The sequence below is a fragment of the Cryptomeria japonica genome, chromosome 11, assembly GCF_030272615.1.
Source record: "Cryptomeria japonica chromosome 11, Sugi_1.0, whole genome shotgun sequence".
Classification (NCBI taxonomy): Eukaryota; Viridiplantae; Streptophyta; class Pinopsida; order Cupressales; family Cupressaceae; genus Cryptomeria; species Cryptomeria japonica.
In genome coordinates, this window is record NC_081415.1 from 577,375,326 (window position 1) to 577,447,414 (window position 72,089).

The 72,089-nt window shown below is 35.7% G+C and overlaps 1 protein-coding gene across 1 annotated transcript; it reads left to right on the plus strand.

The window, feature by feature from the left end:
* The first annotated feature begins 3,336 nt into the window (after positions 1-3,336).
* LOC131029497 (wall-associated receptor kinase-like 14) lies at positions 3,337-10,899 on the plus strand. Its single transcript, XM_057960001.2, has 3 exons — positions 3,337-4,263; positions 9,299-9,385; positions 9,627-10,899. Exons 1-3 carry the CDS (start codon positions 3,501-3,503, stop codon positions 10,814-10,816), a joined length of 2,040 nt encoding a protein of 679 aa, XP_057815984.2. The 5' UTR covers positions 3,337-3,500; the 3' UTR covers positions 10,817-10,899.
* Positions 10,900-72,089: the final 61,190 nt, after the last annotated feature.

Genomic DNA, 72,089 nt, shown 5'->3' on the forward strand with positions numbered 1-72,089 from the left:
GCATAGGGACTTGAAGCAAATGCACATAAATAGAAACTTGCAAAATAGAAACCCTAATTGAGACAAATGTGCAACAATAAATCAAAAGTGCAGGATTAACTAGCTATTGTGCAAAAATAAAGGTTAATTGTAGATCTATGCAACAAATGCATAGAAAAATAAAAACCCTAAATGCAAAAAACTAAAAAACAGAGACTAATGCAAAAATAAAATGTGCAAATATGTGTTGTAATTGTGTGGGTATTATGATTAATAGCACCAAAACATAGTGCAGATGTGTAGTAGAACCCGACAAAGTGTAGAATTGGAAATCAAAAGAACGGTTCCAACCTGTAACTCCTCAAAACACTCAAAAACATAAGAAAATCACTAGAAAAATTGGGACTAGGGTCACACCAAGCGTACCAAAATGTGTATGCTTAAATTTGAACCTATTGTAAACTCCTAATTAGCTCAACCACAAGTAGAATCTACAAAATCATTCAACAACACCAATGGAGCTCTAAATTAAATGCATGTAAACAAAATAAATCACATGATACCTCATACAATTGATAAGATTGATTGAACCTTTGTCCTCCTATTCTTCAAGATCTTGTGATATGATGTAATTTCTCTCACCATTATGCACTAACACAAGATGACATGTAAAAATATGGAGTGTGGTTGATTGAATGTAAGGGAGATGATGAAAGATCTAAAAAGAATCTGGCATAATAGATGTAGACTCGAATCATGGATGTAGAAATGAGAGAGAAAAGCCTCTTTTATAGAAGTCTCCAAGAGAATCAAGGGTTGAGATTAAGAGGTTAACAAATGAATAAAGGGTTGAGATTAAGAGGTGGGTGAAATTTTTGACATGAAGAAGAGATAAAGCAGGACACTTGTCACGTGACTATGCATTTAGATTTGGAAAGAAGATGATAATGAATTGATTAAATAAATAAAAATATTTATTTAATTAATAAAGGAAAAGGTTAGGGTTAGAAATAATAAAATGAATAATAAATATTTATGTAATTTTAAGAAAGAAAAGGTTAATGAATTGATTAAATAAATACAAATATTTATTTAATTAATGATGGAAAAGCTAATGAATGAATGAATTAAATAAATACGTTTATTTAATTAATAGAAGAAATAAGGATAAAATAATTAAATAAATAGTAAATATTTATTTAATTAAGTTAGGACAATTTTAGGTATCTATAGTGTCCTTTTAGCATTCTAATCAGCTTAAGAAATGAATTCAATAAGTTTGATTATTTACATAGGCTATGGTCTCACAAAGGGATTTCTAAAACTTTTTTTAGTGACAACAATTGAGTAAATTTAGGATTATTCCATAGTAAAATGATTGCTTGTGGAATGATATTTTCTACACGAGCTACATGTTTTAATATTCCTCTCCAAAATACCTAATGTGAGACAACTTTCTTAACGAAAGTTGTGATAGAACTTGCCTCTTTCTTGGTCACAAGTGCTAATGCTAGAGCTCGCTGCTTCACCTTTTCCTGATGTTCTAGACTCAATTTAGAAGGTGATGCCTACCACTTCTCCTCCAACTCGTGACCAATTAGCTAATGAAAAATAAAAGAATTTGCGTTCCCCCTCTGGCTCAAAATTCTTTTGGGGTTTAGTGCTTCATAGTTATCTAAAATGAAGTAATCAAAACCAAATCGCCCTAGAGTTGTTCCTTCAATCTATTCAAGATCTAAAAATATTAGGCTTTTAGTGCTAGTGAAATTTGATTTGATTTAGAGATCTACTCTTTTTTTTTTGCAAAATGCTATTCATAATTTATTAAATATGTTTTTGATGAAATAATTTATTAAATATGTTACAACATAATAAACTATAGAATTGTTGCTCAAATTTTAATTATGTGTGATGATTGATTGAAGTCATGAAAATAAAAAAGTAATAATAATTTGACTTTTTATAGTGACTATTAACAACATGAACTAATAGCTAAAAAAAAGGACAATGATATTTCTTGGAAATTATCAAATAAGAATACTAATTAAAAGCTATAGAACTTTTGCTCAAGTTTTTAATTTTGTGTGATTCTGAATGAAAATACATATTGCATTGGAAATTTGATAATAAAAATAATAAATTGTAAATTTTGATTAGTTGTATTTTATTATACAAATAAAAAAACATATTTTAAATAAATATAAGATATTTATACATGTTCTTAACATTTTAAAAATTAATATATAAATACATTTGAAATCTATACAATTAACAAATTACTATTAATTTTTAATAATAAACTATAAAATATTTCCTTAATCCAATTATAAACTTTTCTTTATCCATAATTTATTAAAAAAAATTATTCACTATTTTTTCTTTAGATATTCATAATTTTCATCTCATTCCACATTTGAATTATGTGCCCACTTTAAGACTTCGAGCACTCTTGCACATTTCACTATATTTTTTTTTGTATTGAACAAAGCAAATTTACAAAGAATATAAGCTACCAATAGATAGCCAAAGATGAAAAAATTTTCTAGTAAAATGTTTTCTTAGTACATTTCATATATTTATTAATGTTGAAATTTAGAAATATAATATGATTTTGAATTAAACTAATTAATAAAAAATATAGTCCGAACTAATGTAAAATGTTTTCTTAGTACATTTCATATATTTATTAATGTTGAAATTCAGAAATATAATATGATTTTGAATTAAATTAATTAATAAAAAATATGGTCCGAACTAATGTAAAATCTCCGTTTGACCGTTAACGGTGACCGTCAAATTCTAGAGTCTCCCATAACTTATTGACACGCCGGAAAAGGGATTCATCCCTTTCCCCATCGCTTTTCAAGTCTCGGGTGGGAACACAAATCCAAATGTGGATAATTGTGAGCATAAAATAGGTATGTCGTTGGACCAGCACAAAAGGAGTGGCACAGATATATTAGGACGGAGGCCTTTTATAATTCACTTTGCCTGCTCTGATATACCTTTTCTTCTTACACAAACTCTCTACTTGTTTGTCTGATATGCCTTTTGTTATTCTACAGGGACTCCATACATGTTACGTTACGTTGACGATGAAGTGATTGAGGAAAGGTATTGTCAAATCTCTGTGATATGGTTGGCATTGGTCTTGTCCAACAAGGGAAGTGGGGGCCATGTCAAGTTAAAGTCTTCTACCCTGCATGGTCCACAAGCTCACCATGCACACCGATCAACGCACACCCAATTCCCCAGTTTTTTAAAAACTACCCTGCACGTTTGCACATAAAGTTAGGTTTTGCCTCCTTTTATCCGAGTTATTCATTTAATGCAGTAAAACGGGGGTGTGACTTTTTTAAATAGAAGGTATTATCAAGAAATAAGCATTGTTTGCAGCAAACCCGATTTGGACTTTGCACTCATTTATCAAAGTACAGAGTAAAGTAAACCAAAAGGAAAATGTCTTTAATGTGTTCAATCACCATGGGTATGCATGTTTGTCTGATTCAGTGACAGTTTGAATGGCTTTCTCTGCTGCATGGCACCATCTGCTTCTTCTGTGGATTTATTCTGTCATCTGGGTTGTCTCAGATCTGCCTTGCTGCTCATCTAGCAGTGCCCATGATAAGAATAAATGCAGTGAGCAATGTGGGTCCCTTGCAATTCCTTACCCATTTCATCTCAGTAGGCAATGTGGACTCCCAGGCTTCAAGCTGGAATGCATGAACTCATCCACTCTTGTCGTAAGGCTAGACAATGTAAAATACACCATTCTTAGCTTCTCATCCGACAGCATAGTCATAGATCCTCTGGGATCAACTTGTGAGCTCAGTGTGAAATCTTTTCGTTTCAGGGGCAATAAATACTATGGAATCTCTCTTGAAAATTTTCTGCAACTGTCAGATTGCAGAAACTCCTCTGCCTGTCTGGTTAACTGCAATATCCCCATCAAAAGAAATAATGCAGAGTGTAAATACAATGCAACTTGCTGCTACCCTCTTGCGAATGCCACATTGTGGCAAGTCGGTGATAGTATTTCGAACTTTTCAAGGTTTCACTGCAATGCGTTTAGCAGTTGGGTTTTGTCCAGCCCTTCTGCTCACACTGTAAATGCAGAGTATGGGCTGAAAATGGAGTGGGCTGTGCCCGGTAGTTGCTCAAATGTTAGCTGCTCTCCTAATGCACAATGTGTTGAAGCAAACACCATCAAGGATGGTGTTCGATGCCAGTGTAAACATGGCTTTGAAGGGGATGGATTTGCCGATGGAGTTGGATGTTTGAAAGGTAAGCCTGGCTTAACTTCCATTATTTACTTCAAATATATCTGAAAATGTAGTTGAAAGGGCCTTTGTCACTAGATTTTAAATGAGTTTTGAATTTTTTTCCTTTTCTTACGGTATTGATGGGCGTTATAAAAGAAGACAAACATGGTGGCTTGATATATGGCATGCAAGTGTAAAAAGCCCAGTTTTCTGACTCTTATGTTACAGTGTATAATATGTATGTACTTTTAATTCCCATAGGGGTTTCCAAATGTCTGTTACAATGGCACTTCCTATCTTAGTCATGACCCAGCGATCAGTGCAACCTTGATGGTAACGTTTATGAAATTTCTCGATTCTTATCATTGCTTAAATCTAAGAAAGTTTATCGTCAGGTCAAGTTTTTATTCTTCAAGAATGGCAGAGCTTTATAAACATGGGCCATGCACGTTTAGTGGATAGGGTATTGCTTTTTTTCGTGCGTTGATTTGTGCTGAAAATCGGCCGCATTTAGCAGTTTGGGATGAGCGAGTTCACGCGGTGATCCTCGGAAGAGAGAGGCTGAAGAGCCAACAGCAGGAGGAAAAGGACTTGGTGGGCCTAACTATGCACATCACTGCGAAATCAAGATTATGGGGCGGGCTGAAGGGTTCTGGGTCCAAGGCCCCAAAGTCAATCACCATGGGATGACAAACATTTCAAATATCCCCGATTGGCCGAAGTACTGAAACCACGTTTATATGGATGTCTGATCTAAATTTCAATTCAACCAAAGTTATTTTCCAGGATACATTAACAAGACATACGGAGATGCTGGAAAAGGCAACTCCTAGTAGCTCAAGTCTTTTCAATGGTTAATATATCTGGATCTAGATTCTACACCCAAGTATGCAGCAAGAGCAACTTTCCTAAATGTTTGCATGTTTTGGCAATCCATATGTTTTTCATGCTTAATCTTTTGGATTAATTGATTTCTTTGTTAAGATTTTATGGTTACCTTTGATAGTCGGGTAACAGATTGTTAGCTCTCCAGTGATCGATTATGTCAAATAAGCAGCATTTGCTTCCCCCAAATATTACTAGCACTACACGTGGGCCTGGCTTTTGGGATACTGAAACCTGGTCTCTTTTGCCCTTAATATGCAAGATAGTTGAAGCTTACCTGTATCTTGTTATCCCGTTTAGTAAAAAGTTAATGTGATTGAGCATTATAAGTACAAGTTCTTCGAGATTCTAGGATATTGCGAAGTGCGATGAATGGTAGATTTATGCTTCAAAAAGGGTAGTGTTATTAATTTGTACAAATGCAGTGGACTGTGACTGCTCAAAGGTGAAGTTCTATTAGTAGTTAGTGTAGTGTCTATCTAGTTGGTTATTTTGTTCACTTTCATCTTTAGTGTTAGATATGATGTGGTGTATGAAGGATAAGCTTTTTGTTATTTACTACCCCTTCCTATCTAGGCAACATTGCTACCAGTCAATAAATTTAGTGGCAATTTTTTTAGCTTTTTCTCCACTTCTTAAGTACTTAGAGTCACTAAAAACCAGGTAAATTATAGAATAAAAAATAAGAAGTATTACTAATATTGATATTGCAGAGAGAAAAATGTTATATAGAAGCAAGAGATTGACATTCTTTCCAAGGCGTATCAATACTGTCATTAATAGACTGCTACTGAAAGAGAACATAGCTGTGTGGGATCAACAAACAGAGACAAATTTCCAAGAAAAAGAGTGCCAATTATAGTTTGATGTGATCTTCAACACTGGCTACCTAGCTGGAAGCTGCAAGCATCTGTTTTTCTTGTTCTGCAGAACCTGATAACTCCTTCCTCTTTTGACGACACTTTTCAAGCTCCATTTCAGTACTCAAGAGTAACACCAGACTTTGCCATTGTAAACTCCAGAAAGAGATGTGTATGTAATAGTTTCAATTGTTTAGTGCTGAAAAGTGAGTTCTTTGATTTACATTGGCAGCACGAGACTTAGTTGTGTAAGGAGATAATGGCAGGTAATGTGACTAGCCAGTCAGAGGAACATTTCTTTCCATCTTGTGACACGGACCTGATCAACTTCTGGAAAGATGTCCAAATTAGGAACAAAATTGACATGCTGTGGGTTTTATAGTCCAGTGTTTGTACTTAAGTTAAACTCATAAGTTTCTAAAGTTCAAACATATTGTTATCTGCAAGGGTTCTCAAATTCAATGCAAATGCAGATGCAAGAATATGTCACAATTGTCCTTTTACAGTAAGTCAATCAATGACATTTACAGTTTACTGATGGAATCATCAATACAGCGAACTTCTGAAGCATAGTGTCATTTTAGAATTATAAGGTAATAACCAATAGCCTAATCGAGTTGGAACCCTGTCGAGATTATCTTCTAAAGGGGCTTTATCACAGGCATTATAGGATGCATATGAACTGATTATAAGTACCCTTCTCCCTGAAGAGATGGATGGGAATCTGGTAGCAAGGGATCTGATAAGGGAGGGCTGGAAAACATTTCCACTGTATCCCACAAGCTCTAATCTTCCCCTCGCTTCTCCCCCATCAGCTTTGAAATTGTGTACTGTCTTAAATAAGAAAGTGTGCTAAAAATCCAGTGTTTAATTTAAGTCTCAGAATACGATGTACATTGTAAACTCATATGATGGTAGAATGCATTTTGCATGATTGCAAGCTGTTCAAAGATTTGCACAGATCATATTCTTAATTCCTTGTCTACAAGTAACGAATACATGGATAATTTTTGTGCGAATTTCACATTGATACCCAAGTCACAGGATACAGCGATTTTCATGGATGAGGTTCGAATTTAATCGAATTTCAAACTTCTATAAAAAAAATCGAATTTAATCGAATTTCCTCTATAAAGCACTGCTATCCGCCTCTAAACACAACTCAGCTGGTCGTGGGTATTCTTTGTATATGCTTTGTATCTACTGGGTCATGGGTGTCTGCAACTGCTGGGTCGCCCTCGGATTTTCTCCAACAAGGGTCGCTATTCTGATAATTTATTAGAAGTATACATATATTTAAAAATAAACAAAATTATAGAAGGCGCGAATTTTATCCGAATTTTTTTTCGAATTTTTCCCTTGTCGAATTTCATCCGAATTTCATGGCCATCGAATTCGAATTCGAATTCGAACCTTGTGACTTAGATTGATACTATAAGATCATTACTGCGTGTTTAATTGTGCTTTTAAATTGTGATGCCAATGACAAGTCTATCGGAATTCTTGTTCCCAATATCATATATTGGTGTCCTTTTTTTCATCACCAGCACCGTCTGAACTCGATCATGATTTTTAGCAAATGTTTGTGATACATTTTGTACTTACTGTTGTGGTAAAAACAACTTTTTTGATTGGGATCTGTTTTAGTAAAGCTGTAGAGATCATGTTCCAACCATGACTTAACCTCTTCCACAACTAATAATTATCAGTCTCTTTATTCTCTCATTTAATGCACTTCATGCTTGGGCAAGATTTAGAAAAAAAGAAATACAAGATAAACTTCTGTAACAACCTTCACATGGATTCCCACCTAAAGCTTTTACTAGTACCTTTTAGTCACAAAAAATTTCTTTGCACATGTTTGTTGCAAATTATCTGCCAAGACTTACAAATTATAATTCAATGTGGAAATCCAATAACTAAGTTATTCTTAAACGTGATTTATTTAGAATGAGCCATGTGCTAGCTTGATGGAGACATGGAGAATGGCCTTTCTGTTCGGTTTCAGTTTTCCTTGTTATTTGTCTCTGACACTCAGAAAAACTTATTAAGATCATCTCTAGAGAGGATGAAAAGCATGTCAAGATCCAACATCAATAATTTCTTCAGAGTTATGCCATCATTGGTCACTAGCTCATTGGTAAAGCAATGACCATGCCTATTAATTTTCCAACATTTGTTTTTATTTTCCCCTTTTGCCAATCTGTTTAATTAGCAACTCACATCTTAATTGTTTGAAGGGAATTCCAGGCTGCATGACGTTCAGTTGATACAGAATACATTAATGGATATCATCAGAGAGTCAAATGCAATGGCTGCTTGTTCAGTCACCTGCCAGGAGCATTACTTTTGCTTAAGTTATTCATTTCTAGAAATGGAAACTTTTCAAATTTAAATTATATTATTGTCATTATAGGCTCTAATTCAAATCATTTACGAAGGCAACTTTCCTGAGTTAAGATATTCTTTTGTTTTCACTGCCTCAAAATGCATTCCTGTCTATTCCAGTCTTTCTTGCATGCCTTACTTCTGCTGTGTCAACAAACAATAATTTTTTTTATATTTTATGAACTTCTAACATTGGAAAGACCATCTATGACTCATGAAATTTGTTGATTTTTTAGACTCCATATTTAGATATACCTTTTAGCATTTAGGCAATTTGATTATTGCGCCTGAATAATTGTCCCGGCAATCAAGCTTATAGTGATTCCCTTAATTTTTCTGTATGAGAAGACAATCTTATTACAGATTTAAAATTAGCACAACAGAGTACACTGTATCTGGATACAACTGTGTAAAGATTTTTTATTCATGTATGTAGTAGCATTTGAACTGATATGCCGGTAATCTTCTTCAAGCTAATAACATCTTCTGCAGTTGATCTCTTCCTCCATCATCTGTTCTTTGGATTTATAATCCTTTGCTATGAGTGTCTGGTGGCATACTGTGCTTGTGACAGATTCAAATTACAGCCAGTTTATGTTTTCTTTACTTCAAAGAAAAGAGCACCAAATACATGTCTTTAGTTCACATGTTTTGTTTGCATGCCTTGAGTACATCTACTTCTTTCTCGCTGCAAAGGGCAAGCTTCAATTGCATTCCTGTCCATTCAGAGAGAAAACATCTTATATTGCTGTGAAAGACAGAATGACAGTACTTTATTGCAAAGCACAATGGATGCATAAAAATAACTTATGCATGATAAGTATACATTCTTGTTTTAAATTTTCTGGTTGCAATTATAAATGTCAGGCTCAAGTACTGTGTTGCAAATGTATTTGAAACTTCGGATATTTCCCTGTTTTGCAGCTTGCCTTACAAAGGATGGTCGTACATCATATGAAAAGGACTGTAACAGTGCAAGATCTGTCATAAATGTTGCTGTGTTAGCAGCTGGTATGCCCTCTTAAATTCTAGGATTCAGCATTTCACTATTTCTGTCGCTTAATGATAGTTAGCTGAAGTTAATAAGCACCTTAAGCTCCTGTTTGGATGCTTCGTCTCTGGGTTTCAGACGGATCATTAACTAATTTGTAATTACTAAGTAGTCAAGAGTGTATGAGAATGAATGCTATGTTGTGTCACAGCAATTCCTGAGATTGATTTGGAAATAACTTTATCACGTTCTTGTTAACAGGAATAGTGGGAACGGCAACTATTCTGGCAGGATTTATTGTTTCCTTTGCCCTGTTAAGGCGTTACAAGTATTCATCCTTGGAGATAAAAAGACGTGGTGATCCTAGCCAACTTGCAAGCCTTCTTTCTATTCATGGTAAAGCATGCACCACAAAATTATTAACATATAAAGAGCTGGAGAAAGCTACAAAAGGATTTGCACCAAGTGAGAAACTTGGAAATGGTGCTTGTGGTACAGTTTATGCAGGAAAGCTCCCTAATGGATGTCTGGTTGCCGTAAAGAGAATACATTATGGAAGTACTCAGGGCACGCAACAACTTATCAATGAAGTTAATGTCCTCTCAACTGTTAGACATCGTAATTTAGTACGCCTTCTTGGTTGTTGCATTGAAATGGCTAGCCCACTCTTAGTGTATGAGTTTGTTCCTAATGGCACCTTGGCAGAGCATTTGCAGCATGAAAGAGGAGAAGGTCTAAATTGGCTGACACGGATTACTGTGGCAACTGAGACTGCCAAAGCTATTGCATACCTACATTCTACAGTGAATCCACCAATATACCATCGAGATGTGAAGTCAACTAATATTCTTCTAGATTATGATTACACTGCAAAGGTTGCAGACTTTGGACTTTCTAGGCTGGGACTTCCAGAGGGATCTCATATCTCCACTACTCCTCAAGGTACTCCCGGGTACCTTGACCCAGAATACCATCAAAACTTCCACCTCTCGGACAAGAGTGATGTGTATAGCTTTGGTGTGGTACTTATTGAATTAATTACAGCCATGAAACCAGTTGACTTTTCTCGTGACAAGAAAGAGGTTAATTTAGCTGCCCTTGCACTGGCAAAGATTGGGAACAATTGTCTTGATGACATTATTGATCCCTTCCTCCAGGTTCAGAAGCAACCATTGCTCCGAGCACTGGTGCAAAGAGTTGCTGAGGTTGCTTTTCGCTGTTTGTCGTATGACAAAGATGCTAGACCTACCATGCTAGAAGTTACAGAGGAGCTTTTACTAATAAAAAAAGATAGCATGAATATAAGGATCCCCTCGCCACAGGAAAACTGCGAAGTAAGCTTAGAAAACTTAATTTTGCAAAAGGCTAATATGTCTCCCAACTCTACGCATGCACCTTGGACAAGCAATGATAGCTCGATGACAGCCAGTACACCAAGTACAAGTGGCTAGCAGCAAATTTAATAGGCTCTTGTATTCATGGACATTCTGACTTTATTTGTATGTATAATTACTAAATTTTGTGCTCTTGTGAAGGAAGCATCAAGATTACTGAATTCCTTCTTTAAATTTATGAATACCCTGCTTCTTGCTGAGGGGAAATCTCAATTCCTGGTCACTGAATGGGAAGCAAACCAGGTTTCTTTGCTGAACCTTTTCAATTTTGAATTCATTGATGCAGCACCACCTTTTTATTCGAAAGGTGTTAAGGTGAATGTTCAATGGACAATTACACCAGGGTCAAGGTTTTAGTGCATGGACATATAGTTTATTTTAGAGTTTAGGCCATTATTTTTCTCAAGATAAAAGCCTTTACAGTTCCTATGGAATGCTGATGCTAGGTTGTAATTCTGTGGTTGTCTTTTTCTCTTTTGGCCCACAAGAATTTTACTGTTGTGCACTTTCTCATTTTGTTCAGTTCAGTAGAAGATAAATTTGACTAATTGTTCAAACAGAACAGCTCTACTATTATTTTACCCGTTGATAAATATTCTTCTTCAAGAACCGAGAATTGTTAGTTTGTCAACTTCGAACAAAATATCCATGGTAATAGATAAGTGATATTGGTTTTGTACTGTAACACAGTTTAAACTCTTCCTTTCTCAAGCCCAAAATTTTGTGAATTGGTGTTTGCTGAGTTTGAAAAGAGTTTTCTTACATGGGCATATCCAGAACAAATGTATCTAGCTCTGCTTGTTAATGTGGCACTAAAATGCAGTTTAGGTGTAATTTCGTTAGGTCATGTTAGATACTAATACCTAATCTCTTCGAAATTCTGTGTTAACGAACATCCTTCTGTCATTTTTCTATGCTGGAGAAATGGGTGGCTAGTACTTTGATCTTTTCTGAGATCTTAAGGTAGCACTTGGATACATGCCATTGTATGAATCGGATATCGTTTCCTTTTCTTTTGTCTACTCTTGCGGGGAGTTAATCAGTTAGAAATTGAGGTATTGTTGAGGGCCTTGACGGTGCTTAGATTCCAGAAATCAGCCAATCATTCTTCGATGCATGCTTTCGGGTCTCAAATGTGTATGTTGCCACAAATACGTTTGGAAGTATTTGAATATTAGCATAGTTTTTTTTAAGAACTTATGGGATATGATGGATTTTATCACATTATTTTTTATGAAGAAATGTTAAGGTTTATTGGAAAATGGAAGGGCGTCTATATTTGTACAATAATAAATACAAATAATAATGTTATCGAGTTTATAAAGTGTTTTATAATAAATTATGCATGTGTATAAAGTATTGTATTTGTGGAACTTTACTAAATTATTAATGGGAAATTAAATCCCAACTAAATAAATAAGGTGATTGTATTAAATCTATATCTTAACATCCCAACTCTTTTTGTTAAGGTTTACATTATATACAACAAAACATGATTGAAAAATACAAATATATATATTTTAGAAGATTTTATATGAAAAATCAATTCTTTGGTGAGGCATAATTTTATCATCTAAACTAAATTATCACAATTATCAAACTCTTCGATTACTACTTCAAATTTCTACGTCATAGTTTTTTCAAATTATTGGACAACAATACATGTTGAAGATGTCTGAAAGGTATGATTCCCAAGATTCATAGGCTTTTAAACCATATGGATAAAGATCCATATTGAGTTTACATCAAACCACGTATTTTTTTTAGAAAAACAAACTTCAAAATATATACATTTTTCACTAAAAGAAGTTTTTCCATATTATTGACATGAAAAAAGGGCATATTCTTCCTATACAAAGCATCACCTTTTAAGAAGTTGGCTTGATATATAACCCAATTATATTTTATCCATTTCATGTGAATCTTTGGAGGCCCACTTGAATGTAACAAAGATGCAAGTCCAAGGATAAGGTGACATGATAAATAAAAATTAAAAAAAATTGATCCATAAACTACAATTGAAGTTGTGAGGAGTTGAAGAACACGGTCGAAGCAAAAAACCACCCCACGAGTTGTAATCAAGAAGGGTCTCAAAGGCCAAGTTGAAGGCGATCAGAGACCAAGCCTCCCTTGGGAAAGATATGTTACAAAGTAGGAACTGAGGAGAACAACCAAAATTCACCAAAAATTCAGAGAGAAGCCCAAAAACGATTCAATCCACTTCCTAATGGAACTCATCAGAGGCCACAACTTGAGGAAACAACTCAAGCCACAAAAAATTGTCATCACTGTCTATACCCACCATTAGGCAGAAAAAGTCGGCAATGTCTATCCAGCCCCTACGATGCACCTATATGCAAGCATGCAGTTATATATATGTAACATGTATTATATGCATAGGGTGTGGTAGACGTTGCCATGCAATTATATGTATGTGTAACATGTAATGTATGTATAACATGTATTGTATGCATAAGAATATAAAATTATATTCCCTCAAGTAATTATGCATGAAATCTATCTTCACAACCATATGATCAATCTCAAGGTTAAATGTAGTAGCACAAGATAGTAATAATCTAGTGGGTATTAGATCAACAACATGAGAAAAGAAACATAACAATAACTAGAGTATATATCAATGGCCTTTTGTTCCTTTTGAATTCTTGTTTCTCACCTAGTAGGTTTCCACTACCTTGACTCTAGCAATGGTTTTGGGTTTGATGGGGAAGACTACTTTAACTCTAGCAACATCCTCAAGCCCTATTTTTGGCTGCAAGGTTTTTGGCTCTACTAGTGTGGTGGTTCCTCTACCTCCTAGCTCAATTGAGACTATTATTAGAGTGAAATTGGTGGATTTTGTTGGTTCCCTAGTTGGTGTTGCCCTACCAAAAACCTATTTTTCTCATGCCGTACATGCCTCTACTACTTTTGGTGCTTCTATGAAGGCGAAGGGCTATATCAAGAGGATCATTCCCTATGCTTCTACTACTCTTGTGATTCCTTTGGGAAGAGCAAAGATTGAATGCAAATGCTTTCTCACTACGAAGGGTTTAATCTATAGATCTTATCATTTTTGGCCTTCTATTCTTGATTTGCACTCTTGGATTTTAAAGTCATGGCCTCCTTTAGTTGAGGGAAAAATGGATATTGACCCTTCCACCAGAGGTTCTTTTGTGGTTTTCTTTAATTCTTAGCATACAAAACCACCCATTCTTGAATCTTCTCCTCCTAGCTCAGTTGATGTGTTTGTGGATTTAGAGTTGCTCACTTGTTTGCCAATTACTTCCTAGTCACTCTCAAGTAAGACTCCTAGTTTTCCTTTTTTTCTTATTATGTATGCTCCTCTAAGATGGGAAAAGGGTCCCACATGAAAAGTTAACATAACAAAATATAGATGTTCAAATACAAAACTAGGTGCTACACTAATGCAGCCCCGAAACTATTAATGAAAAATAGAATAGCTAGAGAAAAGGGAAAAAAAACACAACACACTAAATAGACTTCATATTTTGGAGACTCATTAGATCATTCAAATCATTCACAACCAAGTTCAATCATTGATTCCTTTTTGTTGTAAAACAAGGTGAAGGAAGTTGCAATATGAACTTAAACCAAATGTAAAGTTACAAATATAAAATCAAGATTAACCCTTAATGTATGTGATTACAAAATCAAGAATAGACAAAGAAAATCATAACACATATAATGGTAGATATACATGGAGTAACCTTTTCAAAAAAAAATCCACCACAAAAAGAGAGTCATGTGTATTACTAATCTAATGAAGATTACAACAACAATACACTTCTTTGTAGACCTCTATAAATTTGTCAGAACCCTATTACCTACATAGTTAAACCAAACTTGATGGAAAACACAAGCTTAAGGCCTCAATTTATAGCAGTTTTGGGGAGTGAAAACCAAAATGGTACCACCAAACAAAAGGTAGAAAAACCATGTAGAAAAATCATTCATGCATATTGACCCATAATATTTTTTTTTTGCAAATCACACTCGTGTATCATCTCACCAAAATCTTAATTTGTACTACAACCTCCCCTTGCATGCATATTAGAATGCTAATATGTTGCACACGTGGACAAGACACTCATATAATGGCATCACACACAACTACATAAGAAAAAAAAAAAAAAATCTACATAGCTCAATATAAGATAGCTATGCATACACACACACTTACAATTTATTCACGTCACATGACTTGAAGAGTATATTTCAACTTTAACAATAGTATTTATAACTTTTAAATCAACCTCTTGGAATTGTGCATGTCTTTCATTTGGGAAACACATGTACCTATAATAATATGATCGCTTTAACTCCAACATCGAAAAGATGACCATGTTTACTCCATAAGATCGTGATAGCTAATTGGCACCACATGGATTTGACACCTAGCATAACCTTGGCCACATGAGAAGCACACCATATACAAATGACATAGTAGATGGTGGAAATATTTTTTGGAAACATATCATATAACCATAATTTATTACACTTCTTTTGATTGGAAATTCATTCACATCCTTGAACCTAACTTGGTTGTACTCTAGGGTTTCTATAGAAAATTAGATAGAAAAGCTTTTTTTATTTGATCACATGAGCTTTATCTGCTACTAGATTCTTTATAATTATGTATCATGTACCTTTGATGAACATATGACTATAAAACTCACATAATTACTTGATGAGTGATTGTATGAAATCCTAACTAGTTATTATCTCTCAAATCTCGTACCTTTATATTGTTAGTTATTTATTTATTGCACACTAGAAATCATAGTATAGTAAGGAAAATTATATAAATAATTATAAGAATACATAATGTAAAGCGGAAAAATCGAACCCTAGTTGTTCCTCCCACTCCACTCCAAGGAGAGAGAAAGGAGGGTCACTAGGGTGACAGTTTTCACTTAGGAGAGACTTTACATTCAAAAGAGGGGTTGAAACCCACAAGATCCAATCCCACGCAATGCAAGACTGGATTTTAAATGAGTTCCAAGGGTTGTGATAGCAAGGATACCCTCTTTTGTAAAGAATGTAGATGGAATGATTGAACTAGGAATGTATGTAGAAGCAAGAAAGATTCGCTTGTAAACAGAGATAGGGATACAAGATGAAGCTAGGAACCTGGAATTAGCAGTAAAATGTCGAGACGATGTTGTTCTGCAAATTTGAGCGAAAGTTGACAGGACGATGGCGCCCGGAGTGCACATGGTCCTCCAAAAAATCCACGAAACGAAGGTGGATCTGTTCGTCTCTGCACAAGGATTCCAGATCTTCAATTATAGCCGCGTACTTGCAACCTACACACAGAAAAGAGAGGACGATTGGGGGGTTTGGGATTAGGGGTTTGCCTTTAGGTCAAACCCCGGTTTTGGAATTAACCAAGAAATGAGAATGTTGTAAATGTAAATGTTTGTAATGTAAACAAGTACTGATACCTTGTTGTAAGAATGTTTGTATTCTTACATGCGAAGGTGTAATGTATGTTGTATGTTGTATGTGATCTCCTCTTCAATGGTTGAATCCTTGTCTTGAATGCAACACTTAGCCTTGAATGGAGACTTAGAATGCTCAATTGCTTGAAGGAATGCTTGAATGCTTGAATGTTTGAATGTTTGAATATCGCTTCCGCCTTTTGCACACATATGTCTTCCTCCCTCTTTTTGGAAGAGGAAATGTAGTTTATATACTTGTCAATTAGGGTTGAGAGACTGATTTTCCCGACCTTAGGCCGACCTAGAAACAATATTTTCCAATTTGCAAACTTAAAGACCCGATGCCCAATAAGAGACCGGGCCCAAAATAGGGCCAGGGACCAGGGCGCTGGGCGCCATGGTCCTGGGGGACCAGGGTGCTGGGCGCCCTAGTCCTGAAGGACCAGGGCGCTGGGCGCCATGGTCCCACCTCTCGGGACAGCAGGGTGCAAGGAGGGATCAGGCCAAGGTGCAGAAAAATGCAGTTTTTGGTGTCACAAGCAGGTTTCAGGGTCTCCATTCAGGTTCAATGTTGCGTCGCCATCGTGAAGACCCAAATGCAGTCGAAATTGCAAGTGTCGCAATTTTAGGACGCTACACATAAATAGATGACATAATTTTTATCATGGGAAACCATTTTGACAAAAAAACCTAGCCTCAAAATCTTGAACTATTATGTTATTAGTAACTTAATTACAATATGATTAGGCTCAATATTTCATAAAGGTCGCACAATTATACAATTATAGAGATATTTCAATATGATAATTGTACCTACAATTATATATCATAATATTCACATCCTATCCTGTATATATAGCAAAGAACAACACCATAAAATATAAGTATTATTTAAATCCATCTATTGGAAACCATTGACTAAATAAGCCAACTAAATTGATGCATAAAATTTAATGCCCAATTTATGATAAGTTAATTGAAAATCAAATAAAAACTACCATTGCCAACTATTGTGCTCCACTTGTGCTTATCTTTATTTTTTAAAATATGCTTCTTGATTTTCTCCTTTTTCACACTTAACTCTTCTTATAATTTATTTTCTATAACAATTATTAAACACCTTGAAAATTTTCATAGTTTGATTTATCAACTTTCATGATACTAATAGAGACTTACAAATTACCATATTCAAATTACAAGTGACATAAAGTGTCACTCCAAGTAGGATGCCTCATCTATGTGCATATAATAAATAAATAATTGTTTAAATAACTTAAAACATTAAGATTGGAACCTGTTTAATACATTTGTCCCAACATTTACCCCCATTTTGACTTGCATATGAACTACTATGAAGATGCATGTCAAAGTATAACAAGTAGCCAACATGAAAAAATATTTTGACACCCACAAAGAGGATATGGATAATGATGTCAAATTTCATAATTTCCTTACAATGATTTCTCTATGTAAAGAACTACAAGCACAAAATAAAAAGTTCAAATAAATTACATTTGTCAACAATTAAAAAAAATACATTAACATACTTTCTAAATTGTTCTTGAACAAAAATAAATAAATATAAAGAGATCTTTTTTAGCACATAAATAATAGGACTCTAGGTGATGTAGAAATAAGATTTTATTTAAATACATAAATAAGACCATATCTAATACAAAACTATGACTCCTAAAAATGAAAAAAAAAGTAAGGATCTATTTGACAATTATTATAAGTGGGAGCTCACCATTAAAACCATAATTATGTCGAGTAATAATAATGATATGATCTCCTAAAATTATTTGCACACATAGGATATAAATAATTGGAGGAGAAAATAATGTGATCATGTAGAATATAATAATCATGTAATAATTTTTATCAATAACATCATGTGACAAGTAATCAATTTGTTAAAATGTAAGTATGTAAGCACATATGGAAAGGGATAATAAGTTGCACCCAATGTTTCCCCTAATATCACAAAAATAAAAGAAATAGGAATAAACATAAATAGATCCTATAAGCACAAGGAATGCCTACAATAGAAAATGTGAACATGTAAGCCTAAATATGAAAGTATATCCAATAATTTGTAAGCATGAAATAACACATGACAATTATAGTAATAACAACACCTAGAAATAAACATATGACAATGATGAAACATAAGTGAAAGGATAAAAATAAGAATAGTAAAAGAGCTTGGAAGATCTAATACCATCTACAATTGCTCTATGTATTTATAACATTGTAAAAGACTAAAACCTAAATATATTAAAAACTTAAAAATCATTGAATACCATGTGAATCTATTTGACGCAATAACCTTGAAATATATCATCTATAACATTATAACTATGAGAATATGATTTTTGAAGATTATCCCCTAGGTAACATATAAAGTAGAGCTTCTCAAAATTTGTAGCTTCGAACAATTGTAAAAACTAAAGATTAGATCTCCTCTATAATAGTAAAGTGTAAAAAATATAAATATAAGTATGTGAACCAATATCAAATATATGGAGGATATCCTCCTAAAAATGTATACAAGTGTAGCATGCTCCCTCAAATCTTATTTATAGATATAACATCCAAAAATAAGTCGATCATATCACTTTGACTTTAAAAAAAAAAAAAGAAGTGATCTTGTTGTATAAATGAAGACAAACAAAAATATCATTGAAAAAATCAATATCACATATCATGATCAATAAGATAAATTGTGATGAAAAGTAATATCCACACAATTAGTTAGACCAAAAAGTTATAAGGGATTTACTATATATTTAAGAAGAAATTAAATACAAATTATATAAAGTTTTTACCTTTTGTTCTAATTTTTAAATCTATTAATAAACATTAATTTGTTTAAATAAAACATTATAATTCATACAGTTAGATCTTATATTACCATAAATTCTACCACTAAAATTCCTATGATATTGCTCTCAGGGTTCAGCTAAAATTCCTTGCAACTTCAAATACAAATTTTTTAAAATATACTATAATATTAAATTTTATACAAATAATACTAATTTGTTAAAAAAATATAGGAAATGTAAAGAGAGAACAATGAATATAAATGGAGTAGAATCCCTAGTGCACTAAAAAACTTATCACACAGAGGCGAAGTGGGAGATTATCATTGACCATGAACAAAAATGAGAACTTGCGCACGAACATAATTTCTTCAGCGAACGAAACCACCAAAGCCCGCCAGAATAGCTCGCCATCCATCCTAATTTCTTCAGCGTTGCAGAGAAATCTTTGTATTTGGCTGCGAATCTATCCTTGAAATTGATTGACATAGACGCCCAACTCTCTTGTTTTGATTGCATAGAAGAATTATTTGTTAGAAGGCCCTAAGCATTCAGGCTCACTAAAAGTCCTACCAAAATATGCTAGAAACTTGGAAACAACTCTCATACTCGCCTGTGAATTGGAGATGAATTTCTGCACTCAAATGCCATCTTCAACAAATATAAAATCTTATGGACCATTGCTCCTTTGGCGTGCTCTAATCTCCCATCTAGCACATCCTTTACAAACACGTCATCCCCTCCATTACATCATCTCTTCACTGGACAAAACCCCAATCTGCCATGTTCGTCTCCATTATCCAACTCTATGAGCTTCTTGACAACCGGCGTCTGACTTGGTCGGTGAAGAACCATATCAATGCATGGCCATCTATTTCTTTTAATTCATTTAACTTCTGCAGCACAAAAACCGCAATTTGAATTTGGTTTGATTTGTCTTATGGGCGGGAATTTGAATTTGGTTTGATTCGTCTTATGGGTGGGAATTGGGTGGGTGACTGCTAACTGTTATAGTTTACAAGGCTGTTTGGGCGAAACGGAAACAACAGTCGGAAACGGAAATAGCAATCAATGAAGTAATGGATTCAATGAGCCCCATACCAACGATACTAAGCGATCAACGCTTAGTGTGTGATGTTTAAGCCATGCCTATTTGTCATGTATTCCTGGTTGGGCAAGGTTGTGGAAAGGGGCATCCGTCCTGCCCCTACCATTACTTGAAAGTATCCATGAGACCTACTTTGAGGCATCAGTCCTGCCACTACCATTGCTTGAAAGTCAGAAATTATATTCTCTAAAATCTGCCAGCATTGTGTTCCATGAGACCTACTTTGAGGCATCAATGAATAGTTTGCACCCTGTCTAGCGTTGCAACCACATGAGGCCATTCTGTGTGCCATTCTGCGGTTCCATCAAATCTAGCAAACCAGTTTCCCTCGTACAATGCGTGTTTTGCTTAGTATCCACACACTCCCATCCCTTGGGCAGCCCACGCATTGATTTGGAGCCCCTGCAATCATCGCTCCTACGGCATCACTTTTCCATGAGGCATTCTGCAAATTCATGTGCTCGGTGCCATACTTTTACGGAAAGTGAATGCCCTCTTTCAGAGTTTCTTTCAAGCATCATACACGTTCGAGCCGCCCTCATATTGTGGAAAATGCTTCAAAATACGGTCCAGAGTAATCTTCAGATCGCTGCCTTTTAGCTTACTGCGATCCAGATCGTTTTCCATCATCGAATGCCTTTTGGCAAATACGACCTTGACATTGTTGAATGGGCGAATTAGGGGCTTGCATCTCCGTTTTCCCTATTAATATCCCTTGCACCCTAACTTTTCTTATTTCTCGAGGCTCATTTTCTTATGGCATTGTTGTTGGAAGTGAAGTCCAATGGACTCCTTCCTTTTACCACCAAAACTCTTGGCTCTTCAACTTCTCTTTGTAAGCTCTTTAAGAGCTGATTGCATATCATTTGTAGAAAGGATTTCTGGAGCTGCTTGCAGTTGTGTGTTTACAAACCAGACTTGGTTACTAATATATTGATTCCCCTACCTTAAGTGTGGACGTAGGCAAATGTCGAACCACGATAAATCTGTGTGTCTCATTTGTTTGTGTTGTGTATTTATAATTTTGGTTTTCTCTGCTCTTTTAAATTCATTTCTTCATCCTAACAATTGGTATCAAAGCGAGGTTAGATCGTTGTTAAGATTTTGGTGGTTGAAATTCCAGAATCATGAAAGAAGCGAAGATAAAGAAGTTCTTGAAGAATGGGAAAAATTAGACAAGAAGACAAGAGCGACAATTTTTCTCTTGCTATCCAACAATGTTCTCTTCAATGTCACGAGTGATGCAACAACAAAAGATGTATGGGATAGACTTACAACCATGTATGAAATGGGATGGACTGCAAATAAAGTGTTTATCATGAAGCGCATGTACAAACTGAAAATGAAAGAAGGTTGTGCTATGACAAATCACATCAATGAATTTAATACATTGATTAGTCAAGCGACTTTAGTGGGGATGACACAAGATGATGAGAGCAAGGCTGTTCTTTTATTATGTTATTTGCCAAGCAGCTGGGATGGCATTGTAATAGCAGTTAACACATTTATATCCGGTAAAAATAAGTTGGTTTTTAATGATGTAGCAGCTACTCTTCTCAATGAGGATTTGAAAAGAAATAATGATGAACCTTCATTCGATGAAGCCTTAACGGTGGTCAACACCGAAAATAGACGTAGAAGTCATAATAGAGGCAGAAATGACTATCATAGACGTTCGAAATCAACAAGGAGATCGAAGTCTAGAAACAAAAATGGTGATTGTTGGTTTTGTGGCAAAGTTGGTCATGTAAAGAAGGATTGTAGAAACTTCAAAAGGGCACAAGAGAGGGTGTGGGACAACGAAGCAAATACAGTCTACGATAAAGATGATAGTGTTCTAATTTTTTCAACAGTCAACACTACTCTGGATTCATGGGTGCTTGATTCTGGTGCCTCCCATCATGCTACCTCATGTCTTGAAGCGTTCATTAACTACCATGAAGGTCATTTTGGAAATGTTTTCTTATGAGATAACAAAGCTTGTGAGATTACAGGCAAAGGTGACGTGTTGCTGCCATTAGGAGGTAAAACATGGCCGCTCAAAGATGTTCTCCATGTCCCAAAATTGAAGCGAAATTTGATATCCGTTGGACAACCCTTTGATCAAGGTCTTAATGTAAATTTTCTTTCGGATACATGGAAGGTGACTCATGGTACCATGTTGATTGCAAATGGTAATAAAGTGGGTAGTCTATACATATTTAAGACTCATGGTGAAGTGGGAGCTGCAATGGTGATTGAGGACAACAAAGCGGATCTTTGGCATCAAAGACTTGGGCATATTAGCAAGAAAGGACTCCATGTTATGCATACAAGAAATCAGCTTCTGGGCCTCAAACTTGTTGACTTAGCCTTTTGTGAACATTGCCTTTATGGCAAACAAAAGAGAGTCAGTTTTTTGAAAGGTGGGCGTGACACAAAGACAACACTGCTGGAGCTTTTATACTCGGATGTTTTTGGGCCTACCAAGGCAACCTCCATTGGAGGAGCTAACTATTTTGTCACCTTTCTTGAAGATTGTACAAGAAAATTATGGATTTATATGCTTTCTAAGAAATCCGAAGTCTTTTCAAAATTTAAAATTTTCAAAGCATTAGTTGAAAATCAGATTGGGCATAAGATTAAGTGTTTACAAACCAATAATGGTGGAGAATTTTGTTCACATGAATTTGATATTTTTTGTGCTGATAATGGGATTAGAAGAATTAAGGTTGTTCCTTTCACTCCTCAAGAAAACGGTGTAGCCGAGAGGATGAATTAGATAATTCTTGAAAAGGCACGATGTATGTTGTCAAATGCAGGTTTAGGCAAGGAATTTTGGGTAGAAGCGTGTAACATGGCAGTGTATTTAATCAACCGAAGTCCCTCATCTAAATTGGATTTTGGTATTCCGGAAGAGGAATGGCAAGGGAAGAGGATTTCATACTCACATCTTCATGTGTTTGGATGTGAAGCCTTCTCGCATATACCCAAGGAGAAGCAAACCAAATTGGATCCAAAGTTGCTGTAATGTATTTTTGTGGGGTATGGTGAAGAGAAATTTGGTTTCAAATTGTGGGATCATGTTCATAAAAGAATTGTTCGCAGCAGGGATGTCATGTTTCATGAGACTTCCTTTCCCGCGCTACAAGGTTCCAAAGAATCAGAAAAAGAGTATGTCCCTATGTCTCTGTTTCAAAATTCTGCTACCAGTGCTCTGCCTCCGGTCTCTCATCCAGTGGGAGCCCCTATATCGTCTACTTCGGTTGAATACAATTCTCAGACTGAGAATGATGAAGAAGAAAGTATCTTTTATGACAACCCACTGCCATTTGATGTAATGCCCGCCAAAATAACCTAAAGAAACTAAACAATAATATACAAATGGAGAAATTTTTTTTCTTAATTAACCATCTAATAACAACCAATGCAACATATAACATCTCCATCTATTTACATTCATTAACCAATTAACCAATATGAACATACATCATTGTTCATTTCATCAAATAATGCAAGCGGAAATAACACAACATCAATAATCTTTCTCTAGGGTACTTTAACATCATTACTTAATTCATTTCCACAATAACATACTACACACACGATAGGTATATTTCACCTTCATTAATGCATCATATTCTAATTATTTAACCATAAGATATGTAACCTACAACATTACTTATTCCTCATGATATGCATAATTTCCTTTCTACCAATGCATCTATGTGAATCATTCCTATTTACTAGATCCAAATAACATCTTCTAACATATTCACTTATTAATCTACCAATATTCCTCTTTCAAGATTATTTAACATTCTAACTAGCCTCTAAACATTCCATGAAATAATACAACTAATCCATAATGCAATTCCATTCTATTCCAACTATAATCCACTTTATTTTCATGATTCATAAAATCACATCTCTACAATAGTACAAATACAATATCCCTAAATTCCAATTTCCAACTACAATTCATCATACAAATACAAGTACATTAAATACATCATGAGCATAGCTCTTTTTACAACAAGATTCCATCTATGATATACAAAAACATTACATTACATACATTCCATCTTATCCATTACATAAATCTGCTACAAGGTACATCCATAGTACATCATGAAGAAGAATCTGCATCCACGCAAGAAGAATCCAAGAGAACATCCCAATGGCTAAAAAGCACCAACCTCCCAACCATGTCGAACCAAAGGAACCACACCCTATCCTAGGAGATGATACAAAGTCCCAACATATACTCTAAACCTAACCCGACACCTATAACCAAGGAGACTAACCACACAAGGACTCTCAAGCAAGAACTCGCACATATAACAAGAACGAACTCCCAGAGGCATAAAACTCATCAAGACATAAATGCATCCAATAAGCATAATCATAAATCATAAAGGGGAAACACATGTAGGAGTGGAGTGTCATCACATGCCATCCTCATAACATAATAACATAATAACACAAGGGACTAGCCTGACGGACATGTGGAGCCATCTCAACCTATGAGAGACTAAGAGAGATTAGCTTACCGTCTTCACAGCCTTCTCATGCTTATCCTAAAACATCATCTCTAGGACTAAGTCATGAGGCACAAATCAATTTATCATCTTATTAATTAATCTAACTACCCAACCTATCAATTATTAGGTTATCACTTATTTACAAGTCACGGAAAACTCTAATGTGCCCTGGTGGTCTAGACTTCATGCATCCTTACAAGGAACCTCATGCAAGCCTATCTCTCGTGACCCTGGTCATCACAAGGAAGCCCACTCCTCCTAACATGGCCCAACAATAAATCACAAGAGGCTCTACCACATAAATACATGAAAATAATACTTAAAGCAGCCAAAAGCTTCCACACATACTCTCACAACATATGCAAGGTTACAACAACATCCATATAGCAAAATGAGCCTCTTGGCTAGCAATAAACAAAGGCATAACAAGCCATCAAATGCTGTCATCAAATAAAGAATAACATCACAACAAGGGCTACTCACTTGTTGGTCCAAAACAACATAAAAATCATCTCAATCATCCATGGCCTATCCACATGGAAGAGAGTCTAAAATATCGACAATGGTATAGAGAAGTAAATATACATAAACCATCAAAATACATCAAGACTAATAAAAGCCAAATTTAGAAAATATTAACAGACCTCAAAAATAGCCTCTGGTACAAAATCCATTCAGGAAAATACCTCAGAAATGACCAAAAACTCACAAAATACAACACATAGGCATGTTAGCGCTTTTGCCCAATAGGACAGCGCTTCTACAGAAAAGGACAGCACTTCTACCGAAAAGGACAATGCTTCTACCAAAAGGACAACGCTTCTGTCAAAAGGACAACAGTTCTGCCGAAAAGGACAACGCTTAAGTTGCACAGAGCAGCGCAAATGCAATACAAGACATCGCTTTTGCACAATAAGACAACGCTTTTGCAGAAACAACGCTTTTGCACAATATTTATGGAAAACTCAAAAATTTCTCGGGTAAAATAATAAAATCTAGACTTTACAAAAAGGCTCGAAAAACATATGCAAAGAGACGCCCAGAAACAAGGATTACTTGGGTATAAACACAATAAAATATCTCCAACTATAAATCAAGATTAAATCAAATAACTTCACGACATAAAATGAACCGAACCACTACAAAACTCATAGAGCATCAAATGCAGACAGTCCCAAACAATCACAACTGAAGGACTCACAAAGGAAGACCAATCTCATCTCATACAGGAGAGGATTAATCAACCAAAGATTTCCACAGCAAATTCACAGAGCCGTGAAATGCCATACACAGGAAAAACCAATAAATCTCCCAGCAACTATATAAAACCCAAATAATATAAAGCTTTCCTTCCCAAATATAAAACCTTCAACAATAATAAAACTATAGAGTAAAATAACTTCTCATCCCGAACCCAAAACATTGCAGACACAAAGCATACATGGAGAAGCCATTAAAAGAAAATGCAAAGTAAAAGAACTCCAACTTGCAACCTGAAGTAATGGATTGAAGCTGAAGAAGAGCTCCCACAAGTCAAACCTAATCCAATCCAAGCTCTAGCCAAATCCAAAAGAGAAGAAAACTTGTTGGAGAAATTTCCAAAAAAGAGTCAATCAACCCGAAAAACCTTACGGGAATGAAAATAAAAAACAACAATAATCCAAAATCCTAGCCTCAATCTCGACCAATCAAAACATTTCATTTTGGAGTATATTTTACCAACCCACCATATAATATAATTTATTCACCCATTTTGAATTTAACCAATGAGAGTGAAGGGTAGGTAAAGTAAATAAAATATACTTATCCAGCTAAGTGGGATTGTTTTATTTCTTTATTTAATTTAATGTGTTCATACACTCCACTTAGGAATAAAAATCAAACTATTAAATAAACATAAGATGTAAATAAATAATCCAAAAGGGGATTAAAATCAAATAAACTAAAAGCTAATAAAATAAATTAAAGAACCAAATAAATGTAAGATATCAATTAAATATCAAACCATAGAAGGTCCAATAAATAAATAAATAATTAAATACCATTAAAGATTAAATCACAAATGTAAAATAAATATTAAACAACAATAAAGCTTATCAAATATTAAATAATCGTAAAATCAATAAACATTAATTATCAAATAAATGTAAATACCAAATTGTAGTCACATAAATCTGTCCACTTAATTAAATGAATATTTAGTATTTATTTGATTATTTAACCATCAATCAATAATTAATTAAATTAATATATTTAATTAATTCATCTTAACCCTTTTCTCCTATCAATTAAATAAATTATTCAATTTATTTGATTTAATTCACTTAACCAAATTCAGACCATTAATTAAATAAATAAATCATATTTATTTAATTAAATATTCTCTCACATTTAAATAAATTAATATTTATTTAAATCCCCCAAAATCCCACCTCTCACATTTAAATAAATTAACATTTATTTAAATCACCTTTATCCTCTACCCACTTGCATTTTCCTACAAATGCAAGTTGCACAATTATTTTAAATAAATAATTTATTTAAATCACCTTTATCCTCCACCCACTTGTATTTTCCTACAAAAGCAAGTTGCACAACTATTTTAAATAAATTATTTATTTAAAATCCTATTTATCCTCACCCACTTGAAACCTTTAATGGTTTCCCTTAAAGTATTCAAACTTGATGGCTTTAAAGTCTTCAAACTTGATGGCTTCCTTCTATAGTCTTCTTAAGCCTTTAATGGTTTCCCTTAAAGTCTTCAAACTTGATGGCTTTAAAGTCTTGGTTTTCCTTAAAGTCTTCAAGCCTTTAATGGTTTCCCTCAAAGTCTTCAAGCATTTTAATGCTTTATCTTCATTTTTCTCATTTAAATAAATTAATATTTATTTGAATATTTATCCAAATGCAAATTACACCATTTAATTGAAATAAATGATTTTATTTTAATTGAAAATACCAAAATTTCTCCCACTTGCATTTTCCTACAAAATCCACTTGCATGCCTAAACCCCTTCAAGAATTTTCTAATCACTTCTAAATAACCTAACCCCTTCTCTAAACTTTGTCACATTCCTAAGCAAAAGGGAAGTCACTTCTCAAACCCTCAAAGTCTTTGATAACCATTAAAGGCTTTCAACCTTCAACCACTAAATGGCTCAAAGTCTTTGATAACCATTGAAGGCTTTCAACCTTCAACCACTTAATCCCCAAAGTCTCCAATAACCATTAATGGTTACCTCAAACCCTCCCACATGGTTAAAACATTTGTTTTGACTCAACCTCTACCCAACCCAAAGGTCTCATCAAGCCATTAATGCTTTGACCATGATTATCTCTTAAACATTTGCACAAAGGTTTATCCTTGGATTAACTCTTAATCCAGTGGGTAATCTTAATTTGGACTTGACCCTTAGCCTCTAGATAACCATGAGGTCTTCTCAGGCCTTTAATGCCTCCAACCTCTTCTCTCAATCCAATCCTATGTTGACACTTGTCACCATTTTATTGGTGCCAATTGTGCACATGGATCCCCAACTTTCAAACTTGGCCCTTGATTGAACCATTCAATCTTAACCCTTCATTTCCCCATTTCTTCTATAAATAAAACCCTTCTCCTCAAGCAAAAAGAGAGAAGCATTAGAGTATTGTTGTTATATTGGCATTAGCATAGAGCTTTCTCATAGCATCACTATCTACACTTGCATAGCATTTGCTTATCATATTCAACCATCTTGAATCTCCATATGGCATCAATGGCTAGTGCTAAAAGCTGAGAGCTACACTCATTTGGGATTTGGAGAGGAGAGGAACAAAGGAGGAGCAACTATGAGCATCTTGATTAGCTATTTTATTCTATGTTTATATGCTTTCTATTTCATGCTTAATATCTCTCTTGATATGCCTGTTTAGGATAATCTTTTGTTGCTAACACTAACGTTTGTTTCTTGTGCTCTTGTGTGTGTTGCCATCAAACAAATTTTCTAATCCTTTTTGCAGAGCATCACAAATAATTAAATATTCAAACGTATAAATTAAATACATTAAAATAACCATTACCAAATATAAAACTACACATCAAGAGCCACATAATTACTCTAACATAATCAAGTAAATCAATCAACATAAACTGAACTCACAATCAAAAGACCAAGCTTACTAACTGACATGGTGAATTATTTCAAGAGGCTGCAAAATCCCGCAACCACAAAATAACAATACAACATATACATATACATATATAGAACCAGCAAGTGATAGAGAATCGCGACGACACATCCCGCTCGCAATGAGTGACGTGGAATCGTCTCTATCACGAAGACAGTCAAACAAGAGTCAAACACATCTCATAAACATCTTATCATATGTAATCATGAAGTAGGGTTAGAGTAATCGTAATCATCATCAAAACCATGATAAATCTAATCTAGCAATAATCCATCACATAGTGAGCATATAAAATCCATCGAGTACATATATCATCAAATAACACGATCAATCATGATAGTACCAACAACCATATAGATAATCAAAATAGCATATGTCCAATATTGTCTAACATCAATCATAACTCACTGAAGCACATGAGTAATCATCATCCAAATCATCAAAATATAGTCTAGATAAGTCTATCAAGCATAATATAAAAGTCAACTCCAATCAAAATAAGTCAAATCAAGGGTGGACACTACATTTGAAACAACACATCGAAAAGAATTGGAGACCATTTCAAAGTCTTCAAAGGCTTGTAGGGAAAACCATTTTGTACCACAATCTGCATCGCAGTCAAACTTGCTTGGACGACATAGTCCACACACCACACGGTGCCCTGCATCACCATCTCCACACCCCGCAACTTACTCACCTCCCCCACGGGCTGCCTGCAGTCTTCCCTGCAGGCTCCCTGCAAGCATCTCTCCCTCTGCGGTAGCATAGCCATGGAGTCACCCTCCCATGCTGACCATGGAGGATGCTACCATGACTCCCCACTCTTTGCACTTTCCCCCATGTTCACAAGCCTCCACAAGGCTCATGCCACCACCACATGGCTTCCCTGACAACGGTGATGTGGCAACCTCCTTCGCTGGACCTTGCTCCTCCTGTAGACCCAGCTCCCTGCTCACATGCCCAACGTAGGCAAAGCAAAACGATTCTGCGGGTTCTCCCTCCTGCGAGCTGCCTACATCTCACGTGGATAAAAATCCACAGGCCTTCGATTACCCTGCAGACAGGGACATTACCAGACATAAAAACAGAGACATTACCAGGCAAATTAACAGTGGGAGTGATGTCAATTTGCATAAACAGGGAACACATAAATTGAATGATTCTACTACTCAAACAGAGAATCAATTGAGGAAATCTACCAGACAGAGGCGACCTCCTGCAAAGTTCTCCGACTATGACTTATTATTTTGTGAAGAAGTTGAACCTACTTTGCTAATTTCCGATCAAACAGAGCCTGCAACATACAAAGAAACTTGTAAAATTGTAGATTGTAATAACCGGCACGTTGCAATGTGCGAAGAAATGGACACACTATTGCAAAATCAGACATGGGATTTGGTGCTACTTCTGCCTGATAGAAAGACATTAAGAAATAAATGGGTGTATAAACTCAAAGATGAAGTCGGTGGTCGCAAAAGATTTCGAGCAAAGACTAGTTGTCAAGGGATATGCTCACCAGCAAGACCTCAATTTCAAAGAAATTTTCTCGCCAGTAATCAAAATGACTACCATCCGAGCAGTATTGGGATTGGTTGCAGCCTGGGATCTTGAACTTGAACAGCTGGATGTGAAGACGACATTTCTCCATGGTGATCTTGATGAGGAATTGTTTATGCATCAGCTTGAAGGGTTTATTAAAAAGGACCAGGAACACCTCTATTGTAGATTGAAACGCAGTTTGTCTAGGTTTAAGCAAGCCCCCCGCCAATGGTATCTTAAATTTGACAAATTCATGATTGATCACAAGTTTACTCGTACCGAGTCTGATCCTTGTATCTATTTTAAAAAGCTTCCTAATGGCGAATTCGTCATACTTTTACTTTATGTGGATGATATGCTAGTGGCCGGCACAAGCATGAGGATTGTGAGTGAACTTAAAACTCACTTAGCAAATGAATTTGCCATGAAAGATTTAGGGGCAACAAAGAAGATTCTAAGAATGACTATTTTTCAAGATAGGAAAAAGAGAGAACTCAAACTGTCTCAGCAAGACTACATTAAAAAAGTATTGGACATATTTGGTATCGTGGATGCAAAGTCTGTTTGCGTACTCTTAGCCTCTCATTTTTCAGTTATCTTCTCAATTGTGTCCAAAAACACAAGAAGATAAGGAGTTTATGGACAAAATTTCATACAAATCTGCAATTGGAAGTCTTATGTACACTATGGTGTCTACTCGTCCGGACATTGCTCATGCCATGGAAGTGGTGAGCAGATTTATGGCTCATCCAAGCAAATCACATTGGGAGGCGGTCAAGTATATTTTGCGATATCTCAAGGGTACTTCTGATTTTTGCTTATGGTTTGGGAAGGACAAGGCAGTTTTGCAAGGGTTTATTGATTCTAATTTTGCTAGAGATTTAGACAAAAGAATGTCTACTTTAGGTTATGCTTTCACATTTGTTGGGGCAGTGATTAGTTGGGCTTCAAAATTACAACATACAGTTGCTCAATCGACTGCGGAGGCTAAATACATAGCTCTTTTTGAGGGAGCAAAAGAGATGGTATGGTTGCAACTCTTGTTCAACGAGTTGGGTTTGAAGCAATCAGATTTTGCTTTGTTTTGTGATAATAGCAGTGCCATCTTTATGACTAAACATCAAACATCTCAACCTCGGTCAAAACATGTTGATGTTCGCAGCCATTATGTTCACCATATGGTTGAAGAAGGCAAGTTTCATGTAGATAAAATTCATACCGACAAGAATCCGACTGATGTGCTCACTAAAGTAGTTAAGTGGGAGAAGTTCGATTTCTGCCAAGCTTCTCTCGGCCTTTCCAATAACTGATAGCAGGACTGAGTGGGGGAATCTACTTGTTGTAGCAGTTCGTTGGCCTTCAATGGGAGATTGTTGGAAGTGAAGTCCAACAGACTCCTTCCTTTTACTGCCAAAACTCTTGGCTCTTCAACTTCTCTTTGTAATCTCTTTAAGAGCTGATTGCATATCACTTGTAGAGAGGATTTCTGGAGCTGCTTGCAGCTGTGTGTGTACAAACCAGACTTGGTTACTAATATATTGATTTTCCTGCCTTAAGTATGGACGAAGGCAATTGTCAAGCCACGATAAATCTGTGTGTCTCATTTGTCTGTGTCATGTATTTATAATTCTATTTTTCTTTGCTCTTTCAAATTTGTTTATTCATCCTAACAATTGTGTGCTTCTTTTTATCTTGCAACATGATCTCAATTTCTTCTCCACCCATGTGAGATGGCGGGAACTAAATTCCCCCTCCCCTTCTACTCACCCCACACTGCTCCCCTCATGCTAATTTGCGACCTGCAGGGTGGTGAGGAAGGCCTCCTTCCCACTAGCTCGCGGCCCCCTTGAAGGTGCCCAGAAGATCATGGGAAAAAGCTATCCAGCACCCAAAATTGGACCCATCATCCATCATCCATCATGCCTGATGATGGATATCACACATAATTCGAGCGCAAAATTAGTGATAGTAAAATCTAAAAGACTTCAGTTAACTCCATCAAAACTTCGAGTCGAGACTTGAGTGATGTGAAATCGGGAAGACTTCAGTTAGGCCAACTCCGTTAAAACTTGTTTTTTCAAATTTTAATTGCCGTAAATTATGATTTTGATTTTTCTCTTTCCTTTTTAGCTGTGTAAATTGTGAATTCTATCTTTCTTTCTATTGTTTACTGCTTTCTGAGAAAAATCATTGCAGGTTTTGATGAAATCAGCTGGAACTTCGTTTTGTGCATGTCGTCCTTCTGAATGGAACCTGCTATCATTTCCGTGAATTACGATTTTACTCTTTTTTGCTGTCGTAAATTGTGAATTTTCTTTACTTTCTATTTTATTGGCTTCAGAAAAATCATTGCAGGTTTTGTTGGAACTTCTTTCTGTGCATATCGTTCTTTTGAATGGAAGCGGCTTACCGTAAATTACGATTTTACTCTTTTACTCTTTCTTTTTCACTACCGTAAATTGTGAATTTCCTCTTTGTTTATATTGTTTACAGGCTTTGATGAAATCAACTGGAACTTGTTTGTGCTTCTAGCTGCAATTCATTCTGTGTATGTATTTCTGAATGGAAGAGATTATCTGTTTCAACAGAAGTTTCTTTATCCCCATTTAGCCGGGTGCAATTCCTTCATGTGCATGTACTTCTAAAATTGAAGCAACTATCTACTTCAATGCCTATTCGTTCATCCTTTTTTTTAATGTTAAAGTGCATGTAATTCCAAATGGAATCAGTTCCCCAAATCAGTGCATGTTAATTCTTTATTGCATGCATTCTTTGCATGTGGTTAAGTGTTAAAAATCTATACAACCAATTTTATTACTAAAAGAAAGAAAGAAGCGGATCACCTTCAAAGCTACAAATTCTCTGGATCACATTCAAAGCTTCAAATTTGCTGGGTTGCTCATCACCACCTCTATTCATTTCTGCGAATCCAAGCCACTCGTTTTCAGGTTGGAGTCAAGCCAATGCTATGTAACTCATATAAGTTTTAATATTATTTGATTTTGTATTGATCAATATGTATTTATATATTTAACTATGATTGTACAAATTTTTTTAACTAGAGTTCAATGGCTTTAATAAAGAATTGTATATCTTTGTTTTAACTGGAGTTTATAATTTTGATGTACTTTTTTGTATTTTTTCTATATAGAAATTATACACTTTAAAGGCAATGATTGCTATAGAAAATTAAAATTCCAAACAGAATGAAACTAAATTCAAGTTTGAACCATAAATAGATAGAGATAAAAAGATCACAAAGTTGTGGAAATTTCAAAAATATAAATATAAATATAAATTATAAATTATAAATAAATCAAATTTACACGATATTCATGTGCATTCATCAAATTATCAATACAAAATTAATTGGAAAGTAAAACTGAGAGAAAATTTACAGACATGAATGAAACAAATTTGGATTAGTTATTTTCAAAATAATACAACATTTTATCTTAATAATATTTATCTTAAAATAATGATTTTTGTAGAGCTAATTACTGCCTAGAACAACTAAGGATCACAACCTGCAGCTATGACTTTGGCATACCTGCAGCCAAGCCACTTTAAAATATTTTTGTGCAACCATGCCAACATCTTCCTTGTAGCCAATAGCCAACGATACACTTTAAAGCCCATTCTAGATTATGCTTCCTTTTCTTGTTTCCTTTATTATGCTTGTCCATACTTTGTTATCTGTGATAATTATGAAATTATATAGTTAAAGATACAACTATTCTCATATTCATTTTCTTTATATCAAAAACATATTTCTACAAGTTTGATGTGAAATGATAAGAATACTTATATAGTGATCAAGTCGTCATAAATCAAGTTTTATGAACTTTCTTATTTATTTTTCTCATTATGCAAATTGTAATTTAAGAAACATAATATATAATCGTTATTATTATTTTTGGATTACATTTTGTAAATTTTTATTACATCAAATTTCATATCAAACTCATTTATCCATCATATGAATTACAATATATAATTGTAATGTCCCCTTTTTAGCGCAACATGATATGAGGTGTTGTTAGCCTATTCTGACATGGTCCCGAAGGCTAACAAGGACATTGGTGGGATCCTGAGGTGTTTTGACCTAGGTGTTTTCAGTTTCAGGCCAATCGGTGCTACTCTGACAGGGTTTCTAGACACTTACTATTTATAGTAAGTTAGTCTCCAAGCAGTGACTTGAAATTTTTAGTGTTTCCCTGGTTGGCATAATTATCAGTAAAAAATATTTGAAGGCGACAATGATTTAAAGGGATTATCAACAATATTTTAATATTTAACGATAAGTGTAAAGTTAAATTAAATATTTAACTTTATCGTTATATTATAAGGTTGGGAATATAAAGTAATGTTTAAAATATTAAAAGTTCCTTTTAATGTGTACATTGTGGGAAATAATATTTTATTCTAAAATGTATTATCCCACATTTAGGAAATGAAGTGTTTTGCATCCAGGAAGAAGATATAAATGGAGGTTGAGAGCTCTCTTTTGGGGTATGCTGGGATGAGATTAATGTTATGCTATTGGATTTCGTAGAGATCTGATTATTAGGCTTGGAGGACGGAATCCCTCTTTGCTAGCATTCTCTTCACTGTTGAAAGACACAGTCAGGAGGATTAATGGTGTTTTCATTCAGGAAACACACTGGGCTTCATCTGGTGCTCTCGCATGAAGTTTTTACAGGGGTTTGAAAGTGTAGATTTGAAGATAGTGATTTTGCTACAGTACCGCGTGAATATTGTTTTTGCTACAGTACCACGTGAATAGTGTTTTTGCTACAGTACCACGTGAATAGTGTTTTGCTACAGTACCTCGTGAATAGTGATTTGCTACAGTGTCGCGTGAATAGTGTTTTGCTACAGTGTCGCGTTAATAGTAAAAATGCTACAGTGTGTGAACAGTGTTTCAACAGGTTCTATACTTGTGGAGTTCAGGTTTGAATTTGTTTATTATCATATGGTCTATAATGTTCTTCAGATCTGATTTGTATGCTTGAAGTTGGAATTAAATAAATACCATCAGCATTAATCTTCTTGTTTTTGGTATTTGATATGTCTGGTTGTTTTCATATTGAATAAACTTTGAAAGCTTTACAATAATATATCAGCTTATCCAATTTATCCTATTGCAAATCAAGAACCAAAAAATCTAGTAGTCAGCTTGCAAGCCAACTGTTTGACAAAATTACACTAAGTAAACAGGACATAAATTTAGTGCCGAACAGGGGGTGCCCATTACAGTGGTATCAGAGCTATAAGTCCTGCCATCCTGTGGAGGTCTTACAAAGACTTTGGAACAACTGGATAGAGGGAAAGTGTTTGACAAAATATCAAAACACTAAAATCAAAAATTAATGAATTAAAAAACATGCTAAGCATGTATGTTTAAGCATGCAACAGGGGCCTTATAACTTCCACCATACCAAAGCAAGACAAAACAGAAATTTGAACTCACAGAGCGAGCAGTCTAGTTCATCCATGCAGGTGGACATAGAATCCAGTCATACAGACATAGAGGAGATATTCTTTGATCAGGACAGCAGTATGGGTGACCGAGATGATAGGAATACCGATCCAGATTAGGGAGAGGTAATGTTCAGACAGTTACTGGGTACATTAGAGCAAGGGCAGCGTATGTAGCAGGAGCAGAATAGGCGAATGGACATGATGTTGCAGCTTATGGCTAGACAGATGGGCGTCAATATTAATCCAGGTGATGCCAACAATGGAAACAATAACAATGGGGGAAACGATAACAATAGGGGCGATGATAATAATGGAGGCCGAGGCAACAACAATGGCCCTGAGAATAACATTAATGGTAATAATGGACATGGCAACAATGGGAATGAGACGGATAACTTTAGACATGTTGCACGCCCAGCTCGAACAGCAAGCTCGAGACCTCTTCTACCCACCTTCCCACCTAGGGATCCGATTCAACCAGTGAATGAACCGCAGATTACTGAGTTACAGGGTCAGTTAAGGAGGGACTGGGAGGCCAGTGGACCCGAGTTTCAGGCAGATATTTCCCTCAAAGATTATATGGACTTGAGGATGAGACATATGCCTAGAGCAGGAGGGGGGAATTCACAGAAAGATTGATTGAGAGATTTGACACTAGGGATCCCGAGTTACATTTCAAGGAGCTAGCACAGTTAAAACAGTCAGGTTCAGTGGATGCTTACATCACCGAGTTTCAACGTTTGTCTATACTTGTTACTGATATCTCTCCTAGGAGATTGGTGGTGTTATTTTGTGATGGGCTTGCTGATCCATTACGTGGTTGGGTGAAGGGACATGATCCACTCACCTTAGCAGAAGCAACTAAAAAGGCACGAGATTTAGCCCCTTCGGTATACAAAGGAAAATACCATTCAACAGATTCTTCCTACCGCAAGGACAAAGACAAAAAACCATTTTAGAAAGAGTATAACAAACCCAAAGAAGGATCAAAAGGACTAGATAGTGAAACCTTGAATGAACTTCGAAAGAAGAAATTGTGCTTCCAGTGTAGAGAGCCTTGGGACTTATCTCATAAATGCCCTCTCAAGGCTAAGGCAAATCAAATGGAGTATTTTTCAGCAGAGGAGTCAGAGTCAGAGGGGGAGGATCAACACTCCGATTCAGATGAGGGTAACATGATAGAGGAGAGCAACATTCCTAAGGATGATAGATCGTTGGCACGCTTGACAGGGGCCCAAAAGGCAATCACATTTAAGGTCAGGGGTACTATCCAGGGGCAGAAAGTGATATCTCTCATTGACACTGGGGCTACACATAACTTTATAGATACACAGTTGGTAGCCAGGAGAGGTTTACAGACAGAGGAGCATGATGGTTTTAGGGTCATGGTGGCTAATGGCCAAAAGCTATTATGTACTCAGAAGGTTTCAAATCTTCACATTAGATTTGGAGATGGCTATGAGTTGGAGGATGATTTCTACGTTGTGGACATGGGAGATTACGACGTCATCCTCGGTATGACATGGATGGCATCACTGGTTGAGTTCACTTTCAACCTAGCGAAGTTGGAAATGAGGTTTCAGCATGAGGGTAGGACTATTGTTCTCAGGGGACTTTCAGATGGGAGTTGCAGGGTAGTCTCTTTGAAGAGAATGGAGAGACTTTTTTGACATAATGACATAGAGTGGGCAACAGAGTGCTTAGTTATGCCAACTTCACCGGAGCCTCGGGTGAAGAGTCATCCACCAGATATACAGGAGATTCTTGACAGGCATGCCAAGGTATTCAGTGATATTCCTCACGGGGTTCCTCCTGACAGGGGTGCAGAGCATGTTATTGAGCTTGAGGAGGGAGCCAAACCAGTGATGATCACTCCCTATCGTCATCCTAAGAAACATAAAGACGAGATAGAGAAGGCAATTAAGGAGTTGTTGGAAATGGGGCACATCAGGCCTAGCAAAAGCCCCTTTGCTTCAGCTATAGTTCTGGTAAAGAAGAAGGATGGGACAATGCGCATGTGCATCGATTATAGGGCACTGAATAAGAAAATAATTAAAAACAGGTATCCCATTCCTAGGATTGATGAGCTGATTGATGAGTTGCATGGGGCATGCTTCTTCACCAAAATTGATTTGTGATCCAAATACCATCAGATTAGGATGAGAGCAGAGGACATTGAGAAAACAGCCTTCCGATGTCACTATGGCCACTTTGAGTTTATGGTTATGCCATTTGGACTAACCAATGCACCCGCTACATTTCAGAGTTGTATGAACCAGGTATTCAGGGAGCAGTTGAGGAGATTTGTCTTGATCTTCTTTGATGACATCTTGGTCTTCAGTAAGACTTGGGAGGAACATTCACAGCATTTGGAGGAGGTATTATCTATCCTAGAGAGAGAGTCTTTATATGCCAAGGAGTCTAAGTGTGAGTTTGGTATGACAGAATTACTATACCTTGGGCATATTATTAGCGCAGATGGAGTTCGAGTAGACCCTAAAAAGATTAGAGCTATAGTAGATTGGCCTACTCCCACGAACCTCACACAGCTTAAGGGGTTCTTTGGTTTATGCGGGTTTTACAGGAGGTTTGTTAAGGGGTTTTCACAGACTGCAGCACCTTTGACAGACCTCACTAAAAAGGGAGCCTTCGTATGGACAGAAGCAGCGCAGCGATGTTTTGACCACTTCAAACAAGTGATGTCATCTTGTCCGGTTTTAGCTCTACCAGATTTCACGAAGCCATTTGAACTTCAGTGTGATGCTTCAGGTGATGGGATAGGGGCAGTATTGATGCAGGAGAAACATCCCATTGCATTCGAGAGTAGGAAGCTCCGAGGTGTTGAGAGGAGCTATTCTATCTATGACAGGGAGATGTTGGCCATAATGCATGCATTGGCCAAATTCTGATCATACTTAGTAGGTGGACGGTTTGTGATCAAAACTGATCACAATAGCATAAAATATTTCATGAGCGAGCGTGATCTTAATGATAGGCAGCAAAAATGGATCACTAAATTGCAAGCTTATGATTTTGACATAGAGTTTGTCAAAGGGAAGAAGAATGTGGTGGCCGATGCTTTATCCAGGAGACCACATGTTTGCGCTCTAGTTGAGATTTCAGGGGATTGGAGAGATCGGATTATAGCAGAGTATGCAGGGGATACTTGGGCTTCTAGGATAGTTGCAGGTACCATACATGATGATAGGTATATGGTGTTGGATGGGTTGATCAGATTTCAGGATAGGATTTATTTGATTCCTACATCACTGTTCAAGGGGGAAATTTTAAGGGCATTCCATGATGCACCTACAGCTGGACATCCTGGGATCTTCAAAACTTACAGGCAGATCCGTGAAAGGTTTACTTGGAAGGGACTTAAGGATGATGTGCAGAGATATGTGAAGGAGTGTACAGTATGTCAGCAGAATAAGGGAGAGCACACTTTTCCTGCAGGGTTGCTTCAGCCTTTGCCCATTCCAGATAGGAAGTGGGAAAGCATATCCATGGACTTCATCACCGGACTACCTAAAGTGCAAGGGCGAGATTGTATATATGTTGTGGTAGACCGCTTGACAAAGTTTGCCCATTTCTTCACTATACCATCTACTTACACAGCAGCTCAGGTGGCAGACCTCTTTTACAAGGAGATATTCAGATTGCATGGGTTGCCCAGGTTTATAGTGAGTGATCGGGATAGCAAATTTTTGAGTGCTTTTTGGCAGGAGCTCTTTCGGTTGTGTGGTACGGAGCTCACACCCAGCACTAGTTATCATCCACAGACGGATGGTCAGACAGAGATTGTGAATAAGTGGGTTGAGGGTTATCTGCGAAATTATGTGACTGCACAACAGAGGGCTTGGGTGAGATGGTTACACATGGGGGAATATTGTTACAACACGACATATCATATGTCTATCAGGATGACACCCTTCATGGCACTTTATGGCTATGAGGCGCCGAGCTTTGTTGACATAGTCTTTGGGGATAGCAGAGTACCCAAAGCCCGAGACTCATTGCAGGATAGTCAGGACATCTTGAGGGCGCTCAAGGAGAATATACATCAGGCACAAAATCAACAAAAGTTGTATGCCGATCAACATAGGGTGGAGCGTAGTTTTGAGGTTGGTGACATGGTGTATTTGAGGCTACAACCATATAGACAGTCATCACTCAAGAAGAGCAGAGCTGAAAAGTTGAAGCCTAGATTTTATGGTCCCTACAGGGTGATTCGCAGAGTGGATGAAGTCGCCTATGAGCTTGAGCTTCCAGAGGGCAGTCGGGTGCACAATGTGTTTCATGTGTCTAGGCTTAAGAAAGCCATTGGTCAGAGTGTAGTGCCTTATGCAGATTTACCCCCTTTGGATGAGGAGGGGAAGCTTGTGTTAGTACCCGAAGCTATTCTGGATGTTAGGGAAAGGACACTCACGAACAGAATTGTTAAGGAATACTTGGTGAAATGGAGAGACCTGCCAGATGAGGATGCTACATGGGCTCGAATGAGCAGGTATTGCAACATTCAGGACCGAATTTGCTTGAGGACAAGCAATTTCAAGGGGGGCAGACTATAATGTCCCCTTTTTAGCGCAACATGATATGGGGTGTCGTTAGCCTATTCTAACATGGTCCCGAAGGCTAACAAGGACATTGGTGGGATCCTGAGGTGTTTTGACCTAGGTGTTTTCAGTTTCAGGCCAATCGGTGCTGCTCTGACAGGGTTTCTAGACACTTACTATTTATAGTAAGTTAGTCTCCAAGCAGTGACTTGAAATTTTTAGTGTTTCCCTGGTTGACATAATTATCAGTAAAAAATATTTGAAGGCGACAATGATTTAAAGGGATTATCAACAATATTTTAATATTTAACGATAAAGTGTAAAGTTAAATTAAATATTTAACTTTATCGTTATATTATAAGGTTGGGAATATAAAGTAATGTTTAAAATATTAAAAGTTCCCTTTAATGTATACATTGTGGGAAATAATATTTTATTCTAAAATGTATTATCCCACATTTAGGAAATGAAGTGTTTTGCATCCAGGAAGAAGATATAAATGGAGGTTGAGAGCTCTCTTTTGGGGTATGCTGGGATGAGATTAATTGGGCTTGGAGGACGGAATCCTTCTTTGCTAGCATTCTCTTCGCTGTTGAAAGACACAGTCAGGAGGATTAATGGTGTTTTCATTCAGGAAACACACTGAGCTTCATCTGGTGCTCTCGCATGAAGTTTTTACAGGGGTTTGAAAGTGCAGATTTGAAGATAGTGATTTTGCTACAGTACTGCGTGAATAGTGTTTTGCTACATTACCGCATGAATAGTGTTTTGCTACAGTGCCGCGTGAATAGTAAAAATGCTACAGTGCCGTGAATAGTGCAGCTACAGTGTGTGAACAGTGTTTCAGCAAGTTCTATACTTGTGGAGTTCAGGTTTGAATTTTTTTATTATCATATGGTCTGTAATGTTCTTCAGATCTGATTTGTATGCTTGAAGTTGGAATTAAATAAATACCATCATCATTAATCTTCTTGTTTTTGGTATTTGATATGTCTGGTTGTTTTCATATTGAATAAACTTTGAAAGCTTTACAATAATATATCAGCTTATCCAATTTATCCTATTGCAAATCAAGAACCAAAAAATCCAGTAGTCAGCTTGCAAGCCAACTGTTTGACAAAATTACACTAAGTAAACAGGACATAAATTTAGTGCCGAATAGGGGGTGCCCATTATAGTAATTACAACCATCACAACTCTATTTGTTTTGTCCAAATGCAGTATCAACATTTAAGTAGGTTTCTCAGAACCATGATTTTGCTTCGAGCTATCAAGCAACCTCTTTTTTCATAGTCACAACTCCCCAAAATAAAGTACAAAGTAGAATGCTTATAGAATATTTTAGAATTAATAACAACAATTTTTTAAATTATTATATCAATAGTTTTTAATTGAAATTAAAAATGAGATGTAATAAAATGAATGTATCATGATTTGATAGTTCATTGCCTGTCAGTTTGCTCATTATTAGGGGGGGAGTGTTTATCATATGAATTCATTTGAATACAAATATGTAAAAAATGAACTCTATTAAATTTCTATATATATGATTTGTAAAATATATGGTTTATACTTCATTTGATTGTCAAAAATTGATTTTTTTTCTGTCAATTTGTTTTTGGAAATCTTCATTTATCATGCAATATCTCTAAATTGAATTGAAATTTTAATAAACACATTTGCATTATCTTACTCTAATGATTGAAATCACAACCTTATAACTTCTATATTATATTTTTATCCTCGTTTTTGTGTTAGTGCCTATAATATATCTGAGGTTGACTTTTACCTATTGCTAGTCATCTTGGTGATTATAGTTTAACAATGCAAACTCATTAACTCTTAGCCAAACACCTCTAACCACCTCTAAGAAGTAGAATAGGTCTATAACATGCAAGGTCATCTATGTCTTAAGGAATCCGTTGATCTTGTGGATTCTTCAAACCAAACATGTAAGGTCATCTATCTCTTAAGGAATCTCTTGATCTTGTGGATTCTTCAAACCAAATATGTAAGGTCATCGATGTCTAAGGGAAATGATCTTGTGGATTCTTTAATCAAATATCCCCTACATAATTTTCCTAAGCCTAACAATATTTTTTTAGTCATTTATTTTGAAACTTAGTATAAGTGCACATTTAAGCCTCTTTTTTATATAACATTTTATTAATTAGACCTCATTGTTAAAAAAACCTACTTTACTCCCTCCACTTCAAAAGGCATTTTGTAGGCACATTATCAAGGAAATATGGAAACATTCTTATGTGCAAGATTAGAAGCTGGGGAGTCTCACTTAAGTCCTTGATTTGGGATAACCTTGTAAAAAATTGTTATATCTCATATCATAGTGAATTTGAGGAAAGACTAACATAGATTCAATAGAAGGTTAGTTGAAGTAGTCTTGTAAACAACACAACCAATTTTTCTTATCCCAGGATTCAAACACAAAACTCTTATTTGGGAATGCACATAGGTTTATTGCAATGTAGAACAAGGTCTTAAAATGTGGAATTTCACAAAAAATGAGTAATATTGAGCGTAAGGTTATCTACACCCCTTAATGTAGTAATCATGTTCTACATCAATAAAGATTGCCAATTTTATTTCATATTTAACCTACACTCACATAGAATCCACAAAATATGATGAAATCTTCTTTGCCAGTTATAAACAATCAAGATCCTACTTTAAAACATGCAACAATATTTTTTAGTTTATTTGCAAACCTTGAAATTGAATCGAACAAGAATAAACAAGCCATCAAAGAACTTATTGTTTGAAAAGCCTATTTCCCTTATTTCATACATCAAGGGTTTCCAAACACTAGTTGAGCAAAGTAGAATAAACGTGATAGGCTAATTGAAATTAAAATGCTTTCTTGAAAAACTAGAACCCGACAGCTTCCCATATATCACAGACCGAGTCACAATCCATGTTGTTTTATGTATAAATCTGGAATACCGTGAGAAATGATGTTGTCTGGTTCACTTGTCTGAGACTTTGTGCTATTACTATGCAGATTCGTTTGACGATCAGACCTTGGACGGTCATCCAAGTTGGTTATCATGGGGTTTTCGTCCTAGGGCAGGCAGAGACATAAAAATCAAAATCATAAAACATAATCTGCCTTAACTCTTTCTCCAACCTTAAGAAGGCATCCAAACCTAAAATCCACGCCCACCCTAATTCCTATTAATCGGGCGATTTTCTTAATTAATTCCAGTGATAATTTTTGGATATCGAAATGCAATGGCCCCATCCTCATGACTAAAAATCAGGAGTCACTTAAGTGAACATGGACCCCGCCACCTTATTGAACACAACCTCCTCTTTATTCACTACAGAGGGGACATGACATATGAATTATTTTTTCTATTCATAAATTTACTCATAATTGGGTTATGTAATTTAAAAAGTTTAATTAAATATATGGAACAAGACCACAACTAGATTGTATTAAAAAAATTATTGTATTTTTTATGATATCCTCATAGTCAATAATATGCATTTAGTTCATGGAGTGAATATAAAAATCAATATAGTTCGTAATCTTTTAACAAGAGCAGGGACTATTGATCATCTTTTTTTTTCTTTTTTTTTCAGAATGGTCAAAAGAAATAAATGGGAATCATTCATTGAATTACATGTGCAAGATGTTTCTAACCAAGGAAATCACTATTTAAAGTATATTCATTTTATGAACTAGGCATCAATTGACCTTACTGGGTCATAGCTTTAGTAGGGCCCCTGGTGGGCCCGACTAAAAAAAATTGTTTCTACGCAACCGACCTTGGAGAAAAGATCTGAAACATCTGTCGAATGTGTCCTGAACGTGAACAATTGAGTGATCAACCATTAAATTTGACGTTTTGCAACTTTGAATTTTGGGCCGAAAACACCTGAGTAGCCCTCAGAATTGACTTCAAAAACTGACTCAAACACCTAATCAAGGCCTCCAGACTAGCACACTGATAGATTGTAATACAGAAAACCCAAGGCATTAGGCGGATCATCATTACGACTTCCGAGCCAAAAGATATTAATCTGCAAAATGGCCTACTCAGGCTCATCTGAAACTAATCCGGCTAAAACAACTTGAGACCCCTTCAAACACTAATTAGAAGAAATATTAAAACTCTGCTTCAGGAGCTGTCACTTGGCACGTTGGTAGATCCAGATACCCCGAACACACGTGCAAGAGGGTTTGACCTGATTAGATCACATGTGCAAAATATTAACCCTCAAAGTTGCTTCTTCTGAAAATTCTGGAACTGCTGCTTCTAAACCCTGAAAAAGTTCATTCTGAATGGGTCTTGAAAACTGATCAAATGATGAGTTGGGGGGCTACAAACTGGGAATCTGGTAGATAGTTTTACAGAGAAACATGGGGTACAACCACTTTGAATTTCAAGTCAACAGGGTATGAAATAAAAATTCACAAAGGGGGCTACAAACTATTGTTTGACACAGTCCAGTTTGCAAAACTGAACTTTTTGCACATGGAATCAACTTTGAAAACTCGTCAAACGGATTCATGAGGCTAAGAAATTTGGAAAAGGGATTCAAAAAATAGCAGAGAATCATAAACAACTTTCAGTTTGGCCTGAAAATCAACCGACATAAAGATACAACTGCTCAAAGTGGGCTACTTAGAAAAGAGCAATCACTGCAAATCAGCAACCTTAACTTCAGGACCTCCAAAGGAGCCTTCACAAACTCATCATAACTAATCATAGGAGGCTTAAAACAGGTATATAGCATCTCTACAAGGTGATTAACACCCTCCCCAAGGGAATTTCTCATGACAATCACTATATGCAAAAATATGAGCTCTCAAACTAAGCTACACAGGCCTATTCAAAAAGCTGATTCTGAATGCAATATACAAAATTTTGAACCTGGTCCTCAAATTTATGCAAAATTTGGAGGTCCCAACACATACCAAGCTTATAGCTTCAGTTATAAGTGGTAGAGGAGTTGTTCAGAAGATTTTGACGTGAAACGAGGAATCACACAGCAAGTTCAACACCAATGACGTGTGGGGATTCATGCAATATACACCTGTAAATCTTGCCACGCCTCTTTTCTTCATTTTGACAGAGTTAAGTGATGATAAAAGGGTTAGATGGTTGAAGATCATGCATAGTGGTAGGTTATAAGTCTTGCTATGCTTTATATGCTATCTCAAGGTTTATTTTTATCTTAAAGTTCATCAAGTATGCATGAATTAAGTAAGATTTGGGAAGATCAGCACGAAGAGTCAACATGAGATGCTTTCAGAGAGTCAAGCTCAATTTTATGAGTTTGCTCAACCATTAAGAGTCCCTTGTCCCATAGTTTGGAGGATTTGCATCTTTCATTAGGTTTGAGAGGACCTCACAAAAGAAAAAAGAAAATGCAGTTACATCTAATGATTTAGACTGTTCAAAGAATAAAAGAGTCCTGCAATAATATCGTAGTTTTTGTTTATAACAGTGCCCAAGATTCCTAAATACAATCACAGAGGGCAATGATTTCCAAAGACAAACTTCAAAAAACACATAGTGAGCAGCTTTTAGCAAACCATGAAAATATTGTGACAGTCCATCCCACCAAGGCAGACTGTGTAATAGTGAAAAAGAAGAAGCGGCATACATTCACAAGATCCAAAAAATTATTGCATTCACAGTCATTACATAGATGCAAGAGAGGAGATCCGAGCATGAATAGTCACAACCCTAATGGATAAGAAGACAGTCCCAAAACTTCTAAAGAAAAGAGTTACAACATGGTAGGTGACCCAGGGGCTTAAGATGATGGAAAGAGTCTCAGTGATAGGGGTATTCAAAGGCAGAGGTACCCTGCTCAATAGGATGCACAGTTAACACACCTGTTGTAGCATAGAGCCTCAACACAGTCCTTACTAATGAGTTAAAACAATGAAGGCATTAAATCTAGAAAAAGTATTCAAATATGATAGAGCACTCTTTCATAAGGTAGTCATAAAGATCTCAAAGCCAGATTAAGGAGATCAAAGATTGTCAAAGCCACAACAAACAGAGGACCAAGCAAAAGCATTCATACTCATGCTTCAAGATCAAAGAATTAACTTAGGATTGAAGATCTTTATCACACAATGGTAGATATATATCACAGTGAATGGCACCAAAGGCATAGTATCAAAGAATCACAGTCTCTACATGGTGAAGAGAAAGAAATACAAAGCTAAGACCATTCACACCAAAAAGCACATGAGGGTATTAACCACCAATGTCATAAAGAAATTGTGTATCAAGAGCTAAAAGTATGTTCCTGTAGCAGCATCTTCAGACCTCCCAAGCAGTGAGCATCCACTGTCAAAATCTCATGGAGCACTCATCATAAAGCTGAAAGCAATGAAGAGCAGGGCTAGAACAGTGAAGATAGTAAGCAAATCACTGTCATAGTACGGAGAAAGGCATAAAGGCTAATGGACTATGCAGCATAACACACAGCCATAACAAGGTAGAAAGACAGTAAGGTGCAGTCAAGAAGGTAGGACAGTGGGAAGGCAATGTTTGGCAGCCATAACCTAGCCCTACCATGAAGCATGGAGCAGCAATCTTAATCTTGTGGGAGTCCAAAGGGTGTGATCAACTCATCAAAGACCACCAGCCCCCAAGACTGTCTCAGTCTTAATAGCAGCCAAGGGACGAGTGTAGCCGAAGGCTAAGTTCTGAGATAGAGCAGCACAATCATAGCCTCATGATACAGCAATAATAGCAAGATCATAGCCAAAAGGCAGTGAATGATTAGACAACAGGGTATGGTAGTAATAACAAAGGATAAGCAACCATAGTTTCAGGTATCAAAGATAGTCAAAGGGTCAAGCCTTTTAAACCATACATTACAGTCAAGAAAACTGTACAAAGAGCAGTCAAATTCAGAAGAAAGACAGTCAAAGAACAGTCTATTTAAGCCTTCCAGCCATATAGCTATGTTACACATCTTACATGGAGTTATAGCTATGAAATCTTTTGTCTTAGTCACAAAGGAGCAAGAGATACAAGATAGAGAGCAGCCATTCATGACCACAGTAAAGAGTTTGTTTGAGCTACACAATGAAAAGTAAATGACAGACAGTTTGAAGGACACAGTCAAGCCTACCAACAGGCCTTGGTTTGGGGTAAAGTTAGATATTGAGATAGGGTTGTGTGTAATATTAATTGCAAAATAACATAGATTCAAATATGACAAAAACATAGTAAGTATCACTCCATCGATCAACCCAAGGCAGTCATGCAATAAGGAGGTATAGTCTTAGTACTCAGATAAGAGCACCCCTTTATCCTTTGTCTCAGAGTTCAGGATAGTCATTAGTACAAGTTCGCAGGCCAAGGATCTACAACAGTCACAAGGAAAAAGCAAGGAGAACGGGCAGCATCCCAGTCATATACCAAGATACAGGTCAACAAAGCACACAAAAGACAGAGACATCTTAAATTTGCAGTTCTAATGCATTCACTCATGCCAACAAAGGCGGCGTAGCAGCTAAAGGTACAGTTACAATCATCACAACCACATGAGCAAGGTTGACAAAGATGACAAGACAGTCAATACATCCATCATAAAATAGCAGCAAAAGTCATCTTATGAGAGTCCTCTGTCCAAGAAGGGAAATAGGGAAATAGCAGTCAAAAGAGGATTATAACAGTCCAAGCATTGAGCCAATCACATACAAGACAGTCCATACATGGCATAAGCTATCAATAGGGCAAAGGACTAGAACTGTCCAATAACAGTGTATTAGCAGCCATCAAAGCTACTTGCCACATGGAGTTGCAAATTTTAGTAAAAGGCATCTGACAGTAAAAGAGTAAGTAGTGTTTAAATCACATTAGCAGTCTCATATGCAGTCCATAGGGACACAGGCCCTAGAACAGTGATTGAAATGTCAAAAAGCAGCTCCATAGCAAGTAAGACATCATTGAAGACAGTAAAAAGACAGTGTACTTGAAGCAGTCGGTAAAAATGGTAGATAAGAAGCAGATACAAAGATGAATTCATTGTATTAGAGTAGTAAGTGCTTCATGACAAACCTTATGAACAGAAATAAAAATATGGACAGCTCATTTGCACAGAAAAGACAGCAAACCCTAAGGACAAATGTCTCATGAAGTATTGTTGCAGACCAAAGATGTGTAATCAAGGGGATCACCATTCAAACATATAGGGTTGATGGAAGAGGCTTAGCCCACTTTAGTGACAGAAGTCCTAAACATACCACAGAGGTGTATGGAGCCTTCAAACACAGTGAAATAAAAGATAGAGCATAACAGTTAAAGTGGATCAGTGACATAAAGGAGCAAGGTACAAGTTATTCAATGATCACCTTTAGTGTTGCACAAGTCAATGATGATTAAGCAATTCAAAGTAAAATAAGTGCGATTGTTGAAAAGTGTAAATGGTTAATGTTATGAGCTCTTGTAAAGCAATTACTCAAAGGAAGAGCAAGCAAACAGTTAAACCATATCATTTAAAGCTTCAACATTAGTTCAAGCGGAGTAAGGTGGAATTCTAGATCATGCAGCAGATAGGGCCCAGTTAGGAGAGCATTTTGGGGAAGACTAGAACGGTTCTACCATAGTTTAAGGTTCCACATGGAGCATGCACCACCGAAGACAACTTTTGGAGGTAAAAGCAATCAGTTATCTTCAGTTTGGACTCCTCTTTTGCCTCCATTTCAATCAAATTCGACCAAAGAAGATATTTTCACACAAATTGAAGGTGAAAACAAGAAAGAAGACTTCTATTTGAAGTTGAGATCAACAATTGGCATAGTAGTTCCTCTCCATCTTCTTCATGACTTCTTCTCTATAAGTTTTTTCTCTTCTTCTATCTTTTGAAGTTAGTTCTTTCTTTTCTTGCATATACAACAACAAGAAGGTTGTAGCTCATTTATTTTAAGCATACAAGCATTGTAATGAATTGTTTTATCAGATGATGAATAAAGAACAACGGATTATTTTCATATCTCTCTTGTTTCCAGCATTGTCAATGTATGATTTTGATGAGAATGTTGTGATTTATTGTTAAATCCTTTATTATTGTCTCATAGTGCTTTCTAGAAAAGAAAATTTCATTGTAGACTCAGGTTGTGTGTTGTGTTATTTGTTTTCAAAAGATTGAATGTTGTGAAAACTCTTTCCTTCAAACAAAAATTCTAAAAACTTTCAAGCCTTCACACAAAATACTTATGGGTTTGATGATCTTAGTTGATTTGTAATAAGGTTTTAGTTGTTTGATAGCTGATAATTCATTCAAGACAACAATTAGTATCAAATCTATTGGTGTATCACCTCCAATTAGCAATAGTATTTCATTATTTAGCAAGTTTCTCTCCCCTTTTCTCAGTCAAGCTAGTTTTTCTAGGAGGTTTCACCTGAGAACCAACTCAATCTAGAGGTTGATTTCCACCATAGGCAACCTAGGGGCCTGGAAATCATCCCATGTTTCACAAGATTGATGAGCTTTCAGCTTATGCATCATGGGTGCAATCTTGGTGACAATAGTTCTTAGGAGGTGTCATTTCTAAAATTGCTCTGACTTTGGTTGGATCTACTTCTATGCCTTGTTACGATACTCTGTATCCCAACAGTTTCCAAAAGGTCACCCCAAAGACACATTTCTTAGGATTCAATCTAACTTTGTACTTCTCCAAGCTATCAAAGACCGCTGCTAGAACATCCAAATGCCCTTCCCTTGTAACCGATTTTCCTAATAAGTCATCAATATAGTCTTCCATGGTGACGTGCATGTTGTCATGAAAGATTGTTGTCATGGCTCTCTGATATGTGGCACCTACATTCTTCAATCCAAAAGGCATGACACTCCAACAAAATGTTCCCCATGGATAATTGAATGTTGTCTTGTGTTTATCTTCAGGTGCTATTCTAATTTGATTGTATCTAGAGAATTCGTCCATAAATGACAACATAACATGGCTTGTTGTGAGATCGACAATCAAATCAATGTTTGGTAATGGAAAGTCATCTTTGGGACAAGCCTTATTTATGTCTCTAAAATCAATACATATCTTGATGCTACCATCTGGTTTACCAGCATGTACCAGATTAGAAATCTATTCGGGGTAGTCAATCAGTCTAATGAAGCCAACGTCCAATAACTTTTCAAGCTCAAATTTTGCTAATAATGCCACCTATGGATACATATTTTTTAGCTTTTGTTTTACAAGTTTGACACTTGGAGTTACTGTTAAATGATGCATAACCAAATCAAGATCTAATCCAGGCATATTCACATACAACCATGCAAAATTTATCTATCTCTCTTTGAAGAACTTTGTGAGCTTAGGTTTCTTTATTTCTATCAATTATTGAGTGAGGAAGATGTTATGAGATATTTCTTCTTCAATCCCAATGTTTGTTTTAATGGTCTCTTCAATCAACATAGATGGCTTCTCTTGATATATTATCATGGGGAGGGTGTCAAATCTTTTATTGTCCAGCACCTCAGACACACCTCAAAGAGCTTCATCACATGTATCCTTTATTTTTACCTTTTTGGGCTCAGAAATTGTCACGGTGTAGTTTTCACTAAAAGACCCATCATTTTTTTAAAAAAATATTTTTGCGACTGGAAAGTTTGGCACCCTCTCCAAAATATGCCACACTGTTGAGAAATGCTTTATCCTTCTTTATGATCCCCAAGGGGGAGATCATCTCTTATGCCAAGGTAATCAATGAAGGCCTCATCATTTTGGAATGTGTCAAATTGTGGAGTTCCTTGTTGGTCCTAATCAATGAGTTGAGGGTGAATGAGGGGAAGGCCATCATTATGTTCAAAGTCAAAAGGTTTAAGGGTAAAGACACAAGAGTCTTCGGGTATGTCAATGAATTCATCAGGATCATCGTTTGTACCCTCCCCATCGGTCTCAATTGTTAGAGAATCTAAATCAACCTCACTAGAAGGACACTCAACAATGGGAGTTCTCACTTTTCATATTTTTCGCCAAGAACCTCAAGACATAGAGAGTTCAAGATCCCAAAAAGTCTTTATCTATGCTTCACCACTATCTTTCTTGTCTTGGGGTGTAAATTTGATGATGCTTGACCAACTTTGAATAATTATGTTTAAACTTTTCTTCTTTTGTAGGTTCACTAGGTTCTCTGAAGGTTTATGCGAGCTCATAGTCACTAGATGATTTTTCAGAACCCCATTCCATTCATTTGAATTTGTGAAACAACGAACATCTTCTTGTTTATCATTGGTAGAAGCAGGATAAGTAATCTGTAATGTTACTTGGGATTCAAGACCACGTAGCCTTAATGGTGCAAAAAAAATTCCCTTAGTTCTCTATTTCTTTGGCATTAGTTGAGGTCGTAATGGTTCCACAATGCCTTTCTTTTGTAGTCCAAGGGGACCATTTCCATAATATCCCATAATTTTTAGTCGGTATTCTAGTGTGGTCTTGATTAGGTTGTTCTTCTGGCTCTTTGTAGAGAATCCGGTAAATGTCTTCTTCTTCCCCATATTTTGAAAGCAGTGGGCTCCCATTTTATGATTATTGTCGATATCTGCTTTGGGGGATGTGCTCTGCCATAAATCTTAGGGGAGTCCATTAGTTTCCTTAGGTACATGGTTTGATTTAAATTGTATTCTCTTGTACCTTCTTCCTTGAACTTTCCTTTGATCTCTGCTTGCTTTGAAGTGGAATCTTTTAGTGATTTGGGATCAATATATGCCGAAGATCAATTGGCTTCTCAATTTATAATGACTATTGTCTCAGGCCTTGGTCGAATGTTGTTGCAATACATGTATGGGTTTGGATCGCCTTTAACCATGAATTCAGTTCCATTGTATGGGAACTTGTTACATTGATGATATGTTGAAGGTATTTCTTTCATTTCATGTATCCATGGTCGTCCCAAAAGTATGTTGTATGTGAGATCAAGATCAAGGACTTGGCAAACCACATCCTTCATTACTGGCCCAATTCAAAGAGGTAGAGTGACTATTCCTTTTGAGGAGCATTCTTCATCATCATATGCCTCTATAATGATCCTCATTTTAGATTCCATGATGTTTTTAGAGAATCCCAATGCTAAGACAACTTTCAAAGTACAAATATTGAGACCCGCTCCTCCATCTATCAAGACTCATTTGATGTGGTGTTTATGTCGGAGGAAAGATTCAATGTGAAGTGGTGCATTGTGTGGTTGTTGTGAAGATTCCTCATCTACTTCGGTGAATGTAAGGCAATGAGGGGTAGAAAGGTGCCCCACCATGGCTTGAAACTGTTCCATGTTTAGATCGATAGGGACAGATGTTTCTTGCAAGATTTTGTCCAAAATGGTTGTGTGAGAAGTTGAAATGTGCAAGAGTTCAAGGATTCAAATGAGAGTGGGTGTCTTTCCCAATTGGTATACAAGGTCATATTGGTTGTTGGACAATGAATTTGTTTTGGATGTAGCACCTTGTAAAGTAACTTTACCTTGTTGAGTAGTGACATTGCATTTGGGGGTTTTGCCTTTTATGGTTATGGTAGACACATGGTTGTCCAATTTAGTGATATGGTTGATAGTGTAATCATAGGTTGCATTAGTGTAATTGGCATTATTGTTTATTTTAGGAGATTTTCCCTTATCATGTTTTGGAAATGGATCCTTAAACATCACGTGTTCTTCATTGGAATAGTGACCCTCAACTTCAATTGTGCCATGTTGTCAATAAGATCTTGAACGAGATTCTTCAATTTTTTGGAAATTGTTATTCTTTGTGGCCCTTGCTCTTGTGATATTCACATTCGCAAAATTCATTGTCATTCCACAATGAAGTTTTTATCCTTGGTTCAAATGATCTATTATTTGGTAGTGTAATGAGCTAATTGGCAACCAACTTCTTCAATGAACTGTCAATTGGCTCCCCCAAAGGTGTGTACTTCCTTGGAGGTCTTGGTGCTCTTTGGGTATTTACTTGATTATTAGATGAACTAGCACCAAGAAAACTTATCATTGGTTTGACCGTATAGGCATCAACAATCCCATCATTGGTGTTATTCTTGTAATTGTTCCAAATGTGGGTTTATCTTTCCCATTTCCTTCATCTTTGTTTTCTTTGAATATCTTGATAGTGCCTTGGTCAATAAGGACCTTCTCAATAGAGTGACCTTTTTCAATAACTTCTTGGAATGTAGACAATCATGCTTTATGAAGGTCATATCCAATGTCTTTATTCATATTTTGGGTAAACATATCAACCATATGCTTTTGTGGAATGTGACAAGAACATCAACTAGCCAATCCTCTCCATCTTTCTAAGAATGATGAGAAAGATTCACCATTTCATTGTTTAGTATTTCACAATGTTGTCACTGAAACTTCACACTAAATGTATGAAAAATATTGTATAAAGGCCTACCAATTCACCCCACGATTTGATTCTAGGTGGTAACTGTGAAAACCATTCCATTGCTTGTCCACCTAAACTTTGTGGAAAAAGTCTCATCAAATAAAAATCCTCTCTAGCAATTTCTATGCAAGTCATGAAAATTTTTCTGATATGTGCCTTTAGATCTCGTTTTCCTTTATACTTATCAAATTTAGGTACCACAAAGTGAGGAGGAAAAGGTGTCATAGGTATGCTTTTGTCATAAGGATAAGGAAAAATGTCCTCAGTCGTATAATTATTTACGTGCGCTCACATAATTGCCATTTGTTGTTGTAATTCAATTTTTTTTTGTTGCAAGTCATTATTAGGTGGTGCTTTGTCTCTTTGATTTGTCCCTATGCTTGATCCACCGGGAGGGGGAGGAGGGACATATTGCATGTAAGGATGATATTGATCATATATGTGTTCATGTGGTGGCGGAATGTAATTGCCATATGAGCCACTTGGTATGTTATTGTGATGAGGTACACTAGGCCTTGGGCGATTGTATGCATTGTGACCATGTGTATAATTGGTATTGTAAGCATGATCTTGGATATGGTCATCAAATTAGACACATGGTTTTCTATTATAAGAATTATCATGATTATGATCTTGAGTATCTTCTTGTTGTTGGGTATAGGCATTGGTATTCCTTCGACCTTCAAAAGTACATGCAAAAGGTTGTTCATAAGTTTGTCTAGCATAATTGGTATGAGATGAGCATTGGTAACTTCAGGTTTTTGAAAGAGGCATGAGGGTGACTCAGGCACTGTGTGCTCCTGTCTAGGTCCTCCATCATTACCATTAGCTTGATTTGGATATTCTTCCAAGATTTGTGTCACATCAAAATCATGGGGTAATCTTGCACCATCTTGAATTAACATGTGGAAAAATATTTAATGGTCTCTTCTCAAAATTGTCTCAAGCAACTTATTGAATCTTGCGTCAAACACGTGATCTTAAATTTCTGCAGTTGTAAAGGACTCATTGTCAAATTCTTGTGCATTATGTTGTGGATTATAAAATTATTCATCATCAAATGTATATGAATCCATGTATCAAGATCCTCGAGAGCTTCTCTGACTTGTCTTCTAGACCTTTGGGATTGGGTTTAAACCATGAAAGACCTTGGCTAAAATGGAGTATGGAAGAATAAATGGCAAAATGAGATTATAAAAGATAAAGTAGTTATGGATATAGAGGGAGAGTCTAGAGTTGTCTTGCAATATCCCAAAATGTTGTTCTAGAGTTGATATGATGATATAAGCAAGGTGTGGCTTCCTAGGAGATGACAAATTCCTATAGGTAAGTTGACCTTAACTCAAGATGTCAAAATGGTACCCAAGATGATAAATTTTTTGTGGGGACCACTTAGAGAGGTATACAATAGTGTTTTGCAAGATAAGATATGGACTACTAAATAACCTTTTGACTCTAGTTAGAAAATGTAAGTAAAAGTTTGGGAAATGATGTCTAAAACTGTCTAAAAGTGGATGAGAAAACGTGAAAATATAATGGTTGACTAAATAAAATCCTATGGAATTAGCCTTAGAATCTTGTTGAATCTCAAAACTACAGACACATTATTAATCAATAGGCGTGCCCTAGAATGTCTCAAATATGTAACTTAAGAGTCCAAAAACGCAGTTTGACAATTACAAAATTGTTCTTAGTCTTGTCCAAATATGTGATATGATATCTCAAAAATGCACCAGAAGGTTGCTTAAACATTACAGGATGTCTCAAAAACTTGTATTCTCAGTCTCAATAATGTCCAAAAATGTTGTCTATATATGCATCAGAAAATCTCAAAAACATGGTAGAAATGTCCAAAAATGTGTTGGAAATGAACACAAACGTGATTAGAATAATCAAATACATGCTAGGATGTGCCACAAACATGTTTCTAGTAAAAAAAATGTTTTCTCAAGTTTCTCCAAAATTTTAAGTTGTGAAAGTGTGACCATATCTTAAGGTTGATGTTTTGTGGCAAGAAGACGCAACAAACAAGAAGACACAATGTTTGAAAGTGTTTTTGTCCAGATGTGAGCATAATGTGTATGTTTTATAGGCTGAAATAGCCCAATTTCCATAGGTCTTTAACACAAAATAATATACTTCAAACACTTCTTAGCCCTAAGGTCAAGGTCTAAAGGCAATAACTCTAGCCCACATCTTGGAATCTTCGTCGACTCAAATGTAGGGACACCTTAATGGGTGTGTACAATATTTTGTATTTTTGAGAGAGGATAGGTAGGGGCCTCCAGGATTGGAAGGATGACCCAATCACCCCTACCTAGAAAGATACAAGTAGCTTATGCTAAGTCAAAGATTTATGTCTCATCTCAAGGGAGCCTTATGGTGAGTATCTTGGAGACAAAACCAGCTATGCCCTTGCACTGAAGTTATTGCGATGTTCAATCAAAAATAGGGTGGGCCACTACTAAGCTTCTAGTCACAATCTAGGGTCATCGGCACCCTACGGGCGTCCAAATCAACCTTACTTTAGTATGAAACCCCTTTTAGATTGAAGAGTATGACAAAAGCTAATACCAATTGGGTTACAACTTTCATCTCTGCTCTTTTTTATATAGTGGACCAAAGGAAAGTATCGCTTAAGTCATTTGCTCTCACATTGGGAGGTAAGCATTCTGAAAAAAAGAGGTGCTTAATGATTTATCTTACACCCAAGATTTGTGAAGGTGAGGGGAGAGGATACTTTCATTGAACAACTAGGGTTCTACAATAGATTGGGCAAGCACCCCAAACACTTCAAACAAATTGTTCTTTTTAGTGTACCAGTGGAAGTATTAGTAGTTTTCAAAAATACCCCAACCTGCAACCAAAAGGATTAGATTACAAAATCAAATCGAAGGGGTCTTCTACAAATGATTTTAGATGCTTCAATATTCAACAAACCTACAGAACATAAATGCAACAAAGCATACCATAGACGCATTAAGAGTTAGCAAAAATACAAAATAGTTGAATCCTAGATGCAACAGGACAAGCCACAAAACGCTACAAAATCTGACAAAAACACACCGGAAACCTACAAATAAAAAGAATAATCAAAACCAAAAATGCAGTAGGACTAACTGCAGATGCGATAAGATTAGCTAAACACGCGGAAGGGCAGGCCACAAACGCACTAATGCTGCAAAATAACCAAAAAACCCAATTAACTAGAAATGTGCCAGGAAAGCACATAAATGCACCAAGATCTGAAAAAAATGCACTAAGAAGAGACAAAAACATGCCAAAAAGGAACCTACAAAAACCCTAAGACCCGCAAAACCAGAAACGCGACAAAAAACTACAGACGTGATAGGAACTTGAAATTGGAAATTCAAAATATTATAAAACCTAATAAGATTCAACCACATAAAATCCTAGTTCTAAAATAAAATCCACAATGCACCAATGAAGAACCTAAAACATGCAAAACAACAAATATGAAAGATTATACCATTCACATGCTCATTAGGGTTTGATCTCCATTATTTCCTATCTCCATTGATCTTGCTTGATATTGATTATGTTTGCTCTCAAATTTGTATTGTGCACAAGAGCTCAATAAAAAAATTGATTGTGGTTTTGTAATTCGACAAAGTGTAGACGCTTGATTGATTGATTGATTGCTATTATAGAGGGATAGGGAGAGGATCTCTTTTATAGAGATTGCCCTAGAAATGGAAGGCTAGGATTAAGAGGTGAAAGGATAAATGGTCAGCTTAGATTAGAGGGTAGGTAGACAAAATAAGAAAATATTACAGAGGTGGTTAAAGGTAAATTAAGAGATGAATACCAAGTGTCATGGAGGGAAAAAGCTAATGAATTAATTAAATAAATAATAAATTTATTTAATTAATAGAAGAGATGGGGACAATTAAATAAATAAAAATATTTATTTAAATATGGAAATTAAATAAATAAAAATATTTATTTAATTAGGCTAGGATAATTTAATGTCTACAATTACAATGAAATAAAACAATCTAAAGCAACAAAGCATGTAAATGTAAATTCAATCTAAATACACACAAAGAAATCACACTAAGACATTTGGCCTAAAATTCCTATGGAGAAGGTATATTGTGACCAAATTTGATTTTTTTTTGAAAAAATGCCTGAATTCATCGGAATTCCGACGATAATTTCACATTTGGTTTCGACAGAGAAGGCATTACTAATGAAATTTTCTTTTTTTGAAAAAAAGTGCTCGCGTTCGTCGAAATTCCGACGAACACGGGCATTACTTAAAAAAAAAAAAAACACCGCAATTCATTTTAACCCAAAGCAATCCCACACAAGCTTGGCGTCGACCTCTGGCAACCCTGGGTGCGATCTCCTAAAAGGTTAGGCTCTACTTCATATGAATTTTCATTTTAAATTAAATATTCTTATGCCTTAAGCTTTCTACCCTGAATATACAAACCCTAGTGCCCAATTTGCTCAATCTAGCTACATCCATCTGCCATGGCTCAAATGCGTAAAAGAATTGGACAATGGAGAAATTCTAGGTTACATATGTGCTCCTTCCCTTGAGACATTGAGCTCAAAATGCAATTAACAACCCTCTTAGATGTGCCATCAAACGTTAAAATTAAATTATCCATTGGAGAAGGAATTCACTTGACCCTATTCTTGCTTTTGGACCACTAATGTCTTATTCACCAAGCTCAAGAGATTCAATCAATTGCTGAGAATATCCATATTTCTATGGAGAGAGTCCCTACTTATCGTAGGATTCACCAAGGCATTTGTCTTAGCCAGAGATCTATTGATCATTCTATAGACATTATCTATTGGTTTCATGCTAATTTGGATTTTCTTTTAATTCTTTCTAGCCAAAATGATCCACAATCATTAGTAGAACTATTCTAGAGATAGATTAAAGTGGAAGTGGTGTTGCAATGTAGGAAACATCTCAAGTCATCTTAATGGTAGTTATAGACAAGAGTTATGGCCTTGACAAATGGGGGTGCCAAATAGATAATTTTCCAACAAACATTTTCAGTTTTCCATTAGGTTTGTCCTTATTTGAATGCTCATTTCAACTTCCAAGGACACTAGTTAGTACTAGGTGTAATGAATCTTTGGTTCCACCAAGATCCCTAATATACTACTTTTAGTAAGTTTTCCTTTTTTTGAAAGCTATATAGTGGCTGAATTTGAATCATGTAGCAAGAATAAAAGGCATTCATCCCTACTACAAAGTTTACCCATTTTGTAAACATACTCGATTAAAATAAATATCATTTTGTTCAGCTATATTGTAATTATCAATTTTGTGTTTTATTTTGTTCAATTTTTACTTTTGGTACAATAAATTTCTCAACTAGTGTATTGTTCCCCAAATTACTAGCCTAATTTAGATAAGTGCTATCACAACCTAATTGCTCTTGCATGTACCATCAAATGCAGTCATATATTGGATATTTGAATTAAAGACGAGATTCAATGATATTGAACAACTAGCTACTAACTCCTTGAATTCCTTCAAGTTGTTGATCTAGGTGGCTTGAGGAAAAAAAAGATCAAGGATGATGAACTGATTTGTGTTGATGCTCCGAAGTAACCAAAATAAGTAATGGGCCCCATTGGAAAGGTCATTTGGCAATTGGACTCCCTTTAGAGCCTAGGTAAGTTGTGACATCCCTAAGTTTGACGGGAAAATTGATGTAGATGTTGATGATTATATTTTTAAATTGGAGATGTATTTCTTTGTAATTTTTTAGATTAGAGAAAATTATATATGCCCTACTTAAATTAGAATTCCAGTTCAACAATCTTGGATTGCTAGCTTGCTAGCCAAGGAGGAGTTGAAGGAACTCCATTTGATTTAGTGATGGAGGTGAATTTCAATTTGGGTGGTTTCATGGAGGTCATCAAGGAAGATTTTTCCAAAAGATACAAATGAAGAAAAGTAAATTTTGTGGCAACTGTGAGAGAAAATTTGTATTTGACTACATCAATACTTAACACACATTGTGTTCAAAACTTGGCATCAAGAACTCTAAGAAGCATTGGTTCTTTACAAATTGTAATGTCTAGCATTGGTCATCAATACATCTAGATGAAAATGACATCTTTAAACGTCAAAATATTGGTTGAAGATAAACTCAACCCCAAAGGTAAGAAAGGCCCTTTTGTGGGTGCCAAGGCAAAGGGAGACAACAACAATGGGTTTGTAGTCAAGCCATAGAGTAAGGATGTCTTGTCAAAGAAACAATCATAAAAGAAGATTGATAAGAAGACCCAAAATGACACATGCAAGTAGTGCAAGACTAAAAAGAGCCCATGCATAATTCTGACTTGCTCTAGGAAGAAAGTTGTCTTAGCATAGTCACAAGAGTTGGACACATATTTTTACATCATTACTAGTAGATCCATTTGAGTAGAGAGAAGCAAAGAAAATCATTGATATAGGTTCACATGTCATTGCAAAGGTCCTGCCACTAGAGGAAAAGGAACACTTATTCCACCTGGAAATGTGCGTGAATGGGAAGGCCCCATGTTTCATCATCGATAGTGGAAATTAGAAGATTATGATCTTTGTTTTGAGACAATCGAGAGGTTGAAGTTGTAAACAATACCTCATTTGCATCCATATGTCATTAGATGGGTGAGTCAAGGAAGAGACATTTATGGAATTTGATAGTGTTATCTATCCTATTTTATCAAATTCTTCAAAGGTGAGTTGATCTAAGATGTGGCACTCTTGGATATTTGTGATGGGGCAACTCTACATGTACAAGCACCATGTTGTTTCTAAGGCTAGAACTTTGAGTGTCATTGTCAAACTGTGCAAAAAGTATTGAAAACCAAAAGTGTCTCCCACAAAGTTAGGGTTCCTAATTATGTGAAGTAGTTTTGATGAGTAATTTCTCAAATTGGGAGATTTTTCCTATTCATTATTAGACCTGAAGAAGAATGGAAAGTTGTAATAAATACATGTGCTCAAACACCAACAATAACTACACAATAGAAGCAGATGGAGCATATGCTCTCAAGGTACAAAGGCGTGTTGATTTTGTTGATGGGTGCACCTTTGCATTGTTAGGTAAATATTTCAATTGATAATGTCCTTGGCACACCACTACTAAATTGGCCACCATATAAATGACCATTTTTGGACAATGATGATTTCTAACATAGTGTGTAGGCACCTAAAATATGATAGAGATTTATGCTATTGTTTAGGTCTGCATATAATGAAAGGACTACATATTGGAAGGAGACAATCATCCATACTTATCACAAGATTTTGCAGCTCATGTAGACTCAAGGTGAGTTGCAAAATGACCATCAAAGGTGCTCCATGTAGTTACAATGGTGAGCCATTTCTAACATAGTGTCACCTGAGACTTTTTCTATTTACCATAACAAGATGTTTTATAACATAGTGGGTAAGTACCTAAAATATAACAAAGAGATATATGATATCATTTAGGTTTTCATGCAATGTAAGGATTACATTTTGGGTAAGGAGATAGTCATGCATACTTATTACAAGCCTATGCAGTTCATGTAGACTTGAGGTGAGTTTTAAAATTACCATCATCAAAGGTTCTCCACGTACCTACAACATTTTTTTTCAATTGAACATTTGGGACAAGAAAGGGAGTCTTGATAAGGTTGTTGACTGCTTGACTTATCTTTCATCTACAGCTTTGATAACAACACTTGGTTCTTGCAAGCATGAAACATTAGAATGACCTTAACTTAACATTAGAGATCTTGAATTCTTTCACATATACCAAAAATTCACAGTTAGGTGGTAGGTTCTTGATTTTCACATAGAAAATGAGCTCCTATGCTACATGAGACTCATTTGTATTCCCACTAAGGAACCACCAAAGATGATTTGGGACTTTCACTATAGTTGGGTGAAAAGATAGTGCTACTGCTAATTTTACAAAATTATTCCTATTGTCTACAATAGGGTCATTGAAGTGTAGTTTCAAGTGACATATGCAAAACAATAAATTGTAGATAAAGAGCAAAACAAATTACTAGGGATAACCTCCTCCTCTTAGTTGTCTTGTTATAATTGTTTTTTGTTTTGAGCTATTGTCTTGTTTGGACTTTGGGATGTGACTCTTTCCACTTACCTTTCTTTTTGTGAATATACATAACACTATTCTGGAAATGATAATATAGATCCTCATCCATTAAAAAATAATTATAATGGTAAAATTCATAGACCTTGTGTAGGGTCCTCCAAGCCTAGAGTAAGGAGTTTGAAGCCTAGATACAGTGATTTGGCCTTGTGGCCATCAATGAGTTATGACCCAATAGGAGAAGTCTTGAGACTGATAATTTTGGAAGTGTGGCATTGTTGAGAGCCAACACTTAGGTGTGAACCCTATCTTCACAAATTATGATCAGTTTCCATGATACTTGACCCTATCCTCATGGTGTTGGCTCAATTCATATTAGTTTTCCTAAGCCTAGAAGCCAAGTAATGTATCCAAGGGCATCTAGAAGAATGGAGTGTATGATCATTGAATTTATATGTTGAAACCATTATACATGCCCCTCCATTCAGGGTATTGAGCAAGATTGGGAATAGTGTTTTTTGGTGAAGGAACATGATGTGAGAAGTTTGATGTAGAGGCAAGGGTAGAACTCAGTATTTCATATTAGGACAACAACCACATTGATTAGGCAAGTCAAATAAGGTCTCTCCAATGTTTAGGATACACAAGGGCAAAATTAGTCATGTAAGGATGCATGAGCATGGGAATGGATAGTTACATTCCTTTTAGACTAACTTGGGTCTATGACTCTCAATGGTGTTCATCCCAAAAGTATGTAATATCATTCACTTGCACCCAAGGTGTGACTGAGAATTTTGTCTTACATGTCACTAATTTGGACAGTATTGAGAGGATCCTATAAGGATGACTATCACCATACTCTCGATGACTTCACAACATTGATAATGAATTCACATAGACACTCATGGATTACCCCAATTAGACATTAGTCAACTTAAGATATGATACAAGGATTGCATACCACAAAGCCATTAGCATATCATCTGCTCTAAATCACCACAAAGCTATTAGATATGTTTTGAGATGAAAAAGAAGAGTTAAATGGTTTTGGTTCAGTTTGCATTATTTCTATGTTCAAAAAGAAGAGTTAAATGGTTTTGGTTCAATTTGCATTATTTCTATGTTCAAGTAATTTAATTTGGTATATTATATTGAAACATCATTTCATAACTAACATTTAAACTTCTATATAACTAGTTCTATAGCCTTATTTTTTTGCCTGTGAAGAAAGACCATGTCAGATAATATTAGTGAACAACAAAATAAGGAGACAATTGCTAGATTGTGATCTAACTTGAAAAGAAAAGGTGATGGAAAATTTTATTGTCCCTGCAAAATTTGTAAGGGGTTAAAGACTAGAAGACTTATAATCAAAACAACTAAGAAACATTGTAGGTTGCATGGTCACATTGAAGGGGGACATGATTATCATCCATTGGTAAGTTTTTTATTATATCATTTTAACAATTTATATACATAAGAAATCACTTGATGATGAGATCATGATCATGGTTTATTTATGTTGATCATTTTTATATAGGTTGAGCACCCCAGAGCACATGATATGGATCAACACAACCTGAAGAATAAGGTTTTCGAAGTGGAGGAACATGGAGGTGTGAATATCGAAGTTGAAGATAACGATCCCATGGAAGAAGACGATCTTGATCCACAAAACACAATTGAAGATGATGGTGCAAATACATTGATCCATGGCATATTTAGTACTAGCGCAGCTAATCATGATGATCAAGATGACCTTGATGTTGTTCATGATTTACCTCTACTTGAGAAGGCATATGAGGCCCTTTACAAAGGCTCCCAGACAACTCTTCTCTCTGTTGTATTGTTGTTGGTGAACTTGAAGGTTATGAATGGTTTATCCAACATAACAATCTCACATATGTTAAGGTATGTCATATATATCATTATAGTTAATAAATGGTGAATCATGTACCATTAATATTATTTTTATTAACAAATTATATTTTTTTGTTGTAGATTGATAGGTGACTTTTTGTTACCACCATCAAATAGTCTACCTCTCCCATACCGAGAATTATCTGCCATTATGAAAGATATTGGAATGGAATATCAAGCAATAGATGTTTGTCCCAATGATCATATTATATATCACAAACAACATGAATTTAGAACTAAATGCCCTGAATGTCATATTAGTAGATATCGAACATATCAAATAACAAAAAAGGTACCCCGCAAGGTTCTTCGTTATATTCCCATTATTCCACCTATGCAACAATTATTCAAGTGCACTAGCTTGGCATAATTTATGGATTTCCATGCACGCAATAGAAGTCGAGATGACATTATTCGAATGCCTGCGGATGGTTCAACATTTATGGACATAGAGGAAAAGTGGCCACACTTTAAAGAAGAACCTCGCAATCTCAGGCTTTCATTGGCAACAGACGATGTCAATCCATTTGGAGAGCTGAGATCTGTTTACTCGGTGTGGCTTGTTTTTGTTATCAACAATAACATTCCTCCATGGATGTCAATAAAGAGGGAGCACATAAAGTTGGCAATGATTGTTCCAGGTATTTTATCATTTAATAGTCATCTACTTTTAATTATAAATATTGCAGTAAAATGGTCATAATAATTATATAATATTTTTATTCATTCGATTAGGTAAGTACCAAGTTAAAGATATGAATGTATATATTGAGCCTCTTATCGATGAGTTGCTAGAGTTATGGAATGGTGTCACTATGTATGATGTCTCTAGACCAATAGGACAAAGACGATTTCAATTCCATGCAATGCTTGTATGGACAATACACAATGCCCTAGGGCTAAAACATTTTTGTGGTATGTTATAGTGTTAAAGTTGAGCATGATAATTATAATTAAAAATTAACATATTTAATCCAATTATACATTATCTTGTAGGTATTCAAACAAAGAGAAAAATTGCATGTCCAGTTTGTGGTCCAAAGATGAAATCTCGTCATTCAAAAAGTTTAGGAAAGTAGGTGTTTGATGAGTATGGGCACTTTCTCCACAAAAATCATAAATATCGAAATACTGAAAAACATCTTTTCAATGGGAAAGAAGAGAATACATCAAAGCCACAAGGAATGGCACCTCACTTGTGGAAGTTGGAATATAATAGAGCTAATCATCAAGGTAATCCCATTCCATCTAATGGTTTATGTCATAAAACATCCTTTCTATCGTGTTTTATTTACTGATGATGTGATTGATGATCTTGAAGGTCATCAAGGCATTAATGACCACCTTCCTAAGGGACTAAAAAGTTATCCCCGACAATTTAGTAGGTTGACCTACTAAGAGCAATTACAAATTGTGCATTTGTTTGATACTATGCATATTGGAAAGAATATAATAGAGACATTATGTAAAATATTGGATGGAAGGCGTGACAAAGAAAATATTGTCAAAATTTGTAGTGACATTCAAGAATCCAATCATGCAATGAAAAATATCATTCAATCAAATAGCCATGGAGACCAGATTAATATAAGTGACCTTCTTTGGTTATTAACGGACCAGCAAAGCAATTCTATAAAAGAAGTCATACAAAAAATTTGATTTCCCACAAGATTCGTTGCGAACATAAACGATCTCATATCAAAGAAAAGTGAATTTGGGCCAGGGATGAAAATGCATGATTGGCATACCTTCATTAAGATAATTCATGTTCTTGTGTATTTACTATATATTTGTATACTGTGTATGTAATTTTCATTATATTGTGTTAAAAAAATGAAAAGATAATTTTATAATTGTTGCAGTACATTCTACCTCTATCTCTCCTAGACCACTTCGACAATAATGTCAAGCAAGTCATATATGATCTTGAAAAATACATGAGGTAAGTAATGATATTTGTTCAATTTGTTGTATAGATATTATATTTGCAATTTGTTTTACTTGTTATGTAATATATATTTTTGCATCTTGAGTATCTTGTAGGTGGTTTTCATGTGAAGAAATCCATAAAGAAGATATAAAATATTGGAAGAGAAAAATTCCTCATCTAATGTGTGAAATGCAAAAGTGTCTACCTTCAGCTTTTTTCAATGCACAAGAACACTACCTCATACACCAAGTTGAGGAGATTTAATTGTGTGGACATGTACACACTAGGTCAATGTGGATGGTTGAGAGGCACATGAAATTTTTGAAGGCTTTGGTTCGACAAAGAGCACATCTTGAGGTTTCTATGGTGGAGGGATATATGGTATACCAGACTATGGTGTACATTTCTAAATACCTTCCTAAGTTTGCAGCAAAGATCCATGTGGATCACATTTGGGATCCCAACCCCATTAACAAATTCGAAGGGGAGTACTTGATGGGGAAAGGTATATTGAGGAAAGTGAGAGGTAATTATAAGATGTTATTGTAGTTAATTAATTTTTAATCTTCAAAATAAATCGGTTGTAAGTCATCTATTTATTTTTTGTATAGTTGGTCGAGAGTGGGATGCACTATATTTGTATATTGCAAACAATCTTGATTGGATGATGGTATGGATTGAACATTGTCAACATTTTATTCGCACATTAACATGGGAAGGTGTGGCTTCATTGGTTAAAGAAGCTCATCGTAATGGAGATTCCAATGTTACGCACAGGGAAATTGATTTAGCATATGGTTTAAGAGATAAACAGGTACATATAAATTTATTAATCACACATATGTTTATCAACTCACGATGCAATAATTTTTACATGTTTGACATATAGCAGGTCAAACACCACAATGCTATGTGTTGCAATGGTCATAAATATCGCATCAAAAAGTTGGATGACACGAAGAAAACTTGTGATTTTGGGATAATTGCAGTCTTTGAGGTGACAAATATTTTATCGATAAACGACATACATCCTTAAGAGTCTCAAAATCAATACTGTGGCATTTTGGATGATATACTTGAGTGTGACTTTAATTTCTTCGAATTAGTTTTGTTCGTCGTCAAATGGTATAGGCTACGATTGAATAAAAATGATCCTGATAGAATTATTATTGAACATGATAATGGATTTACAATGGTTAATACAAGGTTGTTTGAACCAGTTGGGGATGAGCTCTATGTTCTTCCAAGCCAATGTGAGTAGGTATTTTACTTAGAGGTTCCACATAAATCGAGTTGGTCATTTGTTGTTAGACATGATCCAAGAGGAAGGCCGATAAAGTATAATGTGATGGAAGAAGAAGATACCGAAGAAGTAGAAGATGATGAAGATGATCATGATCATGATCGACGGTTACTCGATGATGAGGAAGAAGAAGAAGCTAATGATGATGATGATGATGATGATGATGATGATGATGATGATGATGATGAAGATGATGGTGGTGATGGTGATGGTGATGGTGATGGTGATGGTGATGGTGACGGTGATGGTGATGGTGATGGTCATGACAATGACGAAGACGATGGTGGTGGTGGTGGTGGTGGTGGTGTGGGTGGTGGTGGTGGTGATGATGATGATGATGATGATGATGATGATGATGATGATGATGATGATGATGATAATGATGATGATGATGATGATGATGATGATGATGATGATGATGATGATGATGATGATGATGATGAATGACATGAATGAAATGTATGAGGTATGTGATTAGTATATTATCTATTTAATATTGATTTCTTGATAGAAACTTTTTTGAATTATATGGTTACATAATTAATTCAATATGTTTTTAAATCTAATGCCATTACATAATTAATTCATGATGCACCTTTTAATGTTTTTAATTCATGTTCCACCTCTAGCAGGTCCTAATAGTAGAACCATGCCACCCCGAGGAGATGGAGATAGGGAGAGTGACTATTTATGTGACATTTTTTAAACTTTGTGTTTATTTATGGAATTCAGACTGTTTATTAGCTATGTGATGGATGTTGATTTAAAATACATATGTGATGGGTTACATGTTTATGATGATACATGTGACATTTTTTGAACTTTGTGTTTATTTATAGAATGTGGATTGTTTATTACCTATGTGATGGATGGTGAGTTATGATACATATGTGATGTATTACATGTTTATGATGACACATATGTGATGCTTATGATACTCAATTACATATATGATGATACATATGTGATGCTTATGATGCTTATGATACATATGTATTTATTGTTTATCAACTTACAAATGTAATGCTTATGATGTTCAATTGATGGTGCTGATTTCATGTATATATTTTGTGTGATGTTTTCACCCTTGGTGGAATCAGGTAATTGACTACAGACATAGTCAACCCTTTAGTTGAGGATCCTACATAGTCTACATAAAGTAAAGGTAAGGAATTAAAAAATTTACAATGATTAATGATGACATCATAATTTTTTTTTGAATACTCTTCTTGTCTACAAAGTTCATGTTGTTCATGTTGTGTACTATGTAATTTTTAGTATAAGTATCATGTAATTTTTAGCTAGCATAAGATAATTGAATTGCATGTGTAGGAACCTAAACCCCTTTGACGAGGATCTTGCACAGTCTCATGGATCGACAGGTTTAAGTCAATACACCCTATAGAAACAATTTATTTTTAAAAAATTACTTGGAAAACAAACTTCCTCAATTTTTCAAACCTCGACATTAGCAACAAATCTAATATAGTTATCAACACTTGAGGCCCCAATTGGACTTATTCAAATTTTAATCTCAACATCAACTTTAGGGCCGACTTCTTCATCAACATTACTCTCATTTGCAAAATATCTCTCATTACCAACTAACTCTGTCATTTGATGGAGTGCAGGTACCACCAAATAGGTATTTATCAGATGTGTCTTCCTAGAGTGAGGGAAATGTAGGAAAAGAAAATGAAAGTGAGACATGTAGTAGGTCTACAATAGGGAGATCAACTAGAGGTCAAAAGATTAGAAGAAAATTCAATAAATGCATGGATTTTTTCCTTGCTCAAGGGGGTCATGTTCTTATGATGATGAGACCAAAGGTGACATCAAGGTGCCCTTGAGGTACAAACATCTACAAAAACAATGGGAACCCAAGGAACTTCCTCCAATAAACACTGATTTTTGTGTTAACAATAGGATATATCGCATATCACCATCGTTGTTACATGGTTTGGGCCTATTTTCCATGGACGACATAAAGGTTTGTTACAACAAAGTTACTGAATTGATGGAGTTTGTCAGACCTTGTTACAATTACAAAAATTGGATGTAGATTGTTCGATATAAAAAATGTATGCATATGTATGCACTGTCAGCAAATTATATACAATAGAAAGATAATGATCAAAGTAAATGAGTGGTTATATACATTGATGGAAGGCCAAAAGCAACAAGGAATATTGTAGTTTTTATAAATAGTACACGACCTGGGTCAACTAATAAGCAACCCAATTGCATATTTGAGGCGCGTGAGGGAAATCATGTATTCGTATGTGCGATAAAATCAATTAGTGTAGGAGAAGAGCTGCTAATCGATTACAATTTGAATCGTATAAATACAAACAAAGTTACTATCATGGGAGTGGTATGTACTATATACCATTTAAATTAACCAACCTCCAAATAATGACTCCAATATACCATTTTATTATTAAGTTTTTTTGCTAATTCTATTGGTTTCATTTCACTAACGTTTTTATATTTGTTCTTTGTCACAGAGCGACATGGATCCATCGTATAGCACAAATAGGGATGTAGGTCGTGACACTTCTACCGAGCAGGAAAACCTCATTGTAATTGTACAAATTAGATAGAAGCAAACCATTACATTATTATGTTCTTTTCTTGAGTGTTTTGGAGTAATTTTGATAGTCTTAATGATATTCTTGTCACAGATGGATGTTCGGGGAAAGGGAAAGGGAGCTGCAGTACCTGCGCACCTCTCTAGGGATGCAAACTCAACAAGATTAAGCGATGATGACATCACAAATTCCACAAACCCTATAGAAATGATAAAAAAAGTCTACTAGAAAAATTAGTAAAGAGATTGTTGCTTTGGCATCCGTGGAGCCTCAGATTGATGAGATACAAGAGAGGGTGCAAAAATTGATGCAGACAATAGAAAACTTGTAAGTAAGTAGTAATGAAAGCTTTAATTATAACAAAAGTTCACTAATGGTTTATATTTTATACTCTTTTATGTCTTTAACTAAAATATGTACGTGTTGTTTTTACATAAATTTATGCATCCTCGTTGACCTGGTGGCCATGATCAGGGTTTTGTAGGAAGTTCAGGTGATGACAATTTTCTATACATTAAAACTAGTCCTTATTTGGACTTGTGAACTTGCTTTTTTAATGCTAGTGTTATTGCTCATATATTTATTATGTAGTTGATGCAAAGGGATCTAGTTGATGCTCTTCATGATTGATCATTCATACCTTAGGGCAAAAAACCCCCTTACACATCCATTCACTTGTTCTCAACAAACCTCCAACACATCCTTTTTCTAGATCCTTGACTTGGATCAACCCCTTAATCATAGGACCTTGGCTATTTATCTGACTCAAAGGAAATTGCCACTTGCACTTGCTGTGACATTTGACTCCACTATGTGACAAGACAAAAATAACAATGAGATCATCATCTACCCCTAATGTAACTATCCTATTGTGATCCTACTGGCATACTCATCTTTCCCAAATCCATCTTGAGGACTTTCACTCTTTGAATCACTCCAACTCTCACAATTTGACTTTGATACGGTACTAATTCTAATTAGGACCACTAATGGTTTAAAGACGTATCTCCCAATGCTCATTTGTCACACACTAAACTAGTGGTTCCCAAGGACACATAAATGGACTTCTTTGCCATGAAAAAAAAACACAATTCTCAACCCTCCCAACCACCGTAAGAAACATCTTGACCCTCTGTTGTCTTCACACTATTCACAAAGATTAAAAAAACACCAATGGGATATTCTTACTTCATTGATCCATTCACTATTTTATAACCCTTAAACTATTCTTGGAAAAGACATAAACTCACCCAAACATTCCCCTAACATTCAACTCCAACATCATTCCTAATAAAATCAGGTTGATCCTACAAAATGAAAAGGTTTCAGTTTGTTGTCATTTTTGTGACAGTCGCTCACAAATTCAATAAACTCTTCCTTCCACTATTTTGACAGTCTAAGAAACAAATTCAGTCTTCTTTTACATGTTCACACATGCAAACTCCATTAAGAATCTACAACCTTCCTCATAATGTCAACTTCCAACAAGACAAGTTACATGTTCAAGCAACTCCATGTTAGCCATAACATTGTGAAAATGCCAATTATTTCAACCATCATACCTTAACATTTACTTACCCCTATCCTCCAAGAGTGTTCTTTCATTGTCCTCATCTCATTAATGTCCGCTCCAACTGCCCAAGTACTCATAATCTGCACTTACACATACAATAAGGAATCCAAATTCCAAAACTGCAAAATAAGGAACCCAAACTACAATTCATTGTGACTGTCATGATCGAACAAGTAGATTGAAACTTTCTTGGCTTATCACTTTGAGTACCCAAAACACATCATACTTGATACTGTCAATGTTCATAATAAAGGTTCATCCTTGTTTACAATTCTTGCAATTTTCATATATTTAATGTTTTATATATTTAATGTATTATTCTTCAAGTGTTGTCAATGTTCCTGTGCAAAAATTGCCTCATCAGAGGTTATTCCCATCTGTATTGCCGACTGCAATGTCAGCAACACGCAACATAAAGACATCCTCTACTGCCCGTCATGTTGGCCCACCCACTGTTGGTAGATCCCTCTTTTTCTCTATCTTTTGTTATGTGTTTATTTCCCTTGAAGCGTTCTTTCTTGGGGGCATTTCATAGTGGATTCATTTTCTACAGCAAGAGATGCACATGAGGATGCACTAGAGGCGACTACTGTTGATAACATACCATCACTTCCTGGATCTTCCCATATTGTTGGTACGAGAATGTTGCAAGCCACATTGGTGGTGAGCGACGAAGAATTGATTCCCTTAAAGATACAAAAGGTTCCAGGTACTTTAAATTTAATATTATATATAATCTAATTGTAATTTACTTACTGATCACTCATTTTGGACTTATGATCCCATGAATTTTTTGCAGGAAGTGATATTTTTTATAGAAATCTTAATGACATTGCATTGCAGATATTTGGGCCCACCATGCGTAAAAGGTGG

Excerpts from the sequence above, each read along its gene's own strand:
- LOC131029497 (XM_057960001.2), top strand. The coding sequence starts at position 3,501 with ATGGCTTTCTCTGCTGCATGGCACCATCTGCTTCTTCTGTGGATTTAT. Across the intron at positions 4,264-9,298 it reads TGGAGTTGGATGTTTGAAAG|CTTGCCTTACAAAGGATGGT; the intron begins GTAAGCCTGGCT and ends CCTGTTTTGCAG. Across the intron at positions 9,386-9,626 it reads TGTTGCTGTGTTAGCAGCTG|GAATAGTGGGAACGGCAACT; the intron begins GTATGCCCTCTT and ends TCTTGTTAACAG.